Source organism: Vipera berus, assembly GCF_964194415.1.
Source record: "Vipera berus genome assembly, chromosome: 11".
NCBI lineage: Eukaryota > Metazoa > Chordata > Lepidosauria > Squamata > Viperidae > Vipera > Vipera berus.
This window is the reverse complement of record NC_138214.1, coordinates 17,083,794-17,155,882: the sequence shown is the minus strand read 5'-3', so window position 1 is coordinate 17,155,882 and position 72,089 is coordinate 17,083,794. Positions and strand designations below refer to the sequence as shown.

The 72,089-nt window shown below is 44.5% G+C and overlaps 1 protein-coding gene across 1 annotated transcript; it reads left to right on the top strand.

Annotated features, from left to right (window-relative positions):
* Window positions 1-55,806: 55,806 nt before the first annotated feature.
* NEXMIF (neurite extension and migration factor) lies at window positions 55,807-63,834 on the top strand (the record flags this gene model as incomplete). The annotated part of the gene is made up of 2 exons (XM_081336325.1): window positions 55,807-55,882; window positions 59,459-63,834. 2 exons carry the CDS (start codon window positions 55,807-55,809, stop codon window positions 63,832-63,834), a joined length of 4,452 nt encoding a protein of 1,483 aa, XP_081192451.1.
* Window positions 63,835-72,089: the final 8,255 nt, after the last annotated feature.

The window sequence follows — 72,089 nt, the reverse complement described above, 5'->3', positions numbered from 1 at the left end:
CTCGCTTGGCAACAGAAATTTTGGGCTCACATGTGGTCATCAGGCGAGGGCGACCTTGGTTTGTTTTGTCCCAGGCCATGGGAATGCATGGGTAAGGCGGCCTTGTCCTTGTAGATCTGTTGCCCTTGATGTAGTGCTGAGTGTCTCCAGCCTTCCAGAGACATTGGACTGCCATTTGTCGTCATTTTCATACCTTGTGCACATTGTGGATGGTGGAAGTTGTAATTAACACATTGAGAGAACACCAGTGCGGGGATGTCTGGGTGGCTGGATTATGTGCTGTGCTCTGCCTCTTCCAACACCAGATGTTGACATCTGGTCATGTGATGATGCCCTGTTGCCAGCCAGCAGGTTCCACCCTGCTCTACACTCCTTCCCTGCGTGAGATGAAGAATTAATTTTATTGCCTTGTCTCTTTTGATTATTCTTGGTTTCTCTCCTGTGCCAACACACACACACACACACACCCATTCCTTCCGACAAGGTGCAGGCTTACAGAAATAGCTTTCTCTCTCTCCAAAATGTCCAGAGATCATGCGTCTTATTTTTGGTGATGACTGAAAAGCTCTTCAGCCTGCGAGATGCAAGGGTTTGTTAATTTACAAGGCAGCATGCAAATGCCAAATTACGAGGCAGAGCCGCCGCTGATTTTTAAAAGCAGCTAATGCTACCCCTGTGCCAGGAGCCAGCAGAGTGTCTTCTACAGATGGAAAAGCTGAAAATTTTGGAAGGCGTCCAAAGACTTAATCAGATTCAGTTTTCTCTACTGTAGAATCCTCTGGGGGATGAGAGTTGAAATAGTGGACGGTTCCACTTATTTTGGAAACAAAGGGGTCTGGGAAAAGCTATCAGCGGAAAATAAATGTGGTTTTCCTTGTACAAAACTGTGTGTCGGAGAGTGCAAGGGCCACTGACTGGGTAACGTGTATGACACCTGATGATTTGGGGTGAGAAAGCTCATTCCAGGTTATAAAAAGGAGTTTTAATGGGAGAGCAAAGGGGTTTATTTCAGACTGCCCATCTAGGATGGCAAAAGGGGTTTTAATTGCATTCCGCATTAATTGAATTCAAATTCACGATAACCAGGAGGAGAATGAGAGAAAACTCAGAAGACGCATCCTAATTAATTTTAAAATGTCATCTTCATAGAAAATTATAATGTATATTGCAGTGTATCATAATCTTGGGCACTTGATGATATGTGGACTTTATTTTCCAGAATTCTGGGAATTGGAGTCCACACATCTTCAAGTACCCACGTTGAGAAATACTGCTATATAGGATCAAAACATTTTTTTAAAAAAATGTGTACAGATAGTACTGTTAAAAACAGACCCTGTTTTTTAACAATCAATCAGAATAGAGCTGGAAGGAACCTTGGAGGTCTTGTAGTTCAACCTGTTTTTCAAGCAGGAGACCCTAGACCATTTCAGACAGGTGTCTATCCAGTCTCCTGTTAAAAACTTCCAGTGTTGGAGCATCCACAACTTCTGGAGGCAAGCTGTTCCACTGGTTAATTGTCCTCACTGTTAGGAAGTTTCTCCTTAATTCTAGGTTGCTTCTCTCTTTGGTCAGTTTCCAGCCATTGTTTCTTGTCTTGGCCTCTGGTGCTTTGAAAAATAAGTTGCTTTCCCCCCCCTTCTTTGTGGCAGCCCCTCAAATACTGGAATACTGTTATCATGTCACCATCCTAGTCCTTTTCTCTAGACTGGCCATACCCAGTTCCTGCAGCCGTTCTTCATATGTTTTTGTCTCCAGGCCTTTAATCATCTTAGTTACTCTTCGCTGCACTTTTCCCAAAGTCTCAACATCTTTTGTCTGTCTGTCAAGATCTTTTTGGATCCTGAGCTTGTCTTCTGGGGAGTTGGGAATTCCTGCCAGCTTAGCGTCATCTGCAAATTTGATTTCCCCTCTATTCCCTCATCTAAGTTATTTATGCAGATATTGAAGAGTACTGGGCCTAAGACGGAACCTTGTGGTATCGCATTGCTTCCTTCCTTCCATGTTGATGTAGTACCATTAGGGACTACTCCTTGAGTATGGTTTGTCAGCCAGTTACAAATCCATTTGGTGGTGATGCTGTCTGTCCCACATTTTTCTAATTTACCAAGAAGTAGGTTGTGATGTCGAATATCGAAGTATACTATGACCACAGCATTTCAATGGTCTGCTATTTTAGTCACTCTGTCAAAGAATGAAATAAGGTTGGTTTGGCATGATCTCTTTTTTTAACAAACCCGTGCTGGCTTCTAGTTTTAACTTTACTTGTTTCTAGATGTTCACAGTTCTGGTTTTTTTAAATTATTTTTCCCATTGTCTTCCCAGGTATTGATGTTAGGATTTTCTCAGGAAGATATAATTGAGACCCTTCTCCACCCACATTACCACTTCATCCCTGTGCCCAGAAGATGCCACCAGTTTTTGAGATTTATTTTAACCACCTTGCTTAGCGACCAAAATTCTGTTCTCACTTGTGGTCATAATTCAAGCACTACCTGTATCCCTGTACCTTTAACCTCAGTAAATCTGGTTAAAGAAATGTACAGGTAATCCTTGATTAACAACCACTCGTTCAACAAATTGTTGAAGTTATGACACTGAACCACTGGTACTTATGACCAGTCCTCAAAGTTCTGGCTGTCTCAGCGCTATTGAGGTCACATGATCATGATTCTGGAGCTTGGCAACTGGCTCACACTTAGGACAGTTGTAAAAGGTAAAGGTAAAGGTCCCCCCTGCACAGGCGTGCTAGTCGTTTCCGACTCTAGGGGCCGGTGCTCATCTCCGTTTCAAAGCCGAAGAGCCAGCGCTTGTCCGAGGACATCTCCGTGGTCATGTGGCCGGCATGACTAGACGCCAAAGGCGCACGGAATGCTGTTACCTTCCCACCGGAGTGGTCCCTATTTTTCTACTTGCATTTTTTACGTGCTTTCGAACTGCTAGGTTGGCAGAAGCTGGGACGAGTAACAGGTGCTCACTCTGTTACGCGGCACTCGGGATTCGACCCGCCAAACTGCCAACCTTCTGATCGACAAGCTCAGCGTCCTAACCCACTGAGCCACCGCGTCCCTTAGGAGAACAGTTGTAGTGTCATGTAATTATCATTTGCAATCTTCCCTGCCAGCTTCCTCACTCTAGGGACAGTGCTGTGGCTAAGCGGTTAAGACGCTGGTATTGTTGGCTGGAAAGCCAGCAGCCCAGGTTCGAGACACAAGTGCCATACAACAGGGTGAGCTCATGTCATTTCTCCAGCTCCTGCCAGCTCAAAAGCATGCAAATGTGAGTAGATAAATAGGTACCAGCGGTTCACGATAACATGCTGGCCACATGACTGTGGAAATGTCTTTGGACCGCGCTGGCCTTGAACCAGAGATGAGCAGCGCCCCTTATAGTCAGCAATAACTAGTGGAATAAACCCCATAGGGCCTCTTTTAGCTTTACCTTTTGCTGCCAGCTTCCCAGAAGCAAAGGCAATGGGGAAGTGACAGGGAAGGTTGCAAGTCACCCCTGTAGGTTGCTTCTGCCTCTGCTTCTTCTTTTTTTTCCCCTGAGGAACACTGCTCTGTAAAATATGGCCACCTGCAACACTATCACACATGCGTTCTGGCTATCTGCCCAAGCTTTTGTCAGGTCGTAGCACCCTCCCACGCCCCTACATGCCCTCCTTAGAAACCATCTACCTGCAGTACCACCAGGATGCAATACCTTCCCCTGCATTTGCCTGTCCTCCCTAGCAACCTCTTGCCACCCAGCCACACCCAGACTGGGCCACAGCACCTCTTGTGCTCCTACCTGCCCTCTGCAGTACTCACCTGCCCATCCTGATGCTTGCAAATGCCCAAGGAAAGGCTTGCTGTGATTGGGACTTGAAACACCCTGCCGGCTTTCCCAGTGACTTTGCTCAGGGGAAGCCAGCAGGAAGTTGCAAGTCCCTGTCATGTGAGGGCTTCATTTAATGACACATAATCCTTGCTTAATGACAGCAAGGAGTCCTGTCGCTAAACAATGTGGACACATCAGGTCACTCTTTTCAACTGCATTGATTAGTGATGGAAGTTCCAATCCTAATTACACTTGTTAGATGAGAGCTACGTGTAGTGAGAATCTCGACTGAAGTAACTGTACACATCAGTTGAATTGGGGCCAAGAATGTAACCAAGGTACTGGTGAGGACTGGAGTGAGGACAAGGTCATGCACCAATTTTTGCAAGCCTCCACTGGCCAACTTCAGGAACACCTTTTTTTTCCACAGCAAGAGAGAGGATGTTTGAGAGGCAAACATACTGGCTATGTGGCAGTCTTCTAGGCGGTATATAAAATACCCCTCTTAATTTCTTAGAATCTCGTGCTACACGTGAAGCCAAGGATTGATTGGCTGATTATGTGCCATCAAATCATTTTCGACTGCTAACAACCACTTAGATGGATTTTATCCTTCATGATCCATTTCTAACCCAGTCCTTCAGTTCTTCCAATGGAGCGTTCTTCGCCACTGTCCATCCACCGGGCTGCTGGTCTTCCTCTTCTTGTTCCTTCCACCTTGCCCAGCATTGGTGCCTTCTGCAGAGACTGGGTCTCCATATAAGGTGTCCAACGTAGGATAATTGGAGCCTAGTCACTTGTGTCTCGGGCTAGATCTCGGGGTTAGTTTGTTGGGTGATCCATTGGGTGGTTTCCTTGGCTATCCATAGTATTCTCGGGACGGTTCTCCGGTTACTAAGTCATCAATACTCTTCATCTCCTGCTTCTTCAAAATCCAACTTTTGCTTCCATAGAGTGTCCCTGGGAATACCATGGTTTGCACCATCCAAGAACAGGTAGTCCTCAACGTACAACCACAATTGAGCCCAATTTTTTCGCTAAGTGAAACAGTTGTTAAGTGAATTTTGCCCCATTTTATGACCCAGGGGGCATTGTTAAGAGAATCACTACAATTGTTAAGTTAGTAACAGGGTAGTTCAGTAAATCTGGCTTCCCCATTGACTTTGCTTGTCAGAAGGTCGCAAAAGGTGACCATGTGATGCTGGGACACAGCAAAAGTCATGAATATGAACCAGTTGCCAGTATCCAAATTGTGGCCACATGACCATGGGGATGCTGCAATGGTCGTGGGTGTGAAAAGCAGTCATAAGTCATTTTTTCAGTGCTGTTGTAACTTTGGTCAGAAAATGAATGGTTGCTAAGTAAAGGACTACCTGTATATCCACGCAATATTCTTCCCTCTTGCAAAAAAAAAAGTAATTCTCTGCAATTTTTTGCCCATGATCACAATATCTGGAGAGCTTACAAGTATTTAAAAGACATTTTCTCCAATAAAAACCCCTGAATGGGACATTAAAAGTGACGGAAGACAGCAGGCGTTTAATTTACATTTCTGTCTTGATCTGCTTTAAGGCCACAGTGCAGTTGGCTGCAATAACATTCGCCTTGTTTAATAAAACCTCAGATCTCACTGTGGTAAAATCTCTCCGCCTTGTCAGGAAGCCCGTTCAATTCTCAGGTGACTTGCGGGTTTCAGATTGTTCGTGTAAGACTGTATAAAAGTGGAGAGGAATCTTAGTGGCTGCACGGGCCTCTGGCACCTTATAGGTAGCCAAGAAGATGCCCAGATCCCACCTCAAAAAATTCCATGGCTGAATTTCAGTTGCATTTCTTTCAGATAAAACCCATTAAAATACGGTCACGGCTGAGAGTCTAGGACCTCCGAAAAGTGAAAAGGTAAAGGGGTAAAGGGATTTTACTCCATTAGTCGTTGCCAAATACGAAGGGCAGGGCTCATCTCCGTTTCAAGGCCATTGAGCCAGCGCTGTCTGAAGATATTTCCCTGGTCATGTGGCCAGCATGATGACACGAATGCTGTTATCTTCCCACTGAAGTGGTACCTGTTTAAAGGTAAAGGTAAAGGTTCCCCCGCACATGCGTGCTAGTCGTTTCCGACTCTAGGGGCCGGTGCTCATCTCCGTTTCAAAGACGAAGAGCCAGCACTTGTCCGAGGACGTCTCCGTGGTCATGTGGCCGGCACGACTAGACACCAAAGGCGCAGGGAATGCTGTTACCTTCCCACCGGAGTGGTCCCTATTTTTCTACTTGCATTTTTACGTGCTTTCGAACTGCTAGGTTGGCAGAAGCTGGGACGAGTAACAGGCGCTCACTCTGCTACGCGGCACTCGGGATTCAACCCGTCAAACTGCCGACCTTCTGATCGACAAGCTCAGCGTCCTAACCCACTGAGCCACCGCGTCCCTATGGTACCTGTTTATCTACTCGCAGTTGCATGCTTTCCAACTGCTAGGTGGGCAGGAGCTGAGACAAGTAGCCGGAGCTCACCCCATTGCATGGTGCTCAGGCCTCAAATCTGGGCTGCTGGTTTCCAGCTGACAAGTCCAACCTCTTAACCGCTGAGCCACCGCGCTCCCCCCCCAGGACCTCCATACTGCTCTAAAATTCCATACACAATGAGGCCTGACTGATTATTATTATTATTTATTATTATTTATTAAACTTATATACCGCCCTTCTCCCGTAGGACCCAGGGCAGTTCACAAGGCAATTAAAACAACATTACAATACAAAAAGTTAATAACAATTAAAATAGATTATCTTGTCACTTGAAGGTCTCCTGCAACAGCTGTCTGGTTAGATGTGGCACTCAGCTTGGAAAATGTTGTCCATCCAAAATATTTGGCAGCAGAATTTCTGTTGTCAAGCAAAAAGGTTGTTGTGAGTCGTCCCCTATTTTGCCATGGTTGTGAAGTGAAACACTCAGTTAAGTGAATCCTGTCATCGTTAAGCAAACCTGGCTTCCCCCATTGGCTTTGCTTGTCAGAAGCTGGCTGGGAAAGCCACGAATGGTGATTACATGATCCTGGGTGCTGCAGCCATCATAAATACGTGCTGGCTGCTAAGTGCCCAAATTTTGATCGCGTGACCGTGGAGTTGCTGTGACGGTTGTAAGTGTGAGGACCATTTGTAAGTTGTTTTTTCCCCCAGTGCTGTTATAATTTCGAAAGGTCCCTTAATGAATGTTGGGGACTACCTTTAATTCAGTATGAAGGCAGATGAGGTGAATGCCCTGCCTTCTTTCTTTAGGGTAAATGTGGCATAATGGTGACGGATACCCCCTTAGAGTGCCCTTGAGGATATTTTTGGAGCAAAAAAGTACCTGGGCATAACATGTTCACTAAAACAGTGGCACGTGGAGAGAAACACAGTGAGGTTTCTTAACACAGCAGCCTCCAACCTTTTGGGCACCACAAACCAGTTCTTTAGAAAAAAAATACATGGATCAGGGGGAGGCATGGTTTTGTGTGCTACCTAGAATTACCCACAGGCGCAAATGAAGCTTCACTCACTTGCACGGACTTGTTCCTAACAGGTTGCAGACCAGTACCGGAATTGAGGATTCCTGTCTTAAAAGCTGGCAATATATTCCAGATCAGTGGTAGCCAACTAATTTTCCTAGGGCCCCACATGGAGAAATGGGACTGTTGTGGAAGGCTGAACCAGTAGAGCTGTGAAGATGCATAGGCACACACACACACACGCCTATGTAAATTTTTAAAAATTGCGGTTGCCTTCAAAACAAAAGCAATGCAAACCATTGCGTGCATGGCATAGCCTTACTTACATTTGATTTCTAATTGACCTCACATGGACAAGACAGGGACAGCCAAAGGGCTGGACCTGGCCTGGGGGGCCATGAAATGTGATTGGGGCCCAGCTGGAATCTCTCATATTCTTTGTTGGGGGGGGGTGTCTCAAAAATCAATGATCCTTCTGGAAAACCAAACCCCATTTTCCAGATGTGTGGACCTCTCAGGATCCTGGTAGTCAAAGTGTTATGTATCCAGGTGAAGGGAACACAGACACACGTTCATAGCAGTCACCACCAGGGGGCGTTGGACTTTTGGCGGGAACCCAGTTTCGGCGGGAAACAGAGGTTCAAACCGATTGGCTGGCTGCTCTCCTGGCCAGGTATAAAAGGAGGGCAGGTAACCCCTATTCCCCAGTACAGTCACTACCACCGAATAAAGATCTGCCATGCTGTATTCATCATCTCGGCGTCTTTCCTGCTGCCCAGAACCCACTACACAATACAGAGCATTTAAGAGAACAGAAGACTGACGAACATGGGCATTTAACGGAATAACAGATTTGGAAGGGACCTTGGAGGTCTTCTAGTCCAACTCTGTGCACAAGCAGGAGACCCTATTCCATTCCACACAAACGGCTGTCCAGTCTCTTCTTAAAGCCTCCAGTGGTGGAGCACCCACAACTTCTGGAGGCAAGCCGTTCCACTGGCTAATTGTCCACATTTTAGGAAGTGTGTTTATGTGGGCCTGGCCCAGGGGCACAAACTGACCGGATATCAAAAAATAGTTGGGGGAAGAAGACTGCAGCCCTTTCTGGAAATGACGGGGGCCGAAATCCAGCATCTCTAAAGACATCAGGCCAGCGTGAAGGAGGGAAGCAGGGAAGGCTGATTAACTGTTTTTATTTCAGTCAGTAAATAAATTGGCATGTTTTCAAAATGGTTAACAATTGGCATCCACAGAGACACAAGGAGGGCATCAAATAAGGCAGAAACACAAATGCAGGGTTTGATTGGCCCTGTGCCAGCCACTTCATGCTTTGAAGCACATCCAATTCAATACACTTATGCGAGAAGGAGACTATTAGCGACATGCAATATTAAAACAATTGTAATTGAGTTAATTTGCTATGATATTATCTGCCCCTGCTCCGCTCTACAGCTGTTTGCTTTGATCATCTTAAGGGATTCAGCTTGACTTAGTCATGTAGGAAGAAGGTGCCTTGAGATCACCGGTAGAGAAGATCTTCAGATTCTCTGGTTCAAGTCATTCTTGGGGGCCCAAAGACCAATTTTCGAATCTCTTAGCATGTGATCACTTTAGATTTCGGTTAAGCGTCATCTGTCCCTCCCTTCTCACAAAGTTGTGAGAGTGATTTCTCCTTCTGCTAAAAGAAACCTGAGTTCCCAAAACAAGTATCCAAAACAAGTAGTCCTTGAGTTATGACCACAATTGGAATCAAAATTTCCACTGTAAGTCATTGCAGTTGTAAATTGGGTCATCACAGGACCAGACCCAATTTTGCACTTGGCAACTAGTCTCCTGGGGTGATCACCATTTGTGACCTTCACAGCTGGCTTATAACAAGTAAAGTCAATGAGAGAAGCTGGATTCTCTTCACATGTGTTATGTGCTCCTGGCTACTTTCCTTCGTGACCAGAGGCAAGCTCGCCTGACCAATAACCAGCCAAGACACAGTGAAGGCCTTTTGTTTTGTTTATTGCAATAAGTGGGGAGAGAAGCTATCAAAGCTTGGTTCTCTCCAAAGTTCCAACCCAAAATATTCCTTTCCTTATACAACCCTGTCCAGGCCGCCACATCCCTTCTCGTTCCCCATTGGCTGAGGTACTATGAGGTTGCACTCTTCCTGATCACCTTCTTTCTATTTCCTGCTACCTTCCTTAAACATACTAAATCATATTTCCATGTACATTAATAATATAAGCTATTAGACATACTCAATTGTTTATTTTGAGTTCTGGGGATATTTTGTGGCTTCTTAGAACAATAGGTTCTTTCCTGTTTTTCATTTCAATTAATTTTCCCTGGCTAGCCATTTCCTCTTGCAACTGCTTTTACAGCTTGTGTTCTTCCTTTTCCCACTCTGAAGACCCAGATAATTTTTGCCTAAGTGTTTATCTCATTTCTCCCTTTACATTACCCTTTCCTGGTTCCCCAATGTAGTTACTATGAGAGGCTTGTTTGTCTATTCAGTAAGTTTCCACTACACAGCAGATTCAATTTTTTAAAAAATCTTTCAATATTAAATTTTGAAGACCATTCACTTAATCCTATCACATGTGACTCAGCTAACAGCTGCAATGATTCACTTAACAACCATGGTTAAAAAAAGGTTGTAAAACTGGGCATGATTCACTTAGCAATGGAAATTCTGGTTCCAAATGTGGTCGTACGTTGAGGACTATCTAGGTGAACTGCAGCCTAGAGGCACCAGCTAAGGGTCGGTCAGAAACCATTTGTATTATCTTTGCAAAATCCCAGGGAGTGGATGAAGTGATGAATTTCCCTTTCATTCACAAAGGAGGAAAAGAAGATCTAGAAAACTTCGGATTTGTCTGTCCTTAATACTGACAATGTTTCTGGAACCAATCAGGTTGCTTTCAAGGTATTTCCAGATGATTCTTACAGAGATTCTACAGCAGATCATGAAGAGATCAGTCTGTTAGCATCTTGAAAATAATTCAGCATAGATTTGCAAAAAAAAACAACCACCCCTCTTTGCCAAACTAATCATATTGTTTTAATAAGGTAACTTGATTGTAGCAGTAGGGTGGATCTTACGTATCTTGACTTCAGTAATGGATTTGACAAGTGCTATGGAGAAATTCTGAAAGGGACTGAGTATGTTACCTCTTGAGGAAAAAAACACAGCGTTTTTCTAACATCTGGAATAATGCCAGAAAGGAATCAGATTAGCAAACTTTGGTCTGGTTGCCATGATTTAACCTTTTTAGATACTTTTGATCTGGATAATTGAGTCTTCATTGACATATTGAAATACAATTTGGGGAGAAGTTGGTGTGGCAAGAGTTGGTACGTGTCCAACAACTCTTTGACCCTCTGTCTAACTAATTCTTTATTTTGACGATGAATTTATTTGGATGAGTAACAAAACGTCTCAGATTAACAAACTTTGGTCCTATTGCCATGCCATGACTTCACCTTTTTAGATGCCAGAAAGGAAGAAAATGAAGACTAGAGTCCCAAGGGGCAAAGTTGTGCACAACTGTCTCCAAAGCATTGTGGATTCTGACAGGAAAAATGGTTTGTGTTCATTCTAATCGCAGTGTTCCTCAACCTTGGCAGCTTGAAGATGTGTGGACTTCAACTCCCATCATTCCCCAGCCAGCAGTAGCTGGCTGGGGAATGCTGGGAGTTGAAATCCACACATCTTCAAGCTGCCAAGGTTGAGAAACACTATTCTAATGTAATAGACTCCCTCCCTAAAAAAGGTAAACAGTAACATTCTTGACAATTCATCTTATAATGAAATTGGGAGGACGTCATGTGGAGCTCTGTTGATGAGGAAGTTTTCAGCGCACCAAGGACATCAATTTGGAGGCACTGCAGCAGACAGACAAAACACCCAATTTCCCCGAAGCAGCCTTTCTGCCTTTCATTCTGCCTTTGGGTATAAACCTGGATGAGTCCCTTGGCATTTCCTGGGGGCAAAGCGATCTGATGCGACCGAGGATAAATATCAAACGATGGCAAATATCAAATGACAGCAAAGGCCAATTCTCTGTCGGGAGGGCCTGCCATTTCCCTTCCCAATTTCCTTTGGCTTCGTAGCCTCCCAGCAAGGGTCCCTTCTTCTGCTGGAAGCTTGTTTGGGAACCTGCCCCAGTTCAGAATTGATCCATTTGCAAAGTAGAACGGAGTTGAGAGCAAATTCCCAGGGATCTTCTCTAGAGGAGACATTTTAAATTGGTGATTCAGGGATCGGTCGGGGTGAAAGGGAGAAATCTGCCCAGATGTTGTTTCATAAAAGATGGTGTTTCATGAGGGAGGTTCTCCTGCTTAAATGGGGAGCTGGACTAGAAGACCTCTAAGGTCCCTTCCAGCTCTATTTTATTCTATTTTAAAACGAACCACGGACGAGATGAGCAGAAAGCAAACAAAATAGCGCAAGTGAAATGGACGTCATATTACAGCTAGTCCCTGACTTACCATCCTAACAGCCCAAAATTTCCATCGCTAAGTGAGACAGTTGTTAAGTGAGTTTTGCCCCATTGTATGACCTTTCTTGCCAGTGGATCACTGCAGTTGTGAAATTAGTAACATGGTTGTTAAGTGAATCTGGCTTCCCCATTGACTTTGCTTCTGAGAAGCTTGCAAAAAGTTAATCCCGGGACACTGCAACCGTCATAAATACGAGTCAGTTGCCAAGCATCCAGATTTTGATCACGTGGCCATGGGGATGCTGCAATAGTCATAAGTGTGGAAAATGGCCGTAAGTCACTTTTTTCAATACTGTTGTAACTTTGAATGGTCACTAAACAAACTGTTGTAAGTCAAGGACTGCCAGTAGTTGTTGCTAAAATCCAAAACACGTTTTTAGATTATTTTTAGATTATTTTTTGGATTATTTTCAGTTTATTCCCCTGTAGAAATTGAGATACTTGTCTGCATATCTCCCTAGCCATGTTCACAATAATTTATACAAGCACTCCTTGTATAAGGGACCAGAACTTCTGTTGCTAAGGAAGTGGGTTGTTAAATGAGTCGCACCCAATTTAATGACCTTCCTTGTCACAGATCTTAAGCGAATCACTGCAGTTGTTAAGCCAATCATGTGGTCATGAACCGAATCCAGCTTCCCCCACAGCCTTTCCTAGTCAGAAGCTGACTGGGAAGGTTGCCAATGAAGGTCTCGTGACCCCAGGCCAGTGCAAACATTGCAAATGCATGCCAGTTGCCAGGCACCCAAATTTGGATTAAGGGACTATGGGCATGCTGCGATGGCTCTAAGTGGGGGGACCGGTCATAAGTCACTTTTTTCAGTATCGTTATAACTTCAGTGAGTCCTGGTGGCCCAGTGGTTGGAATGCAGTATTGCAGGCTGACTCTTCCCACTGCTAGCAGTTTGATTCTCATGAGCTGAAGGTTGACTCAGCCTTCCAGCCTTCCGAGGTCAGTAAAATTAGGATCCAGATAGTTGGGGGCGGCGGCAATATGCTGACTCTGAAAACTGCTTAGAGAGTAAAGCACTGTGAAGCGATACATAAGACTAAGCGCTATTGCTATTGCTGTAACTGATTGGAGTTTGCATTAGGAACTGTGGTGTCACAGTGGTTAGAGTGCAGTATTACAGGCTAACTCTGCCGACTGCTAGCAGTCCGATCCTGACTGGCTCAAGGTTGGCTCAGCCTTCCACCCTTCCAAGGTCGGTAAAATGAGGATCCGGATTGTTGCAGGGCAATAGGCTGACTCTTGTTTTAGGTCTCTTTCATGGATGCTTTTGATCAAGTGGGATCCATTCTATGGCTGCCTTGGTCCACCTGCCCTCCGTTCCTCTTGCTATGTGACCAGCCCATTCCCATTTCTATGCTTTTACTCTCTTGATGGCCTCATATACTTTCATTTCTACTGTTCTTTCTGTCTTGTCTTGTGATGCTGAGCGTGTATCTTTCCATGGCTCTTAATCTCTTATATATCTCTTAACATATAAACAAGCACTCCTGTAGAAATAATGTCTGTCTAAGGACCTGATTATGTAGAATTTGATAATACGTGGCACGCATTTAACAACCAAAGCTATAAATAGTGATTCTGAAAAGGATATTAAATTAGTTCTGATTTTCTTCAATCAGGAGGGGAGAAAAGATTTTGCCCTAAACCAGAATTACTTTTTAGCTGAATGGTGGATTCCATTTCTTAAAACAGATTCATGTAGGGCTGGGTCCAAGTAACACCAAGCCATGATTAGCTTAACCCTAGTTCATTGAACAAAACCACTCTTGATCAGCTTTATACAATATGCTTAATGTTTTATGAGCCATATTGGTGGGGTTCATATACACTTTGAAGATAGAAAATCCTTAATATTGTATTGTTAAAACTTACCAAGAAACACTCCAAAATTCATATTCAAACTTCTTAGCCGAAATACAGGTAGTCCTCGATTTATGATCAGAATTGAGCCCAAAATTTCCATCGCTAAGTGAGACAGTTGTTAAGTGAGTTTTACCTCATTTTACAGCCTTTCTTGCCACAGTTGTTAAGTGAATCATTGCAGTTCTTAAGTTAGTTACACAGTTGAATCCTCATTGACTTTGCTTGTCAGAAGGTCACAAAAGGGGATCACACGATTCCCCCGGGACGCTGCAACTGTCATAAGTATGAATCAATTGCCAAGCATCCAAATTTTGATCACGTGACCCTGGGGATGCTGCAATGCTCGTGTGAAAGGCGGTCATAAGTCACTTTTCTCAGTGCTGTTGTAACTTTGAACCGTCACTAAACGAACTGTTGTAAGTCAAGGACTACCTTGCAATTCCTTGTTTGTATAATGTCAGTATGGTCCGCTGGGCTGTCTATTGAAACTGGGGTCCTTGGTGGTCTCTGAGCTTGGTGGTTTTCTTGCAGATGTTTCATTACCAAACCAGGTAACATCATCAGTGCTCGAAGGGAGGGGGGCTTGCGGAGAGGAGCAGGAGAAGAAAAGAAAAGAAAAGAAAAGAAAAGAAAAGAAAGAAGGAAGGAAGGAAGGAAAGAAAGGAAGGAAGGAAGGAAGGAAGGAAGAAAGAAAGAAAGAAAGAAAGAAAGAAAGAAAGAAAGAAAGAAAGAAAGAAAGAAAGAAAGAAAGAAAGAAAGAAAGAAAGAAAGAAAAGAAAAGATTGTGGGATCCTTGGTGTTCTCTGAGCTGGGTGGTTTTCTTGCAGACGTTTCATGACCCAACTAGGTAACATCATCAGTGCTAGAAGGGGGAGGACTTTGTGGAGAGGAGGAGGAGGACTGTGGGGTCCTTGGTGCTCTCTGAGCTTGGTGGTTTTCTTGCAGATGTTTCATTACCAAACCAGGTAACATCATCAGTGCTCGAAGGGAGGGGGGCTTGCGGAGAGGAGCAGGAGAAGAAAAGAAAAGAAAAGAAAAGAAAGGAAGGAAGGAAGGAAAGGAAGGAAGGAAGGAAGAAAGAAAGAAAGAAAGAAAGAAAGAAAGAAAGAAAGAAAGAAAGAAAGAAAGAAAGAAAGAAAGAAAGAAAGAAAGAAAGAAAGAAAGAAGAAAAGATTGTGGGATCCTTGGTGTTCTCTGAGCTGGGTGGTTTTCTTGCAGACGTTTCATGACCCAACTAGGTAACATCATCAGTGCTAGAAGGGGGAGGACTTTGTGGAGAGGAGGAGGAGGACTGTGGGGTCCTTGGTGCTCTCTGAGCTTGGTGGTTTTCTTGCAGATGTTTCATTGCCAAACTAGGTAGCATCATCAGGGCTAGTGTACTAGCAACACGTAGCCTTCAGAAAACCACCAAGCTCTGAGAGCACCAAGGACCCCAAAGTTCAACCTTGAGCTTCTATCTGCTTCCCTTCTATCTGCTTTCTACTAAAAATTATGCAAAGAGGAAGGTCTTCAGATCAGCAGGAATTTCCCCGTAATTTGGTATGAGGAAAATCTCCCGTGTTTCTTAAGGTGCCAAAATGCAGACTTGTTTTAAAATTGAGGGAAAAGATAAGAAGTGCAAAGCTAATGTGGCTACCAGGCAAGGATAGAGCAGACTTGACAATCTTTCTTGGATTTTTCTTTTTATAAATATAGACTAGGACTAGAAATATAAAAAATAGATATGCAGGTAGTCCTCGGCTTACAACAGCCTGTTTAGTGACAGTTTGAAGTTACAACGGTACTGAGAAAAGTGACTTATGAGCGTTTTTCACGTGACTGGTGCGGCATCCCCAGGGTCACGTGATCAAAAGTCAGACGCTTGGCAACCAACTCATATTTATGACGGTTGCAGCATCCTGGGGGTCACGTGATCCCCTTTTGCGACCTTTTGAAGAGCAAAGTCAATGGGGAAGCCAGATTCACTTAACAACCAGGGTACTAGCTAAACAACTACAGTGATCCACTTAACAACTGCGCTAAGAAAGGTTGTAAAATGGGGCAAAACTCACTTAACAATTGTCTCACTTAACAACGGAATTTTGGGGCTCCATTGTGGTTGTAAGTTGAGGACTACCTGAATATAAAAGTTTATATCTGCTCTGAATTGTTAGGGTGTTTATGAGCAAGAAGCAAACTGCATTGAAGGGAAAACGCTGAAATCAATTGTCTAATGGCATCTGTGCAATTAAGGGTATAATCCATGCATGCTACTTATAATGAGCAAATGCCATTCAAAATGGCATCACATCAAATGGAAATCAATCGGATTTACTCCATAAATAACATATGTCTGCAGATCTGCGATGGTGCCGGGGCCATCCAGCGTGAATGTTATTTCTGATCTTTCCCAATTGTGCAAAAAAACTCTTGTGACAAGAGATAGCAGCATTTTACAGCAAAGTCTCTTTGCTCTTCTTTTTAAATGACCAGGGTTTTTTGGTCTTTTTCAAATGCAGGAATAGAATAGAACAGAAACTGGAAGGGACCTTGGAGGTCTTCTAGTCCAGTCCCCTGCTCAAGCAGGAGAACCTGTACCAGCCTCTTAAAAACCTCCAGTGATGGAGCACCCACGATTTCTGGAGGAATAGAATAGAATAGAATAGAATAGAATAGAATAGAATAGAATAGAATAGAATAGAATAGAATAGAATAGAATAGAATAGAATAGAATAGAATAGAATAGAATAGAATAGAATAGAATAGAATAGAATAGAATAGAATAGAATAGAATAGAATAGAATAGAATAGAATAGAATAGAATAGAACTGGAAGGGACCTTGGAGGTCTTCTAGTCCAGCCTTCTGATCAAGCAGGAGAACCCATACCATCTCAGACAAGTGACTGTCCAGTCTCTTCTTAAAAACCTCCAGTGATGGAGCACCCACGATTTCTGGAGGCAAGCTGTTCCACTGGTTAATTGTTCTCACTGTCAGGAAGTTTCTCCTTAATTCCAGGTTTCAGGACTATTCAACCATTAGCCACCAACCGCCCAATAATTTAGCGGCTTAAAATGTGGGATACTTTTACCAGGAGGATGCTGCAAATGTCGTAACTGTGAAAAACAGTCATACGTCTATTTTACAGTACTGTTGTAACCTTCAACAGTCACTAAATGAACTGTTGTAAGTGGAGGACTACTGTATCAGTGCCTTGGGAAGTTGCCATGTGCTGTTGGACACGGCTTTTTTCCAGCTTTAAATGATGGTTGCATTTGTTTTAGTTGGCATCTGAAATCAAGACATCAAGTGTCACTGAAATTTGCTAATAACGAGGTGAAAACGAAATACAGGTAGTCCTCAGATTACAACCACAATTGACCCCAAAATGTCTGTTGCTAAGTGAGACAGTTGTTAAGTGAATTTTGTACCTTTAAGTAGAATTCCTTTACTCCTGGAGGTTGAAGCTCGGATTCTAACTGCCTTGTATTTTAGGTGGGCTTCAAGCATTTTATCTGTTGTTTCATTTAACAACATTAAATCTAGTTTGGGATATAACCGACACTAGTTAAAATTGTGTTTTCTGGACTTCTGTTTTCAACAGCTGCAGCCTAGGATTGCCGAAAAGGGAGGTGAGGTCCCATGTGGCCCACCCATGTTTTACAGCTGAATGCTGTGGCCCCCTTTGGCCTTATTCCACAAACTATCGTTAAAACAAAGCATGGCATCTCTCAGCGTCTGAATTCAGCCACTGTTTCCAAACCACAACGTTACAAAGGTCTTTCGCTTTGCATTCCCTTTTCTTCACTAAGAAGGAATGTCAGAAGAGGACAATGCTGTTTTTTTCATTCCCTCTTCATCCCTGTTCTTCCCCCACCCCCCACCCCCCCAATGCATCTCCTTTCTCCCCCATCCGGGATGCTTAAAAACGTGCTTCCCTCACTGGAGAGCCTTCAATGAGCAAGCCGTGTTGGAGGCAACTGATTTCCCAGAGCGAAGACATGTGCTCATCCATGCACCCCAGGGAACTGGCTGGTTATGCATACATAATTCTTCTCCTTGCGCTCCGCTCCTCTCCACCGTAGCATTCTTTCCTGTTCAGCTTAAAAACGTCCTCCTGAGATAAGAGGAACAATTCTTGGCTTTCAAGTTTCCCCTTTGGCTCTCGTTCGCCCATCAGGTCAGGACCATTTTTCCATGGGGACCAAAAGGACAAAAAAACAAACAGGCCAAGAATCAGAGCTCTCCATGGGGAGAAGGGGCCAGTTAAAAATGGTGGTCACCATCAAAGTCCCTGCCCTCGTTTTGTGCTTTGCAAGTGTGACCTAGGTGAAAACAAAGGGGGCTGGGGCAGCGGTGGGATTCAAATAGGTGAACAACCGGTTCTCTGGGTGGATGCCACTTCCGGAAGTCCATTCTGGGCCTGGGCAACAAAAAATGAGCTACCGGTTCTGCCGAACTGGTGCGAACTGGTTGAATCCCACCACTGGCCTGGGGCAACCTCTGGATGGTCCTGCCAATCATGGCTTCATTTGTTCCTCAAGGTTTGGAGATAAACAGACCTATGTGGCTGTTTCATGGACGCTTTTTATCAAGTGGGATCCCTTCTTGCGTCCACGATAGAGACCTAAAACAAGATGGAGCAATGACATCGGCAAGGATTGTGGGCCCAATTGGCAAAAGGAAGCCCAGGGCCATCTTGGTTGGAAACATGCGAAAGAGGCCTTCATCCTACAGTGGATAGACCATGGCTAGAATGAGGAGGAGGAGGAGGAAGAGGCTGTTTAATTACTCTTCATCCTCATGCATTTTTAATATAAACCTTGGTGTTAATGGAGTTGATCTCAGAGTTTTATATTACTTATGCTTTCAGTAATTATAAATAAGATTTGGATTCTGTGCCAAAAAGTGTACCAGTCACAGCAACAGTGTAACAGAATTGGAAGGGACCTTGGAGGTCATACAATCCAACAGTTTCTGTGAAGATGTCACAGTTAACAAGTCAAGGGTTTGGTAATTGTGGGGGCCATAAAGGCAAGCAGAGGTCCCTGTTGCTTTAAAAAAAACACCAAAGTGGTTATTACATGTTATTTTGATTATTTAGGACATGGTAAAACTTGATGGACTTGCCAAACCAAAACAAGTGAGAACTGCATGGATTTCAGAGTGCTAGTAAAACCATCTTGAAAATTGTAAGAGTTGTAGAAGGACTCATTTCAGGTTGAGTGTCTTTGAGATGCATCCTTCCCACACACACCCCATCTCCGTTGTGTTGCTGCTGCTGGCACAAATGGAGCCTCCAGCCCACAGTCTCTCACAGGATATAACTGGGCAATCTATACAATAGCCATATTTCATATGAAGAGATACTATCTGAAGTAAGATTTACTTTTTGGCCTGCTGCCAACCACTGATTTTTGTAGTGAGCTACATGGCATCATTAAGAGTCAACAATGACTTGATGACTAATAATAATAAATATATAAAAAGGTAAAGGTAAAAGTTCCCCCGCATATGCATGCTAGTCGTTTCCGACTCTAGGGGCCAGTGCTCATCTCCGTTTCAAAGCCGAAGAGCCAGCGCTTGTACGAGGACGTCTCCATGGTCATGTGGCCGGCATGACTAGACGCCAAAGGCGCACGGAACGCTGTTACCTTCCCACCGGAGTGGTCCCTATTTTTCTACTTGCATTTTTTACGTGCTTTCGAACTGCTAGGTTGACAGAAGCTGGGACGAGTAACAGGTGCTCACTCGAGATTCGACCAGCCAAACTGCCGACCTTCTGATCGACAAGCTCAGCGTCCTAACCCACTGAGCCACCGCGTCCCTCCCAATAAATATATAATACCACCCAAAACAAGGTTTTCCCGTTTTAAGGTTACCTTCTCCTCTATTCCTTTACCATTAATGACCTGACAGGGTATGAGATTTTTACAAGCTGCTTTTCGCCACGAGTTGGTTTGAATTGTTGAGTTCTGGAAGACAAACTCTTGTAGGCCTACACACATTTAACAAGGCTCTCTCTCCATTTAACATGTTACAGCTGTGACAGACTTGCCGATTTACAAGGGAGCATTTTTTCTATCATCTTCCTGCAGCCTTGCCACTCACTCGGTCAGGGTTATAAATGAATGGGTGAATCAGCTTCTTCCGAAGTTGCGGAATTCTATAAGCAGAGTGGTGGGAATTGTTGACCCATCAAAGGGACATGTCGTCATTTTCCTGAAGCCACAGAAAACGGCTTCCTGGGTCTGTAGTACATTCCAGGGATCTAGAAAAAGTCAGCCCTTTAACATTTTCCAAAGCGCCTGAAGGCCAGACGAGGAATAATGGATGGAAACTGACCGAGGAGAGATTCAACCTGGAAATAAGAAGAAATTTTCTGACCGTGAGAACAATCAACCAATGGAACAGAAGTTGCCTTCAGAAGTTGTGGGAGCTTCATCACTGGAGGCTTTCAAGAAGAGATTGGACTGCCATCTGTCAGAAAGGTCTCCTGCTTGGGAGACTAGATGACCTACAAGGTCCTTTCCAACTCTGGTATTCTATTTTATTATTGGATGTTTGATCTCACCTCTTCTGACTACCCTTCTGGAATTTGTAGGCCCTGCTGTACTCTAGATTGGCCAGACGGTAGACAAAAGCCACTTTTGAGAAATCGGAGGCTAGGAAAAGAGAACATAGGATAATAGGGCTGGAAAGGATTTCGAGGTCTTCTAGTCCAAAACCCCTGCTTAAGGTAAGATACTTTATACCATCCTAGTCAAATGGTTGTCCAGTCTAGTTTTGAAAACCTCCAATTATAGAGTACCCACAGCTCTGGGAAGCAAGCTGTTCCATTGCTTACTCGTTCTCACTGTCAGGAAATTTCTCCTTAGTTCGGGTGGGATCTCTCTCTTTAATGATCTCCCACCCGTTGCTTCTTGTCCTACCCTCAGGTGCTTTGGAGAATAGACACCGTCTTCCCTGTGGTAGCCTTCCAAGTACTGGAAAACAATTATCATGTCACCACACGACAAGCTTCACTTCGAAAGGCTAGGCCAGGGGTAGGCAACCTCGGCTCTTTTATGACTCATGGACTTCAACTCCCAGAATTCCTGACTCAGGAATTCTGGGAGTTGAAGTCCATGAGTCATAAAAGAGCCGAGGTTGCCTACCCCTGGGCTAGGCAAAGCTAGCTCCCTCAACCATTTGTCATATGATTTAGCCTCCAAACCCCTTATTATTTTATTTGTTCTTCTCTGCACACTTTCCAGGGTCTCCATGCTGGGTGGGAGCTTGTCAAAGAGATTCGACCTAGTTTTCTGGCAGTGGGAGCAATTAATCAGTGGAATGCCTTGACTCCAGAAATGGAGGGTGCTCCATCACTGGAGGTTTTCAAGAATAGACTGGACTAGCATCTGAACTGGCATAGTATAAGGTCCCCTGCTTTGGGCAGCAGGTTGGACTAGAAGACCTCTGAAGTCCCTTCCAGCCCTATGATTCTATGATTTTAATGTTTGATTTGTAACCCACTATTGGTCCCACCCCAGGTAGATCTTTTAGGAAAGAAAGACCCTGTGACTCCATTTGGTTAATGTCACAGGTGCTTTTCCTAAAGGTTCCTGGCTGCAGCAAAGTCAGGCTAGAACTAAGTTTCCCATCGCATCCCCATACAGGTTCATTTCCCTTGTCTCCCCCCATGTCCCCTTCTGCCTAGCCTTTGATGGCAGGATGCCAGCAAGGTGCCAAGCCGAAGATGGCAGACCAGACAACCACTCATAAACATGCAGGTGTGATGGACAATATAGAAAGTAAATAAGTAAGTAAATAAATAAATAAATAAAATTTTTGAGGTTAAGGTCGTCTCAAGCCCAATTGTTCCCTTTCCTTTGATATTTTTTTTCCTTTCTAATTCTTTTTCAATTGTCAGCTATTGCCCAGTCATTGAAAAGTCAGGTGGGTTCGTAATCGAAATATTAGATCAAATTAAAAACAGGCATTTGATAACATTACAGAAATATGCTTTAAACTCAACGTTCAATCAGAGTAAATTAAACAGCAGTGGCATAAAATATTAAAAAAGCACATGGACTAATATCTAGGAATTATAAAATAGCCCCTGTGTAAGAAACCTTTACAATTATGAAAAGGCAGCTATAAACAGATATGTTTTCAGGAGCCCTTTGAAAGGCTGTAATGACGGAGCCTCTTGAATCCTGATTAAAACAGTTACACAAATTGTATAGATGCGTTACACTTTCAGGATCCCGATAATCACTGTTCTCTGCAAACTGGATGTATTTTTTTTAAAAAAACAAGCCAGTAAAGTATTATAAAAGAAACAGGTTTGGGGGGAAAATAACAAAAACAACACATAATAAACCAAAATAAAATTGGCACACTTAATAGCACCATAGCACATGCCGTCAAAATCCAGGCTCAAAATAAAAGTGTAGGAAGATGCCTTTGGCTCTAATGCATGGATGGATGACAAAGTTTTGTCTTGGAGCAGAAGGACGACAGTAATATAGGCCCGCTGACACTCTCTTCCTTTTTACTAAGCTCCTACAAGATTTCCCTCTAGCTCAACCAAAGCTGGGCTACTTTTTGAAAAGCTGTAGGTGACCTCTTCCAACTTCCATTCACAAGCAGGTTTTTCAAAATTGCGGTATGGGTGTGTGTGTCTTTATTTAATTCAAAAAGCAGATATTTAAAAATAAAAAAGGAAGTGGAGTAAAAAAAGTAGGAGGGCTTCTCATACATATATATATATATATATATATATATATATATATATATATATATATATATATATATATATATATATATATATATATATATATATATATATATATATATATATATATATATATATATATATATATATATATATATATATATATATATATATATATATATATATTGTTTTCTGAGGTTTTCGCGGGTGTTCGTATGTGGATCTTTGGTTATTCGGGTTTTTCCCCGCGTAGAACTAAAGGTGTAGGGGCGACGTTTCGACGGAATCCCATCCGTCATCATCAGGCTGGTGGCTTCTGCTTCCTTCTTCTGGGAGAAGCATGTGGCTGTTTGTTCCTCTTTTTAAACTGCCAGAGGGGGTGTGTTCTGTGGGTGGAGGTGTGCTGATTGGGTGGGGGAGTAAGTGTGTTCTGATTGGGTGGGAGTGTGTTTTGAATGGTGGGTGTGTTCTGATTGGGTGGGGGTGTGTTTTGAGTAGACCAGCCCATCTACTCAAAACACACCCCCACCCAATCAGAACACACCCACCATTCAAAACACACTCCCACCCAATCAGAACACACTTACTCCCCCACCCAATCAGCACACCTCCACCCACAGAACACACCCCCTCTGGCAGTTTAAAAAGAGGAACAAACAGCCACATGCTTCTCCCAGAAGAAGGAAGCAGAAGCCACCAGCCTGATGATGACGGATGGGATTCCGTCGAAACGTCGCCCCTACACCTTTAGTTCCATATATATATATATATATATATATATATATATATATATATATATATATATATATATATATATATATATATATATATATATATATATATATATATATATATATATATATATATATATATATATATATATATATATATATATATATATATATATATATATATATATATATATATATATATATATATATATATATATATATATATATATATATATATATATATATATATATATATATATATATATATATATCCTGGACTTTTCCTCAGATACTTCTCCTGATGTCAGCTCAGAGGAAGATGAACCAATTCCGGGCATGTCAATAGGAGAATTGGTCAATATCGGTAGCTCCAAACAGCCCTCCGAGAGTGATTTGGCTGGAGCAGAGCTGCAGCAGGACAGCCCTGAGGCTTCGGGTGGGGAAAGCATGCAGTCAGCAATGAGGAAGAGGAACTGCTTTCTGCACCTGATCCACAAACACGTAGGGCAGAGAAAAGGCAGGAGCAGAGAAGGTCAGCCAGATTACTTGTGAGGAGGCAGCCTCACCCTTCTGGATGGGCTGCACCAGAGGTTGACTATTCAGCAGAGCAGAGAGATGGATATGATGCTGGAAGCAACCTACCGTTGTTTGTTCTTGAACTTTAGATCATGTCTCCTCAGCTGTTTGTTTTGCTTTGCCTTGTCTTGGAACTGTTGTGATTCAGGGTCAGCCTGTGGGTTCGGCAGTTGGGTCGGACGACTCAGAGGAGGAGGAGGAGGGGGGTGTTGAAGAGCTTGATGAGAGCCCCCAGCCAGGCCCCTCTCATCTGGTCACAACGCAGACCCAGCTGTGTGAGCCTGACAGCGTGGATGAAGATGACCCACAGCTGGCCCTGTTCAAGGACGCCCGACGCAGGAGGCAGTCAATCAGGAGTAAACAGAGGAAGGCAATGGGGCTCCTCGGAAGGAGGCAGAGAGAAGCCACGCCCTGAACTGTATTTAAGGGGGAATGCGTGGGAGGGCTGGTTTGCTGAAGGCAACCACTTGAAAAGCTCCTGCTTCTTGGTTTGTGTCTTGTTCTATTTGTTTTTGTAGCAATAAATTTGGCAGGTGTAATTCCAGCCTCTTGCCTTCTTGTAAAAGGGGTTGTCCCTGCCTTTTCTGCAGGGCCGGTAGCAGGCTGGTACAGAACAGGAACTTGCCTTTACCTAGCGGACTGGGCATGCCTTCCCTTGAGGACGAGTGTTGGCTTCATTTGAGTAGCCTGTGGAACTCATTGGGTTTGAGCTGGTGCTGGCACAGGGAATTGCTGGGGAATACCAATTCAGGCTTGGAAGCCTTAATAAAGACTCCTTATACCTGTGTGTGGGGGGGGAGGGTGCGCGCACAAGAGCACAGAATATCAGAGCTGGAGGAGACCTTGGAGGTCTTCCAGTCCAACCCCCTGCTAAAGCTGGAGACCTTATACCATTTCAGACAAATCGCTGTCCAGTCTCTTTTTGAAAACCTCCAGTGATGGAGCACCCACAACTTCTGGAGGCAAGCTGTTCCACTGGTTGATTGCTCTCATGGATAGGAAATTTCTCCTTAGTTCTAGGTTGCTTCTCTCATTAGTTAGTTGTCATCCATTGTTTCTTCTCCTGCCTTTTGGTACCGTGGAAAATAATTTGACCCACTCGTCTTTGTAGGAGCCCCTCAAATAATGCAGCTGAGGATTGCACTGGCTTTCTTGGCTGCTGCCACAGACTATTGGCTCATACTTAAGTAATTCTCTCATATTTAAGTTATATCAGTTCGGGTCTTGGTGTTCTCAGAGTTTGCTTGTTTTCCTCTTGACCTCTCATTACCAGGTTAGATAACATCATCAATGTGAGACGAAGTGGGTTTTACGGATGATATAATTCGTATGATATAATTATATAATTAAATTATATCGTATGATATAATTTCCGGCTTGGCGGCTCAGAAAGAAAGGGAGCGGTAGGGTAATGTGTGCATGCACGGCTCCGTTTGCGCATGCACAAATGGGCATGTGCACGACAGCACTAGCAGGCACGCGCATGCGCAGTGGGCCACGTGCTCCCGTGGAGCACGTGCTGGTGCCCGTGTGCATGCGCAAATGGCTCTCGCATTTGCAAATGGGCCACTGGCGCCTGCATGACATGGGGGTGGTAGCATCCCTGCACATGTGGAAATGGGGCTGCTAGTGCCCGCGCAGCAGTGCTACCGCGAGTGGGGTGGGGCTTGCCAGCTATTCCCAGGCCTGGTGGCCAATAGGCCACCACCCGGTACCGGGCCACAGACCATAATTTAGGGACCCCTGATATAATCTAATCCAGATGACATAGAATCAGAGCTGGAAGGGACCTTGGAGGCCTGCTACGTGCCTTATATTCTCTTCTATGGGATTCCTACAGGTATATAAAGATTTACGTAGCAATTTTAGTAGAGTGTGGCTGTATTTCATTATAATCACTACAATAAGCAGCCTGTTCAGGTAGCATCAGGTTTCTTGGAGAAACTGAGGTCATAAATTTCTCTCTCCAGTGTTGCAAGACGAGTCCATTAGCTGTGAGAAAGAGAATCCACTTCTATTGTCCCACCATCAATTCCCATGAAGGTATTGAACTTTAAAAAGGCTCACTGTCTCTTTAAGCTCCAGTCTGCAAATGGCAATAAATGCATTTGGTGAAGATGGGGCTGGCATGTTTTGATTGCCTTTTAGCCAGGCAGCTGTTAAAAGCAAAAGCCCTCTGCTGCTGCTTCTCCTTGAAATAAACCAGGGTGTGAATTCAGCTCTGCTTAGTAGGAAGAAATGTCTTATGCCGAGTTCGGCCATCCAAGCTCTTTCTCCCCATATAAATAAAGACACCACCACTTACCACAATGAATATCACCATAACACTAAACTGAAAGGTCAGCGTGAAATAAAAATGCAGATTTACGAGGGCTGTTAGAGACCAGCGGTCATTTAGAAATGTGATCTTGGAATCATTACAATGGTTTCAGTCATCTTTTGGATTTATTAAATTAGAATGGGCCAAGTCGTAAGCCATCAGTGGGATAATAAGAAATTCTTGCAGGGGATCTTCGTTTATCCCAAGTCTGTTTCATCTCCACTCTCAGTTTAGCGTAACGATCTCAGATTTCTGGAAGGGCAAAGGACAATATGGCTCCCTTATCAAGTAACATTATTTATTTATTTTTTATTTATTTTAATCCTATTTATATCCCGCCCTTCTCCGAAGACTCAGGGCGGCTTACAATCTAAAGCACAAACCAATGTGCTTAGCAATAGCCTTCATTCTGTGTATATGCCTGCTTATTAGGGCTTCCCCCCCCCCAAGCGGCATTTTTACAAAGTCAGCTTAATTGCCCCCAACAATCTGGGTCCTCATTTTACCTACCTGGGAAGGATGGAAGGCTGAGTCAACCTTGAGCCTGGTGGGACTCGAACCTGCACTAATTGCAAGCAGCTGGTGTTACTTAAGGAGGCATTAGCCCACTGCTCCACCAAGGCTCTTATAAGTACCATTTCCTGTATCAGAACAATAGGATAACATAATAACACCGTTGGAGGGACCTTGGCGGTCTTCTATCCAATCTCGTGCTCAAGCAGGAAACCCTATATCATTTCAGACAAATAGTTTCCCAATCCCTTCTAAAAAACCCGCAGTGTTGTAGCACCCACAACTTCTGGAGGCGAGTCGTTCCACTTATTAATTGTTCTATTTGTCAGGAAATTACTCGTTAGTTCTAGATTGGTTGTCCCCTTGTATAGTTTCCAACTTTTGCTCCTTTTGCTTCTCTTTCTGCCTTCAGCTGCTTTGTAGAATAGCTTGACTCCCTTTTCTTTCTTTCTGGCAGCCCCTCAAATATTGGAACACTGCCATCATGTCACCCCTCATCCTTCTCTTCATTAAACTAGCATACCCGAGTCCCACAACCATTCTTCCTATGTTTTTAGCCTTCAAGTCCCTAATCATCTTTGTTGCTCTTCTCTGGGTTCTTTCCAGAGTCTCAACATCTTTTTCATATCATGGCAACCAAAACTGGATGCAGCATTTCACACGTGGTCTTATCCAGGCCTTATAAAGTGGTGCTAAAACTTCACGTGATCTTGATTCTATCCCTCTGTAAAGCCTTGGACTGTGTTGGCTTTTTTGGCAGCTGCAATAAACTGCTGTCTCAACTTATTTTTATTTATTTTTCAACAATAACAGGAGTGTCCACAAACTATGCTTAGAAAAGTTAAGTTGTGGTGGTGTAGATCAAAGCTCCACCTGTTTTTACATGCAACACAGACAGGACTTTGCACAATTCTGCCCCCCCTACCTTTTTGATCTCCCTATGGATGTTCCCATTTGTACATTTGTTCTCTCCCAATTCTGCATGGACTTATTTCTATGTACAGACAATCCTCGACATACAACCATTCATTTAGTGACTGTTCAAAGTTACAACAGAAGTGAAAAAAGCCACTTGTCACCATTTTTCACACTTACGAACGTTGCAGCATCCCCCAGGGTCATGTGACCAAAATTCAGGTACTTGGCAACTGATTCATATTTATGACCGTCGCAGTTTCCCGGGGTCATGTGATCCCCTTTTATGACTTTCTGACAAGCAAAGTCAATGGGGGAAGCCAGATTCACTTAATAATTGTGTTACTAACATCACAACTGCAGTGATTCACTTAACAACTGTGGCAAGAAAAGTCATAAAATGGGGTAAAACTCGCTTAACAAATATTTCACTTAGCAACAGAAATTTGGGGCTCAATTGTGGTCATAAGTCATGGACTACCTGGGTCATGGGACATGTCTCTGAGTATCTATCTAAATTTCTCAGAATTTTGCCATTGAAGACCTTAGAAGCTCTGTCATTGTTAAACGCACTGAGAGATCTGGTAAGGAATTATCTCTGAAAGGATGACCCAGTAGGTCATGTGTTGTCTAGTTGACATTTAAAACCCTGTTTTTCCTATATTTGTCCCAAATGCCAGCCCATGTGAAGGTCACCTTAACACTGACTTCAAGAACATGAGAGAAGACATTTCCTAAAATCAAGAATATTAGAATATTCTTTATTGGCCGAGTGTGATTGGACTCACAAGGAATTTGTCTCCAGTGCATAAGCTTGTAAGCCGCCGTGAGTCTTCGGAGAAGGGCGGGATATAAATGGAATAAAAATAAAAATAAAAATAAATAAAATAAGCTCTCAGTGTGCATGCAAAACAACAAAGTAATAATAATAATCATAAGACGCCAATCGGAGAAGGCAATAGAAAAGATGAGAAGGATAATAATAATACAGCCCTACTACTTGGATAAATATCCTTAGACATAAGGCAGTGCTTTGGAAATTAAATATTCAGCAGAGTGATAGCACAAGGGAAGAAACTGTGTTTGGTTATTTTTGCATGCAGTGCCCTGCAGCAGCGTCCCAAGGGGCGGGGGGGGGGGACATTTTTTGTCTAGAGATGTCTAGAGAAAAGAAGGACTAGGGGTGGCATGATAGCAGTGCACCAATATTTGAGGGGCTGCTACAAAGAAGAGGGCAGTCAACATATTCTCCAAAGCACCAGAAGGCAGGACAAGAAGCAACTAATCAAGGAGAGAAACAACCTAAAAGAAGAGCCTTGGTGGAGCAGTGGGCTAATGCCTCCTTAAGTAACACCAGCTGCCTGCAATTAGTGCAGGTTCGAGTCCCACCAGGCTCAAGGTTGACTCAGCCTTCCATCCTTCCGAGGTAGGTAAAATGAGGACCCAGATTGTTGGGGGCAATAAGCTGACTTTGTAATAATGCCGCTTGGGGGGGGGGGTGAAAGCCCTAATAAGCAGGCATATACATAGAATGAAGGCTACTGCTAAGCTTGTAAGCCGCCCTGAGTCTTCGGAGAAGGGCGGGATATAAATAGGATTAAAATAAATAAAAAAATAAAATAAAAAAAATAAAACTAAGGAGAAACTTCCTAACAGGGAGGATAATTAACCAGTGGAACAGCCTGCCTCCAGAAGTTGTGGGTGCTCCATCACTGGAGGTTATCTAGAAGAGGCTGGACAGCCACTTGTATGAAATGGTACAGGGCCGTGGTGGCGAACCAATGGCACGCATGCCACAGGTGGCAAGCCCCAGTCCTAGGCCTTCAGCTGGGTTTTATAAAACCTTTTCGCTTCAGGCCTCCGTGTGCAAAAAAAAAAAAAGGTTCAATCAATCAATCAATTTCAACTTCTCGCGGGGAAAAAAAAGATCTCGCAAAGTTGGAATTGATTGATTGAACTTTTTAGTCCCACCCAGTCTGCCGTTACCACTGCAGCCACGCCCACCTGATTGGCCACACCCAGCCAATGGGCCACGCCCACCCAGCACCCAATACATAAGTGGGTTTTGGGTTGCAGTTTGGGCACTCGGTCTCTAAAAGGTTCGCCATCACTGGTCTAGGGTTTCCTGCCTGAGCAGGGGGTTGGACTAGATGACCTCCAAGGTTCTTTCCAACTCTGTTATTCTATTCGGCCGTCCTTTGGATTCAGAAGAAAGAAGCCCAGCGTGAGGTCCTTGGTGCTTTCTGAGCTTGGCGGTTTTCTCTGCAGAAGTTTAATTACCCAACTAGGTAATGTCATCAGTGCTAGAAGGGAGTGACTTTGCTCTTTGCTTAAAAGAAGTGGCTTGCCCTGTCAGCGTTGGTGTTTGGATGTCCTTGGTGGTTCCTTGATTAAGCTGCTTACTGTTGATTGTTTGTCTGCGTTGGCAGTTCCTTGACTGGGGTAGCTTTTACTGCTTGATTTTTGGTCTACTGTTAATCTTGGAGTTAATCTTTGCTTATCTGTGTATTGATTGCTGGTGAGGAGGTATTTTGGTCTTTTTGTGTTCATTTTAGCTTTTTGGTTGTCTCTTTTGAATGGTAGATAGCTGTTGTTTATCTCTATGTGCCTGTTGATGGCTGATAAACAGGTCAGCCCTGAGCTACAAAGATTCTCTTCTATTGGTTAAGATATCCAACTTAGATACAGGTAGACCTCTTTGATTAGATCTCAGAAGAAGAATGCAAAACAACAACACCCAGCGGCGTAAGAGATCTTACAATCTTTTTCTGAGGCTGTGCCCTAATCAATTAAAAATGCTGCTGATTTAAAAATCTACGTACCTTGAGAAGTTTTTTTAGAAACCAGAAACTCTAATTTATTTCTCACCTCTCAGGCTGATAGATTACTTTTTCCACTTTGCTGGTTTTGGAAAATGAATATAGCACCGCTTCTTCGGTTTTGGATGCTTGTCCATTCCTGCTAGTATCACTTTGTTACACCCGCATGTAATTTGAACTTTTGAAACTGCAGAAAATTAATTGGGGGATTGATGGGGTTGCATGGAACTGAGACGGAGGGGTGGGGGCAGGTGCTGTTGCTTTGCACTTTGAAATCTAATGAATTCAGCTTGGAGTTTGGTTTATTTGGTTTAGTATTTTCTTTATTAGTACTTTTTGTCCCATCTTTGTTACTTTATAAGTAATTCAAGGCAATGAGCAGACCTAAAATTCCTTCCTCCCCTTATTTTCCCCACAACGACGACCCTGTGATGTGGGTGGGGCTCAAAGAGAGTGACTGGCGCAAAGTCACCCAGCCACTTTCATGTCTAAAGCAGGACTAGAACTCGCCACCGCCTGGTGATTGTTCCAAAAGCCACCCAGCTGCCAGTCATGCCAAAGGGGGGACTAGAACTCACAGTCTCCTAGTTTCTAGGCCAACACCTTAATCACTGGACCAGATCAGCTTTCCTGCTCTTGAGATGGGTCAGCCTTGAGTGTCTTAGGCAAAACCCAGTTGAGATCAACACAGGCCAAATATGCACTTTTCTTGTGCCTGGAGGTGAGGCTCACTTTTATGAAAAAATTGGACAGGGGTGTCAAGATGGCTTAGCAACCATTTTTAAGCCTGTCCTAGGTTTGCTGCCCTAAAGGGGACAATCCATTTGGGTAAGGAAGAATCACAAACATTTTACAGAGTGGCTTTGAAGCAATCCCAAATTCCTGGAAAATACTGATAGGGTAGTTTAAGCCCCACCCACTATGGAACTTTATTCTGGGGGCTGCCAAAGAGATCCTGGCTTGTACTCTCATTATGTATGGTGTGTTCAACTGTAATTTGTTGAATAAATCTATCATTTTAATTTTTCCATCTAAGGAGGCTTGGTTCGTATGTCCCCCTAAGCCAGGGGTCTTCAAACTTGGCCCTTTTATGACTTGTGGACTTCAACTCCCAGAATTCCTCAGCCAGCTTTGCTGGCTGAGGAATTCTGGGAGTTGAAGTCCACAAGTCATAAAAGGGCCAAGTTTGAAGACCCCTGCCCTAAGCCAAGGGTAGGCAACCTCGGCTCTTTTATGACTCATGGACTTCAACTCCCAGAATTCTTGAGTCAGGAATTCTGGGAGTTGAAGTCCATGAGTCATAAAAGAGCCGAGGTTGCCTACCCCTGCCCTAAGCAGAAGGGCTTTTTTGAGACTCGTTTAGTATAGAACATAGAACAACAGTGTTGGAAGGGTACCTTGGAGGTCTTCTAGTCCACCCCACTGCTCAAGCAAACTTAAACCAAGATATAGCTTGCAAAACACAATTCGTACCTCTCCAGCCAGTTGAGCCAGTCTGCTCAATAAATCACAGTTCAATAAAACTTGAGTTTAGAGCATGAATAAGCCAGTCAATATTTTTCAAGTAAAAAACGATTTGGGCAAATGGTCTTCCTAAAGAAGGGGCCCCTTCTGTTCTTTGTGATGATATTGTGGTTGAGTTGGAAACTCTTCAGGTCTGGGTAGCTTCCGAAGATCTGAAGCTGTTAGACCAGTGTCTCTCCGTCTTAGCAACTTTAAGAGGGGTGGACCTCATCACCCAGAACTCCCCAGTCAGCACAGCACAATTCTGGGAGTTGAAGTCCACCCCTCTTCAAGTTGCTAAGGTAGAGAAAGACTGTGCTAGACACAAGTGGACATTTCAGGGTGGTAGGTGATGCAGTCAATTAGTAAATATCAACCTCCTGGTGAACGTTCCGAAGCAGGTGTTGTTAGCATGTGGGCGTCTGTTCAGCTTGTACAAGTGCTTTCTGATATGAAAACCTGGCGTACGTGATTCTGCCGTTTGTTCTCAGAACTTATGCACAGCCAAAATCTGTTTATGCAACCAGGGGGTGGGGGGGGGAGATTAGCATCCCAACGTCTTCATGCAGGTAAAAAAAAAATCAAAAACATCAGGACGCTGTGGAAACAAGCCCTATTTTCTTACAGTGCAAGAGAGACCAGAGATGGTTTGATAGGAGAAGTCCACAATGAAATTGATGTTTCTAAAATGCTGGGAGTGGTCTCTCCCTGCCCTCCTCTGTTTGCCTCCCTTACAGGGTCGTGGCGGTTTAGGAACATGATTAAATATTGATTGTATTTTATCAGCAATGTGTTTAAAGGCATTAAATTGCACAAAAAATGGTTGGGTCTTAGGCTTTGTTATGTAGAACAGAGAATAAACAGGGTTGAAAGGGACCTTGGAGATGTTCTACTTCTACCCCTAACTTAAGGCAAGAGACATGATACCATCTGGGTCAAATCCTGTCCAGTCTCTTCTTAAAAAGTTCCGCTGACGGAGGACCCATGACTCCGGAAAGCAAGCAATTCCACTGATTAATTGTTCTCACTATTGGGAAATTTCTCCTTAGTTCTAGCTTGGCTCTCTCTTTAATGATGTAAGGATCATAACTTTAACGATCTTCCATTGGACAATAGGTTGACCCACTTTCTTCTCTCTTATAGCTCCTCAAGTACTGAAAGATGCTATCATATCATCCATACTCCTTCTCTTCATTAAACTGGACATAGCCAACTCCTGCAACCATTCTTCATACGTTTTAGCCTCCAGTCCCCTGATAATCTTTGTTGCTCTTCTCTGCACTCTTTCTAGTCTCGATATCTTTTTTGTATCCTGCTGACCAGAACTGGACGCAGTATTCCAAGTGTGGTTTCTCAACCGTGCAGTATAAAGCGGTTCTAGCACTTCACACGATTTACTTCAGTGCTTTATCTGTGGTGGATTTTCACCACAGATATGGCCTAGGAAAGTGTGTTTGGCTAGTCTAAAGAAAAGAAGAAATAGGGGAGACATGATAGCAGTGTTCCAGTATTTGAGGGGCTGTCACAAAGAAGAGGGGGTCACATTATTCTCCAAAGCATCAGAAGGAAGGACGAGAAACAATGGTTGGAAACTGACCAAAGAGAGAAGCAACCTGGAATTAAGGAGAAACTTCCTGACAGTGAGGACAATCAATCAGTGGAACAGCTTGCCTCCAGAAATTGTGAGTGCTCCATCACTTGGGGTTTTTAAGAAGAGACTGGACAGTCACTTGTCTGAGATGGTGCAGATTCTCCTGCTTGAGCAGGGGGGCTGGACTAGAAGACCTCCAAGATCCCTTCCAGCTCTATTCTATTCTACATATATCAGACTGCTGATCCTAGTCCTGTAGCCTTTTGGCCACTGCTTGGGTGGGCGCCAACGTCCCTTACCCAAGACCAGATGTGGGCTTCTACTGCTGGCAAGCGATCCTGACTGCCCCTCCCTGGGAACTTTTTCTGACTCAGATCCACTTCCAGAGGCCAGGGAAAGTTTGCATTCTGTGGCTGTGTTCTTACATCATGCAATGTTGCTTTGCTGAACAAACCATAGTGGGAAGATTCATATTTCACCTCAAGTCACACCCAGGGATTGTAATGGCGTGGGAGATGTCGCTCCGATAAGAGCAGGTATTTTATTTTATTTTATTTTATTTTATTATTTATTTTATTTATTTATTTTTATTTTAATCCCATTTATATCCCGCCCTTCTCCGAAGACTCAGGGCGGCTTACAATTTAAGCACAAACCAATGTGCTTAGCAATAGCCTTCATTCTATGTATATGCCTGCTTATTAGGGCTTTCGCCCCCCCCCCCCCAGTGGCATTTTTACAAAGTCATCTTATCGCCCCCAACAATCTGGATCCTCATTTTACCTACCTGGGAAGGATGGAAGGCTGAGTCAACCTTGAGCCTGGTGGGACTCGAACCTGCACTAATTGCAGGCAGCTGGTGTTACTTAAGGAGGCATTAGCCCACTGCTCCACCAAGGCTCCACCAAGGTATACCCATAGATTGGGGATGGGGAACCCCAGTCCTTTTCTGACTTGTGGACTTCAACTCCCAGAATTCCTGAGCCAGCTGGCTCAGGAATTCTGGGAGTTGAAGTCCACAAGTCAGAAAAGGACTGGGGTTCCCCACTCCTGCCATAGATGCATAACAGGAAGAGCAAGAAACTCAGAAGGGAATCTCCTTACCAGGCAGTTGAAGTCCACCCGTCTTAAAGGCTGTGAGATTGGGAAGCGCTGCTTTGGCGCAAAAGAGATTGGCCTGACGGAAAGCTATTAACTTTGCCAACTTCCTTGGCCTGCTCTCCTCCTTCTCCTCAGCCTACCCAAAGGTTGCAATCCAGAGTCCCTCCTGGGTGTAATTCTAATGTGCAAAAAATACCAACCATGTTTTCCAGGAACAGAAGCAGGATCCGGCTTTTCAGCAGAAGAGTAAAACACACACAAATATTTTTTTTGTCTCTTTTTTCTCATTCCCCCACCCCCACCCCGTGGACTCCCCAGTGTAAAGAAGATAACGTGGAAGTTTATTTCTAGCTCAGATGATAAACCAAAAGACCCCGGTCGCTTGCAATGGTCCCTGTGAAATGCAGTGTGGATTGGCGATTCCTCTGTTGCCCTTCTTTTATTCCTTCTCCTCTTTCTCTCGCTAGCAGGAAGAGCTCGGGAATAATTGCAGCAATATTGAGACTGGGGTGTGTGTGTGTGTGTGTGTGTGTGTTTCATTGTGCTAGAAAAGAGGAAGAAGCAAAGAGGGTTTTTTTTTTCTGGGCAATCACATCGATTGCAGTAAATATAAAATGAAAAAAAAAATGAATAAATCTGGACACTGCCATAGCTGGAAGATGCCAGTGGCGTTTGCATCGGAGTCCTCCTTTTTTTAATCACAATACTCTTTGATTAAAAACATTGCAGTAACTAGTAGCAACACTTCAGTTAATCTCGAGATTGGGCTGCCACTCTGCTCAAGCTGTCCGTTGTGATTCTGTGGCAAATACCCGCCTTGTAGCCGTCGCGGTTCTTAAGAGCGCACGGATCTTAATCCTAATCTGCTAGATAAAACCAAAGGGCCGCCAGGCTCTTCGGAGAGGCCAGCATCGAAGGGAGGAAGAAGACTCATCGGCGACTGGCACAGTAAGATATACTTCTCCCGTTCCTGGAGGTACAGATAGTCCTCAACATACAACAGTTCATATGGTGACCGTTTGAAGTCACAACGGCACTGAAGAAAATGACTTTGTGACCGTTTCTCACCTTTGTGACTGTTGTAGCACCCCATAGTTATGTGATTAAAATTCAGACGCTTGGCATCTGCCTCACATTTATGACGGTTGTAATGTCCTGGGGCCGTGTAATCCCCTTTTGTGACCTTCTGACAAGCAAAATCAATGGGGAAGCCAGATTCACTTAACAACGGTGTTACTAACATAACCACTGCAGTGATTCACTCAGCAACTGTGGCAAGATAAGTCGTAAATTGGGGCAAAACTCGCTTAACAACAGAAATTTTGGGCATCCCTAACATCCCCCGGGTCTTGTCCTGAGAGGATTGCTGCCAAACGTTTAAACTTTAAAGTGTCACTGCAACTCGTGGCAGTAAAATTCATTGTTTAAATGGTTGCCTTTCAGAGTGAGCTGGGAGGCATATAAATTTAATAAATAAGTTGTTCATTGAGTGATGTCTTCCCATTGGTCTCTAAATCTTCACTTTAAGCACGAGTCAATGAAAAAGCAGAAGAAAACCTCTCCTGCATCCACTTATCCCGTCCATCCATTCACCCTGAATTATATTTATAAAATGATTTTTTTCCCTAGCTTGGCAATGCCCATCTTGAAGTGTGATGGCTGGCTTTAACTGTAGAGAGACGTGGCAGGGGGGAGTATTTAGTCTTGTGCAGAATATTTTACAACTTATATTTTATTTTTAAAATTCAGAGAGCCACCATCCCCCATAGTGGCTCTGGTACACAATAAAGTGGTCCAAATACCTAAAAGCCCTTAGCCAATTTAAATTCAGAAGATAAAGATACATTTGCTCTGCTCCGACTTTGCTCATTCGTGAGGGGAGAGGGATGAATTTGGAACGCGGGAAAGAAGCGAGGAAGTTCCTGGTTGCAATTCAGGGTAAGAGGAAGAAAAAGAAAGTGCCCTTCGTGGCGGATTATTTTAATTTTTAACAAAGCGCTTGACTTGCAAATAAGTACAAGGGCTTCGCTTTTCCACTTACCACAGGTAGTCCTCAACTTATGACCATAATCGAGCCTGGAGTTACACTTGTAGGTTGTGCCAGTTGTAAAGTGACTTACCATGTAACGGTGCCCACTTTAACAACTTTTTCTGCCAGTTCTTCAGCAAATGCCACGATTGTCCAATAAACACCCAGGTGGTTAAGTGAATGAGGTGGTCATTAAGTGAATCCATTGTTTTGCTGAAAACCAGAAGTAAACACTGGTTTCTGGTAAACAAAGATCGTAAATCACAATCACCTGACTGTGCATTTCTGCAAACTGCCATAAGCGTGGACCGGTTGCCAAAGGCCCACAATGCAATCACATGACTACAAGGAGGGGCAGCTGTCATAACTTTGAACAGCTGACTGGTTGTAAATCAAGGACTACCTGTAAATAGAACACAGATCGTAGAATTATAGAGTTTGAAGGGACTTTGGAGGTCTTCTAGTCCATCCCCCTGCTCGAGCTGGAGACCCTATTTCAAGGGTAGGCAACCTTGGCTCTTTGATGACTCGTGGACTTCAACTCCCAGAATTCCTGAGCCAGCTGTGCTGAGGGGAAAGGGAGAGGTTTCCAAGCTGAGCTGTGCTGGCTCAGGAATTCTGGGAGTTGAAGTCCACGAGTCATAAAAGAGCCAAGATTGCCTACCCCTGGCCTAGGCCGCTTTATGACTCGTGGATTTCAAGTCCCAGAATTCCTGAGCCAGCTGTGCTGAGGGGAAAGGGAGAGGGTTCCAAGCTGAGCCAGGCTGGCTCTGGAATTCTGGGAGTTGAAGTCCACCAGTCATGAAGGGGCCATAGTTCCCCCATGCTGGCTCAGGAATTCTGGGAGTTGAAGTCCACGAGTCATAAAAGAGCCAAGATTGCCTATCCCTGGCCTAGGCCGCTTTATGACTCGTGGATTTCAAGTCCCAGAATTCCTGAGGCAGCTGTGCTGAGGGGAAAGGGAGAGGGTTCCAAGCTGAGCCATGCTGGCTCAGGAATTCTGGGAGTTGAAGTCCACGAGTCATAAAAGAGCCAAGGTTGCCTACCCCTGCCCTATTTCATTCCGGACAAATGGCGTCCAGACTCTTTTTGAAAGCCTCCAGTGATGGAGCACCCACAACTTCTGAAAGCAAGCCATTCCACTGGTTGATTATTCTCAACTGCCAAGAAATTCCTCCTTAGTTCTAGGTTGCTTCTGTCCTTGGTTAGTTCCCATCCATTGTTTCTTGCCTTGCCTTCTGCTGCTTTGGAGAATAGTTTGTCCCCCTTCATCTTTGTAGGAGCACATCAAATATTGGAAGACTGCTATCATGTCTCCCATACTCCTTTTCATTAGACTAGAGTCTAGACCAGGGGTAGGGAACCTCAGCTCTTTTATGGCTTGTGGATTTCAATACCCAGAATTCCCGAACCAGCTGTGCTGACTCAGGCATTCTGGATGTTGAAGTCCACAAGTCATAAAAGAGCCAAGGTTGCCTACCCCTGGACTAGACATACCCAGTTCCTGCAACCGTTCTTTGTACGTTTTAGCCTCCAGCCCCCTAATCGTTTTTGTTGCTCTTCTCTGCAGTCTTTCCAGAATCCCAGCATCTTTTTTATATTGTGGTGACCAGAACTGGATGCAGTATTCCAAGCGTGGCCTGACTAAGGCTTTGTCAAGCTGTACTAGAACTACACATGATGATCGGGCATCACACACTGATTCTTGACCGCACAAAGGAGAATTTTTATGTCATGTCAGGTGATCACTGCTTGGTTGGAAAAAAAAATATTTTCTCCTCTCTCTCCAGATTCCAGCTTTGTTTGGGCACCTGTTCATCCAGGTGAGCTACAGAATCTGCAGATGACTTTCTGCAGGTGTTGCCTGGTCTGTTCGGACTTCTTCCCCTATAGAAGCCCACCCGTGACATAGGAACAAAACACCCTCTGCAGACCGCCCCCAGCTTCAAAGGGCTTGTGCCATTACCATGCCGGCTAGGGAATTCTGGGAGTTGAAGTCCACATGCCTTAAAGTTGTTCAATTGAGAAAGACTAATCTAGGGAACACCCCAGTTGGTGTGAACCTGTATTCCTTTTATTTCTGAGGCAGGTTCTGCAAAATGCAATGCCCTTGCAATAGTTAGGATCCAGTTTGCTGTGCCAACCCTGAAAGGGGGATAATTCCATAAGCAGGTTTAGCCTCTTTTGTGAAACCATGCCTCTGTGGATAATTAACCAGAAGTAAACGCATCCAATCTCTATCTCGAATTCTTTCTGAATTGTCTATCTTCTGATTCTTGATTTCTGTGTTTTGGGAACTTGTCTTGGATGGCTTACCACTGTGTGATTATTATTTTTTTGTCCTTTTCCTGGCGTGCCTATTCCCATCGCCTATTTAAAATTTGCTTTTGACTCATCTATTTTGTCTAGCCTGTATTGAAACCCTTAAGTTTATATGTTAAATTTCTCCTCTTCCCCATTTTTAATCATCCTGCGTTTTCCTCCTGTTGTCTATTGCTGACAACGAGCCTTTTTGGCACAGCCTCTCCTCCTACGTGGCATGTGCGGCATCTGATTTTTTTTAGAGGCTACACACATAATGTGGGCATCATTGTGCGATACTCAGGTCTTCCCTGTTACTATGGTTATGCTCCCCCCCAATTGCAGTGTCACTAACACGTGACTCTAAGGAACGAAGGAGAAACTTGCTCACTGCTATCTGATTGGATTTCCATAAGATCTGCTTAAGAACAGAAGTGCTCTCGTTCCCGAGATAAACATTTCTTTGAACGCTTTTCTGGAAGAAAATAATTCAGTAACAAGTGGCCTTGCCTTGAGCTCTTGTAAAGCCAGCTCTGCCTTGGGAATTGCTGTGATTCTGCTGCCTTCAGTTCTAGTTTTTAAAAACAGCTCCCTATTTACAGAGGAGGAGGAGGAGAAGGAGGAGGAGGAGGAGTGGGTAAGAGAAGGGGGAGGAGGGGAGGAGGAGGAGGGGGTAGGAGGAGGAAGAGGAGGGGGAGGAGAAGAAGGAGGGGGAGGAGGGGGTAGGAGAAGAAGGAGGAGGTCTGTGGGGATCCTTGGTGCTCTCTGAACTTACATGTTTTCATGCAGACGTTTCATTACCCTACTAGGTAACATCATCAGTGGTAGAAGGGAGTGGGGGTTGAAGGAGAGGAGGAGGAGGAGGAAGAGGAGAAAAACAACAACAATGCAAAAATGAGGCCTCTGATTTAGTACAGGAAGTCCTTGACTTATGACTCCATTCTGTTGCTAAAAAGGTGGTATCTAACAGGAATCTGGGGTCCTGTTTCTGGCGGATGGAATCACGGAGGGGAAAATCAGTTGCCCGGAGAACGGAGAGGAATGGAACGGAACAGAACAGAACAGGATAGAACAGACATGTCAAACAGAAGGCCCGGGGGCCAGATCCGGCCCGCGAAGTGGTTTCATGTGGCCCGCGAAGCCATCCTGGAAACAGTGAGGGAACGGCCCCCACTGCCTTGGCCCTGGCCCAGAGACCCTCCTCCTGCCAGAGACCCTCAGATCTGTCCCATTCCTGCCCGGGCCCCCATAGGCACCCTTGATGCCAACGATGTAGAGCTGGCCATGCCCACCCAGTAGGTCATACGCACTCTAGCCACACCCACCCAGTAGGCCACGCCCACCCAGCCCCTTGAGGGCAACCGCAATGCTGATGCGGCCCTCAATGAAATTGAGTTTGAGACCCCTGGGATAAAATAATAATAGAATGGAATGGAATGGAATGGAATGGAATAGAATAGAATAGAATAGAATAGAATAGAATAGAATAGAATAGAATAGAATAGAATAGAATAGAATAGAATAGAATAGAATAGAATAGAATAGAATAGAATAAGGATTAGAATTAGAATTAGAATTAGAATTAGAATAGAACAGAATAATAAGAATGGAATAGAATAATTGGAATGGAATGGAATGGAATGGAATGGAATAGAATAGAATAGAATAGAATAGAATAGAATAGAATAGAATAGAATAGAATAGAATAGAATAGAATAGAAGAATAAGGATTAGAATTAGAATTAGAATTAGAATTAGAATAGAACAGAATAATAAGAATGGAATAGAATAATTGGAATAGAATAGAATAGAATAGAATAGAATAGAATAGAATAGAATAGAATAGAATAGAATAGAATAGAATAGAATAGAATAGAATAGAATAGAATAGAATAGAATAGAAGAATAAGGATTAGAATTAGAATTAGAATTAGAATAGAACAGAATAATAAGAATGGAATAGAATAATTGGAATGGAATAGAATAGAATAGAATAGAATAGAATAGAATAGAATAGAATAGAATAGAATAGAATAGAATAGAATAGAATAGAATAGAATAGAATAGAATAGAATAGAATAGAATAGAATAGGACCTTGGAGGTCTTCCAGTCCAGCCCCCTGCTCAGGCAGGAGAACCTATATGACCATTGCGTTGTTCCAGGGTCACGTGATCCCCTTTTGCAACCTTCTGACAAGCAAAGTCAATGGGGAAGCCAGATTCACTTAACAACTTAATAACTGTAGTGGTTCGCTTAACAGTTGTGGCAAGAAAGGTCATAAAGTGGGGCAAAATTCACTTAACAAATGTTTCATTGAAATTTTGAGCTCAGTTGTGATTGTAAGTCGGGGACTACCTGTCATGTCGTATTGTTCCAATTTTAATATATTCTTTGTATATATTAGTGTTTCCCTTTTTTTTTCTTTATATTTTTTCTCTTTCCCTGTTCTCGTTTTACTCTTTATCGTTTCTTTTGGTTGTTAGTTTGTTTTTTATACATGTGTTTTGTAAAATGTAATAATCTTATTTAAAACAAAAGTTTATGATAAGATAAAATACAAATTGAAAGAAAAGTTGAGAAAGTTAAAGGAGGAAGAAGAGAAGTGTAGGAGGAGGTTTTTTAAAAAAAATAAAAGTAAGGACCTGATTTTTTTTTCAGTACAATGTCAAAGAAAACTTACAACCTCAACCTTTTGACTTACACTTCTAAACGTTTCAAGCCATTTTTATAACAGCAATGTCAGTCTAGTCTTCGAGAAATCGAAGCAAAGAGCAAGAAAGATGATTAAAGGGCAGGAGACTAATAAGAGAGAAGAAGAACGGTTGCAGGAATTGGGTATGGCTAGCCTAGTGAAAAGAAAGAACAGGGGTGACGTGATAGCAGTGTTCCAATTTTTGAGGGGCAGCCACAAAGAGGAGGGGGCCAACTTATTCTCCAAAGCACCAGAAGGCAAGACAAAAAACGATGGGAACTAATCAAGGAGAGAAGCAACCTTGGTGCAAGGTTGCAACCTTGGTGCAACCTTAGAGCCTTGGTGGAGCAGTGGGCTAATGCCTCCTTAAGTAACACCAGCTGCCTGCAATTAGTGCAGGTTTGCATCCCACCAGGCTCAAGGTTGACTCAGCCTTCCATCCTTCCGAGGTAGGTAAAATGAGGACCCAGATTGTTGGGGGCAATAAGCTGACTTTGTAATAATGCTGCTTGGGGGGGGGCGAAAGCCCTAATAAGCAGGCATATACATAGAATGAAGGCTACTGCTAAGCTTGTAAGCCGCCCTGAGTCTTCGGAGAAGGGCGGGATATAAATGGAATTAAAATAAATAAATAAAATAAAACCTGGAATTAAGGAGACACTTCCTGACAGTGAGGACAACCAGTGGAACAGCTTGCCACCAGAAGTCGTGGCTGCTCCGTCACTGGAGGTTTTAAAGAAGAGACTGGACACTTTCACTTGTCTGAAATGGTAGAGGGTCTCCTGCCCAAGCAGTGGGATGGATTAGAAGACTTCCAAGGTCCCTTCAAACTCTGCTATTCTATGTTTTAAAGTTTTGGGGGTTTTTTCCCCAGTTCAAATACTTAGTCCAGAAGCAATTTCCAAATAGAAACAAAAATAGAAAAATTCTGCTCTTTAATTAAACAGTTTCTCCACTAACTCCATCGCCTTCACCATCTACTCTTCCCTTGTTGGAACTGGTGTCTCTTTCCATTTTTGTGCATATAAAATTCTGGCTGCTGTCAACCTGTACGGTAACAACGTTCCGAATTTTCTTTCAAACTCTTTGTCCATCAAACCTGAAAGGAAAATCTTCTGGTTTCAGTTTTATATTTAAGAATTTTCTAAATTAAGAGAAAAACTTGATCCCAATTTTTTTTTATTTTTTTAGCTCGGTCACAAGTCCATCACGACCGACCAATGGATTTTTTTTTAGGAGGGAGCTGCCCCAGCCAGTCAGCAAATGCACCCAAGGTTTCTGCAATGTAATGTTTTGCTGTAACTCCCTTTTTTAAAAGCAAACAAACAAAAAAGTCAGTTTTTCCTTTCCATCTGAAAGATGGAAGAATCTGCAATCTTCAAGTTAAGTGAGATCTATGAAGTCACTCATTGGCAGGGCTTTTTTTTTCTCATAGAACGCCCAGAACGGAATTCCGGCACCTTTTTGGGATGGAACCTTGTAGGGTAGGCAAGGCGGGTTGTATGACGTGTGTGAGTTCCGGCACCTTTTTCTTTTACAACAACTTTATTGATTAGCCCTTGGGCCATATCAAAGTACAAAGTTCCAGCAACAAACTGTCACCAAAACTTGATAAAAGCAATCCAAAATGGAATTTGATAAAATACAATTTAAAATGGAATTAAAATACAATTTAAGTTAAAATAGTAATAAAATGCAAATTTAAGATATAGATAAAATATGGTAACATTATATTTCGGAGTCGCCCTTACAATCTACCCCAATCAGTCCCACATATGCAGATCTTAACCGGATCATTTTGTTCAAATACTGTGCTACGTTGGATGTTATTTTCAAGTTCTGGCCGGACATAAGGTAAGTTATTTTGATATGGGGATCCCAATGGGTCATTCGTTTGGTATATAGACCAAGATACCTGTCTCTCACCCTCTTATACAGACAACAGTCAAATAGGATGTGAGCCAGGTCCTCTACCTCTGCCGCTCCGCAAATGCAGAGACGCTCATTGTACGGTATAGCATGAAATCTCCCATATCTGACCATTGTGTCAAGCTGTTCGAATCTCGCTCTCGTAAATATCTCCCTAAGATGTTTTGGGAGTTGTAACTTCAAATAACTGTCCACTTGAAAAGTACATTTGTATTTACTCAGCCATTTCAAGTTACCCACCTTACTAAGGATAGCTATATCAGTTTGTGCTTCTATATCCTTAATTCTTTGGGCAACTCTTTTTTTAGATTGTTCTCCTGTTACGCAACCTTTTACTTTTACAAAAAAAAAAAAGCACTGCTCATTGGTATAGTAATATAGCAATTTTGAGGGGCCCCTCCCCCCATGCATTCGGAAAGAAGAAAAATAAAAATAAACAGGAAACTGCAAGACAGAAACTGTTAATGAAAAAAAACCTCATCCTTTCTTCTGTCTGTAACTTCCATTTTCACCTTTCCCAAGTGGGTGCAACTGCGTAAAAAATGTTGCCTCGGTACCCACCTGGGATAAAAGCAAGCAGACTTTCAGGTATTTACACAGTTACATTAATTCCTTTTTAAAGAATTAACAGTAAGGGAATTTAATAGAAAGTTGCTAATCCACTCCCTTTTCACCCAAAGGAATCAAAACAGGTGGAATCGTCTTTTCTTTTCTTCACAAGCCAAAGTGGGAGAGATAGAGTTTCTCCTTCTACCATTAAGGTAGAAGGGGTAAAAAGGATTTCTTTTTGGCCTTTGCCTCTGCCCTTGAATCTTTTAATTGAGGAAAGGAGGATAAAAACGCGAGTCTCAAAAAAAAAGCACTTGAGAAGATCAAGGACCTGCTTGGATTTTTGCTAAATCCCTTGATGTTCCTAAATTCAGAATAAGAGAGCCTGTGAAGTTGGCCTCTGAACAAGAGGAGGTGGCAGAGAAATGGGATGAACACAGACAGACAGGACCTCTGCCCTGTACCATTTCAGACAAATTTATTATTTATTTATTTATTTATTTATTTATTTATTTGATTTGTATACCGCCCTTCTCCCTAAGGACTCAGGGCGGTGAACAGTGAATGGCTGTCCAATCTTTTCTGGAAAACCTCCAGTGATGGACCACCCACCACCTCCGGAGGAAAGTCGTTCTAATTACCAATTAACTAATTGCTCTCACTGTCAGAAAATTTCTCCCAAGTTCTGGGTTGCTTCTCTCCTTGTTTTAATTTCCACCCGTTGCTTCTTGTCTTTTTCTCAGGTGCTTTGGAGAACAGCTCGGCTCCCTTTTCTCCATGATAGCCCCCCTGTTTGTTTTCCCCACCAAAATCTTTTGGGAAACAACCAGCCCTTCTCCCACCCCCCACCCCCATTTTGCCTGGTCAACAAGGGATGCTGGGGTTTCACATCCTTGGTGCAAACTCTCTCCTGAGCTAGGACAGGGAGGTGTCACGCAGCCTGAACCCTGACCCAGCCAGCACTGCATGTGTTTGGAGCCCGGAGGGGATAGTTGCTGTCTTGTCTGGAGGTCCTGCAAGTTCCCTTTGTCCTAGAGAGGGAACCCCCCCCCCGCACTGCCCCCCCCATGCCATCCCTTTCCCCGTTCCAAGAAAGATGGTGCGCGGAGCATATTTACTCCAGAAAAGCAGCCAACTCCTAGAGATCCTTTGATTTGGAGTCCGGCGTCCAGCAAGGCAGTTGGTTAGTGAGCCCTGCCCGACTTTATGACCTTTTCTGCCACAGTTGCTAAGCGAACCATAGCAGTCGTTAACTTGACTCGTGCGGGCATTCAAAGCATCTGGTCTCTCGTTTAACTCTGCTAGTCTGAAGCCAACTTGGAAGGTCACAGATGGCCATCACAGAGGACCCCGCGATGCTACAGTTTCCAAACCCCTGAATCTTGAGCAGGGAGGTGACTGTGTGGATGCTGCCATGGTCATAAGTGCGAGGACTGGCTGCAAGTCCCTTTTTTCAGTGCCGTCGTAACTTCAGACAGTCGCTAAATGGGTAGTTGTACGTCAAGAACAAGTAGTCCTCCTCCACTTGCCACAATTCACTTAGTGACCATTCAGAGTTACAACGGCACTGACCAAAGGGACTTACGACCGTTTTTCACAGTCACAGCCGTTGCAGCAGCCCCGTGGGCATGTGATCAAAATTCGGACGCTTAGCACCTGGTTCGTATTTACGACGGTTGCCATATCCCAGGGTCACGTGATGCCCTTTTGCGACCATCTGATGAGCAAAGTCAATGGGAAAGCCAGATTCACCTCAACAACCGTGTTACTAACTTAACAACTGCAGGATTCACTTTACAGCTGCGGCAAGAAAGATCATAAAATGGGGCAAAATTCACTTAATGAATGTCTCACTTAGCAACATCAATGTTAGGCTCAATTGTGGTTGTAAATTAAGGACTACCTGTAATCCTTTTCCAGTGGTCTCCATCGTCTGCAGAGGACTTTTGGACCTTTTGGTTTGACTAGGGGTCTGTGCCCTCCCCCCCCCCCAAATGTCTTCTGCCTTCCTGGAACACCATCAGGTTTTAATCCCCAAGATTATTTTCCTGGCAAAATTCTCACCAGTTTTGGCCGAAGTATGATCTCCAACTTCCCCTGTAACCTCAGACCATCTCAAATTCACAATTAAGACTTTTTCCAGACAGTGATTTTGTTGCTACGAAATGTGGCTTGGTTGCCTTCCTGCGAGTCATTCTCCTTTGCCCCCCCCCCCCAAAAAAGGACAATTTTCTTATCGCTCAAACCGTGACATTCTGCTGCTGGGGAAGGTTTTCTCTCGCGAGCGCAGTCAGGCTTTATCCAGCCAATCTTTCCCCAATCTGGTCTCCTGCAGATGGAATGGGCTTTTGCCATCTGCAGCGCTCCACTCTGAGGCGTCCTGGCTGGGCATTATGGGGAGTGAGGTCCAAAAGATCCAAAAGGCACCATCTTGGCGGAAAAACACAATTTGCTGTATGCAGACAGAAAAACAGGGTTTATTATTATTATTTTTCTAGAACAATAAATTCTATTTTCTCTTTGGGAATACCTGCGCAGACAGCACAGGAGTGTAGGGCAGTGGAAGCCTTTGTAAATCAGCAAAGGAAACACTCTGGAATATTTGGATTTTAAATAGAATGAGGCCCCGAGAACTTCGTCCTTTATCTCTTGTCTTTGTTGGATCAGGAGCAACATGGGTTGGCGCTGTTCTGCAAATGGTAAAATATTGCAAACAAATTGTTTGTGTGTGTGTGTGTATGTATGTATTTTCCTTACAGACCCAGCATGGTACAGGCAGTCCTCAACTTACAACTATTTATTTAGCAACCGTTTGAAGTTGCAACAACACTGGAAAAAGTGAGTGGTACTCACGCAGTCCTAACCTTTGCAGCATCCCTAGGATCACATGATCAGAATCCAGGCACGTGTCAACTAGCATGTGTTTCCAATGGTTGCAGCATCCCGGCATCATGTGAACGCCATATTTGCAACCTTTCCAGCCTGCTTCTCAAACAAATGCAATGGGGAAGCTGGATTCGCTTAATAACCGTGATGAAAAAGGTCATAAAATGGGGTGCAACTCACTGAATAACTGCCTTGCTTAGCAGCACAAATCCCGGCCATAAACTGAGGACTCCCTGTATGGTGGGTTAGAGTTAGAAAGGTGTAATCTAGGCCAGGAGAGACCCAGATTCAGAGCCCATCTCAGCCTGGGGTCTGGGCAACCCTCTCTCAGCCCAGCCTCCGTTGCAGTGGGGAAGGAGGAGGCAGGAATCGGGGTCCCCCATCTGGGGTGGGATGAAGCATCCAGGGAGGAAGCTCCGAAGCTTCGATCTCCTCTTTGGTTGCTGCTCCGATATAATCCGGAACTCTAAACCGTGGGCAGTTTCCTTTCTGCACGTAGTCCTCACCTTACCACCACAATTGAGTCCATAGTTTATGTTGCTAAATGAGACATTTGTTAAGTGAGTTTTGCCCCATTTTATGACCATTATTTATTTATTTATTATTTATTATTATGCCACAGTTGTTAAGTGAATCACTGCAGTTGTTATGTTAGCAATCCGGTTGTTAAGTGAATCCCTTGACTTTGCTTGTCAGAAGGTCGCAAAAGGGGACCACGTGACCCCGGGACGTAAATATGTCATAAATCTGAGTCAGCTGCCAAGTGTCTGAATGTTGATCACGTGACCCTGGGGATGCTGCAACGTAAGTGTGAAAAATGGTCATAGGTCACTTTTTTCAGTGATGTAACTTTGAACGGTCACTAAACTGTTGAAAGTTGAAGACTATTTTATTATTGCAGAAATGATGCTGGATGGATTTCAATTTTTCCCGTGATTGGTTCGGCGGTTGCCTTAAGTGAATAAAACAGTGATGAATTAACTGATGTCAGATGTGGCCCGTTGATCAATCTATTATCTCCCCTGCACTGGAGCCGATGCCAGCCCCGCTCCTCTCCTCGGCCTCACCACCCCCTCTTTACACATCGGAGTATTTACTCGCACCTTAGGCAGAACAAGAATCGTTCTAATGAAACAATTAGAGGCCTTCAATATTCAAAAGCAAATTCCTCTGGCACAGCTTCTCCTACCAGGGGTAGGCCACCTTGGCCCTTTTATGACTTGTGGACTTCAACTCCCAGAATTCCTGAGCCAGCCATGCTGAGGGGAAAGGGAAAGGTTTCCAAGCTGAGCCATGCTGGCTCAGGAATTCTGGGAGTTGAAGTCCACGAGTCATTAAGGGGCCATAGTTCCACCATACTGGCTCAGGAATTCTGGGAGTTGAAGTCCACGAGTCATAAAAGAGCCAAGATTGCCTACCCTTCTGGCACCTTTATCATCTTTGGCTTCTGCTCCCTGGATGGAAAGAGCGGTGCAAATGCGTTACTCTCATCCAGACCAGCAAGGGGAAAAAATAATTTAGTCATCAAGTTACAACCACGACTGAGCCCAAAATTTCTGTGGCTAAGTGAAACATTTGTTAAGTGAAATTGCGCCATTTTACGACCTTTCTTGCCACAGTTGTTAAGTGAATTACTGTGTTTGTTAAAATAGTCAAACTGTTGTTAAGTGAATCTGGCTTCCCCATTGAGAAGGGGGGAATCACATGACCTCGGGACCCTGCAACTGTCGTAAATGTGAGTCAGTTGCCAAGCATCCAAATTTTGATCACGTGTCCATGAGGCTGCTACAAAGGTCATAAGTGCAGAAACTGGTCATAAGTTGCTTTTTTCAGTGGTGTTGTAACTTTGGATGGTCACTAACTGAAGTGTTGTAAGTGGAGAATTACTTGTAATCTTATTTTATGGCCCAAACCATGCCATAACCAAAACTGCACCAACAATGGCGCAATTGATGCATGTTAAAATCAGACGGAATGTGGATCCCGTCCTCATGACGTCATCTTGACCGCTTGGACCATCCTATTTGCAGGCCTTCTGCAAGATCCCCCCTGGGGTTCTCTCTGTGATTGGCCAGCCAGCATTTTGCAGTACAGGTGGTCCTCCACTTACGACCACAATTGAGCCCATCATTTATGTTATAATAATAATAATGAAAGTTGGAAGGGACCTTGGAGGTCATCTAGTCCAACCCCCTGCTCAGGCAGGAAACCCTATACCATTTCAGACAAATGGCTGCCCAGTCTCTTCTTAAAAACCTCCAGTGTTGGAGCATTCACAGCTTCTGGAGGCAGGTTGTTCCACTGGTTTAATTGTTCTAACTGTCAGGAAGTTTCTCCTTAGTTCTAGGTTGCTTCTCTCCTTGATTAGTTCCCATCCGTTGCTTCTTGTCCTGCCCTCAGGTGCTTTGGAGAATAGCTTGACTCTCTCTTCGTTGTGAGTTTTGCCCCATTTTACGACCTTTCTTAAAATCTCAGCATCTGAAATGTTCTTCTGGATGTCTCAAGTGGTAGTGAGAATCTCCGTAGACACTCCCAAGTGGTAGCCAGTTCCCAAGGCCACGCAGAGGCTCTCAGGCAGAACGGCGTGTCCCGGCCTCAGATGCGTTAATGGTGAACGTGGCGGACCAAAGAGACCATCTTCCTCTCCTGCCCATTTTCTTGTGCCAGAATTCTGGCCTTAAAAATCATCCCCCTCCAATTCCCTGTGAACAATTGCAGCATGTATTTGAGACTTTTTCAGAAGAGAAATGCTTCAGAAGGCACTGGGGTTTTCCTCCTGCTTCTCTTTCACCGTGACTGGAGGTGGGCCAGGAGCCAAATGAGGACAGACACCAATTTTTGTAGGAGATTTGGCTTTTTCAGCCAAATTTCATGGATAAATTTATTCTACCCTCGGGGAAAAGGAATGCTTTAGTCACAGGTGGGTGATTACCAACCTGATTCCTTCTGAGAAGAAGTCCCCGTAGTTTTGGATGGAATTTTCTGGCACCTTTTGCCCTCTTACCAACTAAAAGTCTTCCTGGCACAAAACTTTGCCACCCAAATCAACATTCACAGTAAGACTAAAGTCAATTTATTTTAAAGAGGCAATTAAATGATAGGTCTTTATATCTAATGATGACACCTTCAGCTAATTGGCCAAATTGCTAATGTGTACATTTGTGCACCCAGCCGGAGGAGAATTGAAGAAAAGGGAGGGAGGGAAGGAGGAGATGGATGGGGGAAGAAAAGAAAGAGGGAGGGAGGGAAAGAAAGGAAGGAAGGAAGGAGAGAGAGAGAGAGAGATTAAAGGGGAAAGGAAGGAGATGGAGAAGGAAGGAGATTGAAGGGGGAAGGAAGGAAGGAAGGAAGGAAGGAAGGAAGGAAGGAAGGAAGGAAGGAAGGAAGGAAGGAAGGAATATCTGTCCTCCTAGCAGACATGCCAGGCAGGTTACACATGAAGGAAAATGCCATCCACCTTGTGCCTAGCAAAAATGAGCAGGGATTGGCATATGTGAAGCAAAACCAAACTTCCATCTGTTTGACTGTGGGTGGGCCCAGAGGGAATAGCACCTCCCCTTCCTCTAAAGAGGAAACTTACAAGATTTGGATTATTTAAAGTTTTATGCACTCTGTCTTGGCTGTGAGGTTGATCTTAGGAAACTTTGCATGATCTCTAACAAAGGATATGTATGGTACTGCAGGAATTGTGGGCGCTCCATCACTGGAGATTTTTAAGAAGAGGCTAGACAATCACCTGTCTGAGATGGTACAGGTTCTCCTGCTTGAGCAGGGGGATAGACTAGAAGACCTCCAAGGTCCCTTCCAGCTCTATTCTATTCTAATTCTCTAACTGCGGGTCAAACAACCTGGCTGGTCCTTGTGTGCAGGTCAGAATGAACATATACTGTAGATACACATGTGAGCCTAAGTTATTTTATTTACAGAGGAGTCTCTGTTGTGTCTCTCTATGCTCTACTGTTCTGACTTTATTCTCCTTTTGAACATTAGGCAGCCTTGAATGAGGTTACATTTTTGCATTGGGGTTTTCTCGCTTTCTTGCAATGGGCAGACCACAAGAATAACTTTCTCAGGATGGATCATGTACATGCAGATAGTCCCCAACTTATGTCTGATCACGTCTTAGTGGACTGTTCTGAGTTACAACAGCCCCCCCCCAAATGGGACTTACTACTCGGATTTTCTGACATCCGGGGGCTCCCTGCCATGTGAACCCATCACAGACTCAGCTGTTAAGATGGCTGACATCAGGACAAAGAGGTGCTACAAAGTCTCCCTTGTCTTCTCAGTTCAGGGACAGCTTCTGCCACCCACACCTCTTCTGGAGTTGGCAAGAAAGTCCCTTCACAAGTGAAGTAGTGGCAGAAAAGCAGGATGACTTTAATCATCATCATCATCATCATCATCATCATCAGATACTGGAGATAGGGAGAGCAAGGACAAATGAACATAGAATAACAAAGGTTTTCTTGAGGAATTCTGGGAGTTGAAGTCCACAGGTTTGAAGACCCCTGTCTTGACCCCTGCCAAGTTTGAAGACCCCTGCCCTAGACCATTGTGGACAAATGGCTGTCCAGTCTGTTCTTAAAAACCTCCAGTAATGAAGTGCCCACAACGTCTGAAGGCAAGCCGTTCCACGGATAAATTGTTCTGTCGGGAATTTTCTCCATAGTTCTGTATTGGTTCTCTCCTTGATTAGTTTCCATCCATTGGTTAATGACCTTATAGGCATCATGACATTATGCAAATTCACATCTTGGCTTCCCTTCCCTTCCCTTCCCACTATTTTTCCTCAAGCTTTTGATTTCACTTTTGCAGATTAAAATGTGGTCCTTCTTAGCGATCTGCTGGATGTTCTCATTTGCTGCTGAGAAAGGAAAAGGAAATTGTGAATAGATCTGGGTGTCTCTGGGTGTCTAGGTGTGTGTGTGTGCTTCTTTTGTTGTACGTGATCATGGCTTAGCTTTTCTTTTCTTTTTTATTTTACATTAATTAGCATTATTGCTTTTTTAAAAAAATAAAAAAGCAGATCTGGTTTCGTTGTGACCTCTCGGATTAATATTGATGAGGAAAAACAGAATGCAAATTATTATTATTATTATTATTATTTATTATATTTGTATACTGCCCTTCTCCCGAAGGACTCAGGGCGGTGAACAGGGCACATATAAAAAATACAGGATACAAAAATTAAAAAGAATTAAATAGTAGCCCAGCTAAAACAATCACTAACAATATAAAAATCCCCATTAAAACCCCAACATATCCCCCATCAGGCCAGGCCGGCTAGTTCAAATAGATGGGTCTTCAGACCGCGTCGGAAGGAGCGAAGGTCAGGTGCCATCCGGAGCTCGACTGGCAGCTGATTCCATAAAGCCGGAGCACCCACAGAGAAGGCCCTCCCCCTGGGGGCCACCAGCCGACATTCTCTGACCGGAGGCACCCTGAGGAGGCCCTCTCTGTGGGAACGCACAGGGCGGAGGGAAGTTGACGCCGGCAGCAGGTGTTCCCTAAGGTACTCCGGACCCATGCCATGAAGGGCCTTAAAAACCATTACCAAAACCTTGAATCTCACCCGGAAGACAACTGGTAAGCAATGCAGCTCGCGGAGCAAAGGTGTAACATGGGAGTACTGGGAAACTCCCAAGACAACTCTCGCGGCTGCATTCTGTACCAGCTGGAGCCTCCGAGTGGTCTTCAAGGGAAGCCCCATGTAGAGAGCATTGCAGTAGTCCAGACGAGAGGTCACGAGAGCATGAGTGAATTGAAATTGAAATTAATTAGGGAATTCAGTAAGACAGTGTATGTGTAAGTTCACACGACTTCTTTGCAGCTCTGATGTAGACTATGAGTCTTCATAGGGCTAAGAAGGGACCATAGACTCCTGGAATCATAGGGCTAGAAGGCACCTTGGAGGTCTTCTAGTCCAGGGGCAGACAACCTTGGCTCTTTTATGACCTGTGGACTTCAACTCCCAGAATTCCTGAGCCAGCCATGCTGAGGGAGAAGAGAGAGGTTTCCAAGCTGAGCCATGCTGGCTCAGGAATTCTGGGAGTTGAAGTCCACAAGTCATAAAAGAGCCAAGGTGGCCTATCCCTGTTCTAGCCCAACCCCCTGCTGAAGGCAGGAGTCTTTATTCCATCTCAGACAAAGGGATATCCAATCTTTTCTTGAAGACTTCCAGTGCTGGAACATCCGCAACTCTGGAAGGGAAGCTCTTCCATTGATTAATTGTTCTCACTGTCAGAAAATTCCTGGCTGCTTCTCTCTTTGATTAGTTTCCATCGGTTGTTTCTTGTCCGGCCCTCAGGTGCTTTGGAGAATAGGTTGACCCCCACTTCTCTGTGACAGTCCCTCAAATATCAGAAAACATCTATCATGCCACCCCTAATCAATCCTTCTCTTCAATAGGTTAGACATAACTACTCCCCTTAAGAATTCCTCATACTATGTAGCCTGCAGCCCCGTAATCATGTATCTTGACCTATTTTGCATTCTGTCTTGGGCCTCAGCACCATTTTTGTATTGTAGTGACCAGAACTAGAGGCAGTATATAAATTGTATATATTTGTTTAACACGTACAGGTAGTCCTCGACTTACAACAGTATGTTTAGTGACCGTTCAAAGTTACAACGGCACTGAAAAATGTGACTTAGGGTCATTTATCACAGTTACAATTTTTGCAGCATCCCCCACGGTCATGTGATCAAAATTCAGATGCTTGGAAGCTGGTTCATACTTATGACCGTTGCAGTGTCCCGGGGTCACGTGATCCCCTTTTGCGGCCTTCTGACGAGCAAAGTCAATGGGGAAGCCTGATTCCCTTAACAACCGGGTTACTAACTTATCAGCTGCAGCGATTCCCTGAACAACTGTGGCAAGAAAGGTCATAAAATGAGGCAAAACTCACTTAACCAGTGTCTCACTTAGCAACAGAAATGTTGGGCTCAATTGTGGTCGTACGTTGAGAACTGGCTGCATATGTCAGTGCTGAAAGACCCAACCACCATCACTGCCATTCAGACATTTTTGTTTAGAGGGCCAACGTGAGCCAATTCAGAGGCTGGGCGTTGTCCTGTGGATTGCAGTTCCCCCTTGCAGACCGTGGATGGGAAAGAGGACTTTGTGGTGTCACCTATATTTTGTTGAAAGAGTCACAGTGTCATTATTTCACAACGGAGAGAAAAGATTGGGAGGGTGTAAGGAGAAAAAGGAGCGTCTTCTTATGTTCAAAGAGGAAGAGGGAACACAGACACACTCAAACACATACGCAGACACTTCCTTGGACTAGCGTTCACCCTGTCATCCTTTCTTGGAGCTGACAAGAGATGGGACGTTGAAGTGAGAAGGACTTCAAGAAAAGTTCAGCATACTCATGTCAAATCTTTTGAGGTAGGCCAGGCCAGAAAGCAGATTCCACAAGGGCTACGAAAACTCTACTATTACAGGGTATAATAACAGAAACTTGAATGCCTGCCAGAGATTCTCTTTCTCTTTCTTCTTTTATCCCAAAGAGAATGGTGGGTGGCACGATGGCTCAGTGGTTATGACGCTGGGTTTTTTTGGCTGAAAAGCCAACAGCCCAAGTTCGAGACCTGAGTGCCATAGGATGGGGTGAGCTCCTGTTCCTTGCCCAGCTCCTGCCAACCTATCAGTTCAAAAGTACGCAAAAGTGAGTAGATAAATAGGTACCACTTTGGTGGGAAGGTAACTGTGTTCTGTGACATCATGCTGGCCACATGACTGCATAAATGACTTTGGACAGTGCTGGCTCAATGGCCTTGAAACAGAGATAGCGTGCATGCGTGCACACACACATGCACACACACACCCTTGAGTTGACAATTAGCAGAGTAAAATCTGCGGGGACTCCTTTACCCTTTCACCAAAGAGATTATTGAGTTCCTTCCTCATCCATTCCTCCTTTTGGGGTCTCCATTTGGAACGAATGGCTTTTGTGTTCCTTCTTTTAGACTTCTCGTCACTCCTCTACAGTTGGTCACGTGTAGTTGCTACAGATCAGACCATTTTTAAACCTGCATTAAAAACAACAGCTTCCAATTCGAGAGCATGCAGTGAAAGCGTGTGACACATACCAAAAAGTGAGCTTCTATGTAATATCAAACAGAAAAAAAGGCAGATCAGAGAGGAGGGAACGTGTGAGTTTAGGGATGACCTGCAAGCTAGTTTGGGCTCCGCTATCGCAAGCTTGGCTTTTTAAACCATAGATTCATATTGTAGCCTGGTTCACCTAAATGTGAAGGACCCCAGTTATAAATTAGGTCACTCAGACCATTATGGTCTGCAAACCCGGTGCAGGCTATGAATGTTGTATAAACTTACCCAACTGATTTATGTTCTGTACTGTACCGAGAAAACACTTTAAAAAAATAATAATGTATATTTCCGTGACTTCATTATTTACTTCCACAAAGATGAAGAGATAATTCAAAGTCAAGATAACTAAATTAGTATTCAGGGAGACTATTTTTTAACATTGAGTCAAAGCTGAATGCTAATTGCAAATTTGGTTGTAGAACATCTGGGTGGGGTGGCCCTCCAAGGCTTTGGAGATGGGTCAAGCCAGGGCAACAAGAGGGTAGTTCACAATTTCAAGATTACCTCTGAGAAGCCCGATCTCTGTGTTTTGGTGAAACGGTAGGTTGTTGGAAATTCCTGCTGAAAAAGACCTTAGCGCACTAGACAGAATTAAGTGCGCAACGGCTGTGTGCTCCTTCAGGAGGGTCTGTGCAGGTTCTTTGTACTGTGGAAGTGCTCTTTGCTTTTGACCTGATGAGAAGATCCAGTCCATGTCAAGACTGGCCAGTTGTGGTCCTTTTTTGTTTCTCTGCTCTGCCTGAACTGTGTATTTCCTTTCCCACACAGGACTGTCATTTAATTTGAGGGATTCTAATGTCTGCAATTATGTTTTTACAAATGTGCAGAGTGTCCAGCTGAGCAGAGCATGGAGTGAAGAACTTGATGGACAACCAACAAGATAAGGAATGTGCCTCGGAAGACCAAGAAACAATCTTGATTAATGGGGTGAAAGAGGATGGTAAGGGATCTAATTATAGCAACGGATCTGCTGTTACCACCTCTGCGTTCTTTGCTCAAAGATCTACCCTAAATGGGGTTTTCCTGCCATTTCCAAAGATTGTTGGGTGGGATAACAATTAGGAAGTTTCTTTTTTTTATTGATTTAATATTTCTGAGAATCCAAAATTCTTCACACGCCTTCTGCCATCCTGCAACACTTCCAACATAATTTGGCAATGGCAAACACCAGCATCCTAACTGACTTCATCAGAAGTCCCAAATTAGTAAAAAAATGATATATTTTTACAGCAGCCAGAAACTTGCAAAATTATCCAAATCCTGTGCAATTCCAGTGAGAAATTCAAATTCACACGTCAGAATTGAAATCATGTAAGACCGTGTTTCTCAGCCTTGGAGACTTTAAGATGAATGAACTTCAACTCCCAGAATTCCCCAGCCAGCATGATGAGTTAAAGTCCACCAGTCTTAAAGCAGGCTGGCTGGGGAATTCTGGGAGCTGAAATCCTCACATTCAATAAATACCAAGGTTGAGAAATACTGATGTAAGATTTTACAATTTTGTGAGATATCAAATGACAATGATGATAGTCATCATCTAAAATTGCAGCAGGGATACTTGTTAGGTGATGACTAAGGTAGTCCCGGAGGTGAATATTATTTTCCCCATATTACAATGGAGGGATATCTTTTCCCTTCCTCAAGACTTCCTCTTAGTAATGGCAGCTTAATAGGCTCCATAAAGATTTGAAGATTGTCCCTTATATTTACATTTTCATAACTGGAAATAACATAAATGCAAAGCAATTGAAGGCGAATTCCTTGTGCCACCAGTCACACTTGGCCAATACAGAATTTTCCTATTCCTATATTCCTATTCCTAATTGGCTACTTTATGAAAAGCATGTGATTTGTACTTTCTGGATAGGTTGGCCAACCTTGTTACCATAATAGGAAACATTAATCACCCTCTCAGATTTATTTCCTTTTATGTTCTTTAGCTGAGGCCAGTAATTTGGTGGGATTAACCTGGGCTCAAGGAAGAGAGCTTGTAGTGAATTTTCCTCACTTTTCTTGCTGATGTGCCTTGACTCGCTAGCTTGATTGGTATCTTCCATTTCCTCCAAAACAGCACTGATTTCAAAAGGAAAATATTTATTTTTGGATAGCTTTACCCTTCCCCTCCAAGCCAGCTTAGGAGTGATGAGTGCTGCTGGAGGTACAAGGGAAGGACAGTCAAAATAGTCAAGATGTTGTCCATGACTGCACAAAACCTGCCCCTTCATTGTACATCACGAATGAAGGTGAATATATGTGTCCGAGGATAATGTTGCGGGATCCAATCTGGATCGTCACTGGGACCAGAGTGGTAAATCCGGACAAGACTGAATGGCTGTACATACCGGCATGTCAGGATATTCAGATTATTCCATCTCTTAATATCGGGGGCGAGTTATTACCCCCCGTAGATAAGGCTCGCAATCTGGGTGTCCTCTTAGATTCACAGCTCTCCTTAGAAGATCATATAGGAGCTGTGACTAGAGGGGCCTTCGCCCAGGTTCGTCTGGTGCGCCAGCTGCGACCCTATCTGGACCTGGATGCCTTGCGTACAGTCACCCATGCACTTGTGACCTCCCGTCTTGACTACTGCAACGCTCTTTACATGGGGCTGCCCTTGAGAACCACTCGGAAGCTTCAGCTGGTGCAGAGTGCAGCTGCACGAGTGCTTTTGGGGGTCTCCCGATACTCCCATATTACACCTCTGCTCCGTGAGCTGCACTGGCTTCCAGTTGCCTTCCGGGTGAATGTCAAGGTGCTAGTGATGACATACAAAGCCCTGCATGGCATGGGTCCGGATTACCTACGGGAGCACCTACTGCCAGCGTCAACATCCCTCCGTCCTATGCGCTCCCACAGAGAGGGCCTCCTCAGGGTGCCACCGGTCAGAGAATGTCGGCTGGGGGCCCCCAGGGGGAGAGCATTCTCGGTGGGTGCGCCAATCCTTTGGAACCGCTTACCAGCTGAAATCCGGATGGCCCCCGACCTTCGCTCCTTCCGGCGTGATCTAAAAATTTATCTATTCCAACAAGCCGGCCTGACCTGATGGATTTGGGTTTTAAAATTCTCTCACTTTATTGCTTTATTGTATCCTTACTTTATTGCTCTGTACACCGCCCTGAGTCCTCCGGGAGAAGGGCGGTATATAAAACAAACAAACAAACAAACAAACAAACAAATAAATAAATAAATAAATAAATAAATAAATAAATAAATCAACACTCCTGTTGACTGATGAGGGGCCAAGCTCACTGGTAGCCTCACACTGCAACGAACAAGGACATACATTCAATTTTGCTGCTACTAAGATTGTTGGACGAGCAGGTACAAAAACAGAAAGGGGAGTGATTGAAGCCTGGGAAACAGGCCCCTTGTCAGTCAGTGGGAGTGCTGATTTATCATCAGCTTATCAAATACTTAGGAGGTAAGGGCATGGCAGCCAACAACTTAATAACCAGCTTAACAACACTCCAATCAACAACTAAAAGCCCACACACAACAGGCACCACATAAATACTACATAGAATAGCCCAAAGCACACATTCCAGAAGAGCAGAGGTCCCCAACCTTTTGGGCACCAGGGACCGGTTCCATGGAGAGAGGTTTTTCTGCAGACCAGAGAGTGCGTGGTTTTGTGTGCTGTCTGCATCTCGTGGTTGGGGCTTTGCTTGTTTGTGTGGACTGGTTGCTGGCATGCCATGGCCTGGTACCTGTCCACGGACTGGGGGTTGGGGACCCCTGCGGTAAAGTGAAGTTTCCTGAGGATGGGCTCCAGAAGAAGTCTGAAAGCTTGGAAGACTAAACTTCTGGTCCCGGGGACTGACCCAAATTGGATCCTGCTTTATTATATCCGTTCACAAATCATTTCATTTGATTTTTTGACACACACCCCATTAGTCATTGGATTATATTTCATTTATGGTTATAAAAATATAATTTATCTATATAAAAACAGAGTTTCCCAATCTACAACCCTTCAAATATCATTGTACATTTTCAGATCAAACTCTCTGTGCCATTTTGACAAAGTCTGATAATGAGCACCTTAAACTGAGTAACAAAAAAATTAATTAGAAGTGCCTTAGCTTTTACAAAAAATGTAAACTTTTTTGGCCTCTTCAACTTTTTCTGCAGAGCCTGATCAACATGCATTAGGGGCTAATAATAATAATATTCGTGTATGTGGAAATTAAATTCGAAAGCAATAGAATTGTTATTATTAAAATTTTCTCTGTATAGTGACCTCATCTGAGCTCAAATTGACATGAGAATATTAATTCAAACTATCTCAGAAAGGTAAACAAGAAACAGGAAGCAGTAATACTTTTTATAACCGCTGGCTCAGAATTTGTGAGGATTATTTTTTTAAAAAAGTGTGTGTGGATTTAATAATGCATCAAGTCAATCAAATTAATTCATTCTGTTGCCTTCCTCTGTGGCTCCGTCTTCCATCGAAAATGGGAAGGTCCAGAACAGCGTTCTTACTAATCCTCTCTCTCTCTTTTGGCAATTCTTTCAGAATCGAGCAATCTAGATGGTGACGACAAACCCCTCCGTGCGGCAGCGGATGCTGCGGTTCCTTTCCCGGCCGTGACGTCTGCAGGGGCAGCTCAAAAAGAGAGCCGATCCCAGCCGCCCCTGACTTCCAAGAAGACCTGTTGGCTGAGCCCTCCTTCCCCCCTGAGACTGGCTGATATCCCCGATCACATTTCCGATGACTCCTCCTCCGTCCATGCCATTTCCCTCACCTCGTGTGTCACGAAGGGCATGAGCGCCTGGTCCCTGCCGGGAGACTGTGAGAAGGCCCCCTTCACCATGATGGAGCCCGGAAGCATGTCCGCTTTCACCGGCGACTGTTTGATGCAGCCGAGTCGGACCTGCCTGGGGTGCTTTATTGAGTCGAAGGACAGCCTGGATCCAGAACCCGGGATCAGTCTAAAAGTGGGCGACATAAATAGGGATTACGACACCTGTTCAGTCTCCGACATTGGGATTCACTGCATGAGTACGGGAGAGACCATGCGATACGGGGACCAGCTCCTTTCGGACCAGCTTCTCAGCTTCCCCGTGCATAAATCGAGAGCGGCCGACAAACGGGAGGCCGAGAAATCCGACAGTGACTCGGAGGATCCAACTCAGAAAAATTATTACGATGGATTACTTTTGGACAAGTGCAACGTGGAGGAACCTTTACTAACAAATCCCAACCAGGAATGGGGTTATTTTGAATCTTTCATTAGTGAAAGCAAAATCGAGCTCCTTGACCTTTGCTCCAAAAATGAGCTTTCTGTAAATCTGTTTTCCGAGGAGGATGTGGATAATTACATGTTCGATGACGACGATTCGACCTTGGGAAGCGACGTCTGCTCTTTAAAGATTCGTTACGAATCCTTCCAGGACAGTGTGAAGGAGAAAACGGGTGGCTTGCAAGAGGACACCCAGTTTAACTTCTTCCCCAGTGTGTTTAGTGGGTGTCCAAAAAGGGATGGTAGGACTGCTTTGAAGAGGGGACCCCGAGGGGCAACTGATCCTTCCCAGTTCAAATCTGAGGAGAGCATCATCTGGGGGGAAGAGGAGGGGGATGGACAGCAGGAGGAGGAGGAGGAAGAGGAGGAAGAGGAGGAGGAAGAAGAAGAGGGAGGTGAAAGTGAGAAAGTTGCCTTAAACAAATCTTGCACCAGTACAGAACTTGTACAGTACATCAGTCCGAAAAGAAACCACTTCTTGGAACTGGTGAATGCCACGGAGGACTCGGGGGAGTTCAGCGATGACAGCACTTGCACCGAATCCTCTTTCGATGTGCTTCAGGACCTGAAGGACTGCAACAAGTACCTTCCCCGGGACCACTCCAGTTCCTTCATCCAACAGAATTACGGCCTGCGAGCAAAAAGGAAAGTGCGATATAGCGAAGACTACCTTTACGATGTGGATTCCATTGAGAGTGAGAAGATTGTGGACAAGAAGGAGTGGATCCCAGATGGTCCCAAGGAAGAAGACGACGATGACTGGTGTCCAAAGAAGAGGCGGAAAGTTTCTCGCAAGGAGCCCCCCGTCATCATCAAGTATATCATCATCAACCGGTTCAAAGGGGAGAAGCACATGTTGGTCAAGCTTGGCAAAGTTGACCCCAGTGAGATGACGGTGACCTTGAGCGAGGAATTGTTGAGCAAATATGCCAAGTTGGCCCCCCTGAAGTCGTTTTGGCAGGAGAGGTGGCAGATCCGGCTCAACTTTCTCAAATCTGCCCTCTATCACAAGCAGAGTTTCTATCTCAACGGCTCCGAGGTGGCCTTCCTGTCCCATCCACGCAAGCGCAAGGGCAAGATAGCCCACCGGCACCGTATCCAAAGGATTAAGGCCATCGAGCAGCCGGTGGGGAAGGGCGGCTCTTTCTCGTCAGAATCCAAGCAGTTCTGTTGTAGGATCGGAGATGAGGAAGGAGGCCCAAAGGGGATCCAGGCCATGGCCATCGCAGCCCCCAGCTGCGTCAACGGCATCCATCTGAGCGACATTGCCGGCCTGGCCCTCCCTCCAGGCAAAGCCCGGGAGAGGGAATTCAAAGGGCCCGAGAGAAAAGTCTTGCGCAGGATCAAATTCAAAAGCGAGGCTCGGTTGAAATGCAAGCGACTCAAAGCTGCCACCAGTCTGGCTGAGGTTTCGGCAGCCTTGGAGAATCCAGAGTCCGCCCCGGGGTCAAAGGACGAAAGCACGCCTTGTGCTGCAGACGGCACTCCTCTTTCAGAGAGCCAGGAGGACAAACTGGCGAAAAATGCCCTTTCCTTCCTACCCGCCACCTGCACTTCAAACAAGCCAGCCACATCTGCTAATCTGGCGGCCAGCGTGCCCCTCATCCCTGGCGGGTACCTGCAGACATTATTGGATGCCTCCGACTTGGCCCACAGCACCAGCATTGCGTACTTCAGTCCTGCCCCCTCAGAGCAGCAGCAGCAGCAGCAGCAGCAGCAGCAGGAGACTCTCCCCAGCCTCGTCCAAGCAGAGAAGGCCTTCTGTGTCCTGCAGCCTGCCCAGAGCTGCATTTTGTCCCCACCGTCCGAATCGGAGTTACAGCAGTCCCCGAGTCCCCTCGAGATTGAGCCCAGCAACTTCCAACGTGGTTGGCCAGCTGGCAAGCCAAGCAGCCCGAGCAGTCAGGGCTTTGCTGGGCAGCTGCCGGACGCCGCCCTGCTTTCAGTTGTAGAGTTTGGTAACTGTGCAGGCTCGGATGACCTGCCAGCCTCGGGGTACAGCCAGGTCCAGCTGAGCAACAGCAAAGTATTATACCAAAAAAAATTCCTCCTGGAGGGCCAGCAGCTGCAGTCGGATGACTCCTACCAGTCTTGTCCCTTCAACAGCCGAGAGGGGAATTTCCCCTTCCAGCGGGGCACACTCAGCACCGATGACGGGAGACTGGTGAGCTTCGATTCGGTCGGCTCCCTTTCCGGCGCCTCCAGCAATTACAGCTCCTTGAGTTTAAAGTCTTGCGAGAAGGACGGAGATGACGAAATTGCCGATGACTTCTTGGCCCACTGCAGCCCCAAGCTGGTGATTCAGCAGAGCATCGATGAAATAACGCCCTTGAAGGAATCCACCGATCTTCTAGATATTTCTAACTTCACCCCCGACAAGTTCCGCCAGTCCTCGCTTTCGGAAATGTCTCCTCCAGATACCCCCAGCCTTTCCCCACAGATCGCCGGGCCAGAAACTAAAACCCTGGGGAATGTGAAGTGTTTCCCGGAGAGCAGCCAAGTGGGGTTAAGCAACCCCGAGAAGGTCAGCTGGAGCTGTGGTGTCCTGCAGGCTCCAGACCAGGCAGATAATGGATTCGCTTTAAATAATCATCACTTTCAGTTCCATATGTTCACCGATGAGGATTCTGTCAGCCTCCTCGAAAAAAGCCCATCCTTGTCAACTTTTAATGAGCCATCTGCCCAAGTTAGCACCAATAGCAAAGCGACAAAATGCAAGAGGAGAAGTTCATGTATTAAAAATTTGGGTGCCAACCAAAACCCAACCCAGAAAAACGTTCGGAAAAAATCCCCCAAAGCCAACAAAGGCTCCGAAAAGGCCCCCAGCAGAAATTCCAGGCAGTCTCCCAAAACTTCAAGGAAAGGGAAAAACGGAGCAGGGGTTAATGGAGAAAAGACCATTGCCCTGGGCGGTAGAGTAGCCGGTCTCTTGAACAGTTCAAACTCCTCGGCAAAAATGCTGGTCGATTCCATACAGCAGGGCAGCCCAAATGCCCTCCGGATAGGGAAGGCCAACGGTCTGTCCAGGGAATGGCCGCTGGGGAAGGACAGTAGCAGTGGCTGGTCCGAAACCAGCATAGGAAGTGCCAACAGCCTTCTTGATGATGATCAAAGAGAATTCGAGGAGCCGTCCAACATTTTGTCAAACATTGCATCTGGCATGGCAGATGTTCAGAGATTTATGATGGCCTCCATCGAGCCCTTGTGGGGGCCTGTGGGCCACAACGACGTCTCTGATCTCTTCCGATCCCCCGAATCAAACAGCCTGAAACTGAAAACTCTTAAGATCCTGGCTGGCACATCTCCTGAATCCAAGAAGAAGGTCAACGGCAGTTCTTCAGGAGCGGGACGCAATCACAAATCGGGGAACAAGGGCTTGAGTAAAACCGGCAGCCGAGCTGCTCCGTGCGACCCGGGACGCTCCGGCTCATCCACCGGCTACGCCACAGACATTCATTCCCCTTTTTTTGATAAAAGCTATAGTAACCTGAGCACTTTAGCCAAAAATGAACCTACCCATAAAAAGCTCTACCGACACAAATCCACGTCGAAGTCCCTGCGCGACGAGAACTGCAAAGTCAAGCGGGCAGAGAGAGAACAGGGCCCCAAAGACCCAACCACAGTAGTTTCCTTTGAAAAACTGAGGTAATACCACACCGAGTTGGCTGGAATGCACCCTAACTTCCTTGCTCCCTCCTAAGCCCTGCTCATATTTTTCCTACTTGGGAAACCAGAATTGCATGAAAGATACATTTCCCTTTTACAGGTCTTTTTCCGTTGTCGTCGTCGTTCTTGGTTTCGTTCTCAACGTGCATGAAAACACTTATTTCTTGCAAGCTGCTTCAAAAGAATGACTTTTTTTTCCTGGCTTGGCTGGGGGCGGGGGTGGGGGGGCACAGGGGGGGCGGGGTTTGAACAACCAACTAACAAAGCTGTTCCTTTTTTTTTCTTGCTGTTTGGCTTTTTCTGATTTGAATTCCTTTATTTATTCTTTAAGAGGTTAATTCTCTGCTCTTTTTTTAATGGCTTGGAAAAGAGAGGAAGGGGAGGGGAAAGATTTCCGGGGAAGAAGAAGGAGAGGGAGACTTTTTGTAAAAAAAAAAAAAACACAGAGAAAAAAAAAAAGGAGACGTGTTTCCCCAAGCTGAGATTTTTAAAGGGTCTTTTTACATTTGCAGAAGTCAGAGTTTCATCCCTAGTTGAGTTGCCAGGAGATGATTACATGTCTTTTTAGCCCTGTCGCTATCTTTATCCCTGTGCCCTAAGAGCTCCTTCTTTCAAACACTCCCCGCTATTATACGATTCCACCGAGTTAAGATGGCATATCAAATCTTTGGTTTTTCTGCAGGGACACAGACTACATTCTTCTTAAGGCAGAAACAGCATTTGGGGTTTTACCTGTATTTGGAGAAGAGCTGCTGCCTTTTTCTAGGAAGAAGTTGGAAGTTTCCTTGTTCCCCAACTCCCCACTCCCCCCCCCCGTTTTTATTGCCCTTTGTTTACCCCACGTCTTTCTTTTGCTCAAAAGGAGAGAAAAAATTGCAATGCCTTGTCCTACGTCCAAGTGTCTAAAGTGCTGAAGTGGAAAGTCTGAAGTCTTGGGGGCCAATCTCGTCCCCCCTTCTTTTCCCAAAGCCCTCTTCTTCTTGTACGATAATTGCTGCACTCTCAACCCTGCAAATTGTGCCAAACGCCAAGTGTTGTACTGTACATATTTTTACATCTCTTCTGGGTTGTGAACGTTTGGGGGTGCTTTTTCTTTCTTTTTTTCTTTCCCCCTTTTCTGATTGACGAGGAACATTCCGATGACACAGTTGGCCAACTCTCTTTTTAGACAGCCACCGCCACCGCAAGGGCGAGGATCTCTGCTCCCGAGGTGCTGAATGTTTTACGGACCTACTTGAGTTCTTTGTGTGCCAAATTGACTTACCTCATTGAATGGATGTTTCTCTGGGGCTTGCAACTTTTAAAGAGGTGGGGAGAAAGGGGGGGAGGCTTTAAAACGAAAAACAGGCATAGCTGGGCCCTCTCTCATATATATATATATATATATATATATATATATATATATATATATATATATATATATATATATATATATATATATATATATATATATATATATATATATATATATATATATATATATATATATATATATATATATATATATATATATATATATATATTTTTCTGAGGTTTTCGCAGGTGTTTGTATGTGGATCTTTGGTCAATTCGGGTTTTTTCCCACGTAGAGTTGAAGGTGCTTTTCCCAGAAGAAGGAAGCTGAAGCCACCAGCCTGAGGATGACGGATGGGATTCTGTCGAAACGTTGCTCCTACACCTTCAACTCTACGCGGGAAAAAACCCGAATGTCCAAAGATATATATATATATATATATGTATATATGTATATATATATATATATATATATATATATATATATTGATAACTCAAAGTAACGCTACTGGAAATTCAAGTGGTTGCATTTGGCGGTTTTAAGAGCAGCTGTTTTTTCTATCACCTGTTTTGTTTCGAGCCAAGCTTCCAGACGGGAAATAATTTCAAAAGCTGTATGGTTGGCACTTTGTATCCGTTTTCTATATTTTGTAATACAAACCCGGGAATTTTCGAGAAAAAAAAGCCGTCTGAAAAAAAAAAGAGCGATGCATTTCATAGACACTATATTGATATTTCATTTTGAGCTTTTTTGTAACCATTTTTATGCTCCTTGTCGCAGGAAAAACTTGCTGACTCAAAAATATGATGTTTTCTAAATGTTTTAACCTTTGCAATGACAATATTATTTGAAGGTTTGTAAAAAAAAAAAGAGTCAAATGTAATTGTTCATGCAATTCCAGATGTAATGTCAGCCCTCTCACCTTCCAGGATATGTGGAATCAGCTTCCCATCATCCCTAAATGTGAATGTCCGGGAATGCTGGGGGCTGTAGTCCACACATCCAGAGGGGCGCAGATGGGGTGAGGTAAGAGGGTCCTGAGGGGGCAACAAAAGAGTCAAGATGGTAGTTGCCACCATATGCAACCACAAACCCTGTGGGGGCTTCAGTCCAGCCATCATGGCTGCCATCTTGGCTTTTTAAACACCGTCACCACCACCCCCTTATGGAGGCGGATTTACACACGCCAAACAAAACTGACCACCTTATGATTGCATCCGGTTGGGATCCAGATTCAGAATGTTAAAAATGGGGTGTTTCCCCCTACACACAAACACGCCTCTGAGAGGAATAAGTGCTGGCTACTTAAGGAAATACCATTCCCCAAAGATCTTATTTTGAACCCTTGTTCCCAGCCCCAGATCTCCCTCGAAGGAAAAAAATATGAGTTAATGTTTATTTTCTATGCGTACCTGAGCCTGTGATTTTGCTCTCGATCTATGGTGAAACTTGATGGGGGGGGGCCTTCTTGTGAGCAGAAGGGGAGTGAATTGATGCACTGAAAAACAGTCTTAGGAAAAAGACTGGTGAGCAATTGATGGAGTGTTTGCAGCAACATCCGGTCCACTTTGCTTTTCTTTCAGGATTAAGGGTTTCGGTTCTGAGCTGTTGGACTGTATCCCCCTCCCATTTCAGTAAAAGGAGAGAAAGCAGATGCCTAAAAATATGCTAGACAATGTAAGATAAGAGAAAGCCATACCGCCTACAGCAGGGGTGTCAAACTCAATTTCATTGAGGGCCACATCAGCATTGCGGTTGCCCTCAGGGGGCCGGGTGGGTATGGCCAGGGTGGGCGTGGCCTACTGGGTGGGCGTGGCTAAAGTGCTTAAGGCCTACTGGGTGGGCGTGGCCAGCTCTACATCCTTCGCATCAAGGGTGCCTATGGGGGCCTGTGCAGGAGTGGGACAGATCTGAGGGTCTCTGGCGGAAGGAGGGTCTCTGGGCCAGGGCCAAGGCAGCGGGGGCCGTTCCCTCACTGTTTCCAGGATGGCTTCGCGGGCCACATGAAACCACTTCGCGGGCTGGATCTGGCCCCCGGGCCTTGTGTTTGACATGTCTGGCCTACAGGAATACTCTGATAGATGGTGGGTTCAGTAGATTTGTCCAGTCCCCCTCTTTGTTTACTTAAAAAAGTATTTGTAATGCCTGTATCTCTGGAAACAATACTGCATGCATGCCTGTTGCCCTCTGATTGGGTTAGACTTCCATTCCCCTAACCCTAAATCATCACCCTCCATAGTCCAGGAGTAGGGTGGGTTGACATCCAAGGCATTTAGGTTGCGCGCTGGTTGATTTGTCGAGATAAGATGGACTCAGCTTCTACTTGTTGATTTCGTGTCTCGGTCCACACTGTCCTGGGGAACTGGAAGAGGAAAGCTCTCATTCCATAAGGATGAACAGAGAAGGCCAGTCCAGCACACATGGGCCGGCCTTTGGAAGGACTCTCGCCTGGGGGTCACCAGCCTAATGAGGATGTTTCACCACTGCAGGGATTAGAGGCAGGATCCCTGGCCATTGTCAAGCTTCAAAAACCAACACAGACAACACTGTGATTCTTCTAAGAAGGTTTTTTTAAAAAAATTGTCCCTCACCTATAGACAGAATCTTGCCACACTAAAGCAGACTACTTGCCCCATCAAACATACACTCTGGGAATTCTTAGGGAGGAGACATATTTACCCCCTTCACTGTCTCTTGCTTCTATGGAATGTACTTCCTCCTTCTGGGAATACAGACAATACTCCATGACAGCCATCTTTTTCTGGTGAAGACCGCCATCCTTCTTAATAGGACCTTCCTCTTTTTTTCACCAAAGAAACCTGTGCTCCTTGTAGAACAATGGACCGGGAATTTTTTTGGGAATAAAGAAGGGTGAGGCACCAGACACTACTGCACGCATGTAATTGCCTAGCCTTGTGGCACACCATAGCGTTCTACTTTGGATGCCAAGGTGGGATTTCTTTTACTTTTCGAACACCTCCCCAGTCAGTGAGTTTTCTTCCTTGGCTAGGTGTAGGTCATTCTCTGCTGCAAATACCTAGACCAGCATCCTGAACCCATGGGCCCATTCGCCACTCGCTCAGTATCATCAAAGCGGGCAGGGAATTGCTGTCAAGAGCCAGAGCTCATCCCTCCCCCCCTTACACCCACCAGTCTCACCAGTCCTGGACTGAGTCAGGGGCTAAACTGTCGGACATCCAGGGCAGGGTTTCTCAACTTCATCACCTTCAAGCTGTGTGGATTTCAGCTCCCAGAGTTCCCCAGCCGGCAGTCTGCATAGCTTACAGATGCTGAAAAACACTGCTCTACGGCAGGAGAGCTCGAAATATGTAGCCTGCAAAGATGGAACTGAGCTAAAATATGCCACGTCGAGAACACGGGCAATCATTCAATAGCCCAGGGAGAGGTCAAGATCGTACAATTGTAGTCCACAGCACAATTGGCATCTACACGTGTCCTTTAAAAAGTGTTTTCGATGATCATGGTCCTGCTGATAGGAAACACAGTGGAATGTCAGTGCAAGGAAGGCCAAACCAAAACACCCGGGGGCCCACGTTTGCCACAGATCAAACCATTGTAAAATGGGTGGGTTGGTGGTCCATTGCCCCCCCCCCGTGTGGAAGTTCCATGCAAATAGAAAATAAGCAGGGGGCAGAAGCATAGAATTATAAGGCTGGATGGGACCTTGGAGGTCTTCTAGTCCAACCCCTGCCATTTCCTTGAAGCCCTGCCCATTTCCAAGTGGGAACTACCTTAGGTCCATATAGAATCCTCTAAAAAGATGAGGTCCAAATCCCAAATTATCAGCTAAAAGCATCTGCAGTTTTTCAGTAGTACTTTCAATTTGGAATGTCTTGTGCCTGTTGAATCCCTAGCTGATAAGCTAAATACATTTATTTGGTAAATGTATCCATAAAATAAATTTGACTTCAGCTTTCTCTGTCTATCTAAATCAGTGTTTTTTCCCCCAAACTTGGCCATTTATAAGATATGTAAAATTCTAATAGTCTTTTTTCCCCTCTTTGTTGTATTTTACTTCAATTTATTTGTATAAATGCGCTTCCTATTCTTTTTTGTCTTTGATAGTATTTGTATTTTTATCTTTGTATTTTTATTTTCTTTTTTATTGTTTCAAAAACAAAGAATAATTTTTTTAAAAAAGTTGGCTGGGGAATTCTGGGAATTGAAGTCCGCACAGCTTAAAGTGGCCATGTTTGAAAAACACGGATCTAGACCTTTGTCCTTGCAATGCTGGCCCACAATTAGCTCTCTGTCCTTTTTCTTTTTTTAGTGAATGCCCCCTTCCTCCCCCCCCCCCCCCCGGCAAGGCTGCAGGCATGCTTAATTTTGTGTCTCAACCTGCTCCCTCTTTCAATTCACTGCTAACTGCTGTGTTTCCCAAATGCCGTGTTTTCTGGTGGGCTTTATCAAATTCCATTCATCGATTACGCTGATTAATCTCCCTCCCTCCTGTTCACTCTGATACTTATTCCCACACTCACACACAGAGAGAGCTCAGAATTCCAGGGAAGGCAGTGTGTTTTGTGCAAACCTATTCTGTTGGGGTTGAATCTTTCTGCTACCTCAGCTGCTTGGCATTCTCACAAGGCCATTCTCTTTTTGCTTGGGCCAAAAATGTCATTGCTACCTTCGGAGGCTTGGCTTAGAATATAGAGTAACAATGTGGTAAGGGACCTTGGAGGTCTTGTGATCCAACTCTTTGCTCAAGCAGGAGACCCCTATACCAGGGGTAGGCAACCTCGGCTCTTTTATGACTCATGGACTTCAACTCCCAGAATTCCTGAGTCAGCTGACTCAGGAATTCTGGGAGTCGAAGTCCATGAGTCATAAAAGAGCCGAGGTTGCCTACCCCTGCCCTATACCGTTCCAGACAACTGGCTGTCCAGTGTCATCTTGAAAATCTCTAGTGATGGAGCACCCACAACTTCCGGAGACCAGCCGTTCCAATGATTAATTGTTCTCACTGTCAAGAGATTTCTCCTGAGTTCCAGGCTGGGTCTGTCTTTTTATCAGAAACTGATTAAAAGCAGTGTAGCCAGGGTCTCAATCTTTGACTTTCTCCATTTCTCCTCTTTTTCTAACGTATTTCCACATCCTGCACAGCTGGAGTTCCTCCTGAATTAGAACGCCTTCCCCTGTTCTCTGCCTGTTTGCTTCAGGTTACCGCGGACCCGTTCCTTTTGCTTGCAGCTGTTCATCAGTAGCATCCAGCTCTCAATCTCTGTTTTACATCTTTTCTTGAACTTCTGGTCCTTTGGCAATGACAGGCAGAAAGGAAGGAGATGCGAGGCTGGCGGTCTTTCTGAGAAGGATGGGGCATCCACGGTCAGGTCATAGGGCAGACCTGAATCAGGGACCCCATCCTGAAGGGGGCTGCAGCCGAGCCCAGGCTGGGGAGGCGGTTCGAGAATGTTAAGGCCCCGCTTTTGACAAGGTCTCAAGCAGACTTCATCTAGCTGGGCAACTGTATTGTGTGAATTTCACTCCTTCCATGAAGATCACGAGGCAGAGCATCATTTTGAAAAGCCTTTCAGGATTACAGGTAGTCCTTGACTTACAACAGTTTCATTTAGTGACCACATTTACAACGGCACTGAACAAAGTGACTGTAAAGGACCCACCTCAGCTAACCACCCAAGAAAGCAGAGCTCTTGAAACAGGCATTGTCTCAAAAGGAAACTTTTATTAGGGGTCAGCGACAGTAGGGAAGTCAAAGCGAGATCTGGGGAAAATCCCAATGAAACGGCGGCGTAGTTTAACCAGCAATCTTCCACCTCCCACCAGATGGCTATTTGAAATCCAGCCAATCCACAGGTGGTCAGATGTGCAGGTAACTGGCACAGCTGGCGCGCATCTCAAGGTCTTCTCCAGCTTTCCTTCCTCTGATAAGGGAGACACATTCCTTTCTCAAGAGGATGAAGGCAGGAGAGGGAAAGGTAGGAAGTTATCCCAAGCGAAAGCAATTATTCCCCTTCCCCCCAGCGGAACGGCAGGCCCCAAAACAAGACCACCAGAAATACACATGCAAGGTAGACAATAAGGATGTGGGGACCTGACAGTGACTTACAACCATTTTTCACTCTTATGACCATTGCAACATCCCCATGGTCAAGCGATTTACATTCGGATGCTTGGCAGACGGTTCACACTTGCGACAGTCACAGTGTCCCAGGATCAGGTGATGGTATTTTGAGATCTTCGTTACTACAGTGATTCACTTCATAACTGTGGCGAGAAAAGTCGTAAAATGGGGCAAAACTCACTTAACCAATTTCTCACTTAGCAACATAAATTCTGGGCTCAGTTGTGGTTGTAAGTCGAGGACTTAGCTGTATTGGAGATGGGGGTTCACTTGGGTCACAGTGGTTTTTCCAGCAGATTTTCCAAGAAATGAGAACCTGCGTTCCTCTCCCACCTGTCTGTGCCAAAAAAAAACAACCCAGGAAATGAACAAAGGGCCCTCTTTTTTTATGTAGGACAAGGGGTTGTCTTCTAAACTGTGGACTGGAACACACAATCATTTCTTGCAATCTTGGGTTTAATATTCAAATATCATATTGCAGGTTGAGGCGAAGATCCAAGGTGCATCTGTGATGGTGCTGCAACAGTCATAGCTCATGAGTCGCTTTTTCCGAGGCGGTCATAACTTGGAATTGTTGTTAAACAGTTGTAAAAGTTGAGGACCAACTGTACATTTCCCACCCTTCTTGTTGCAGCAGTAAATCTAAAGGCATCTTTTAAAATTAGTGGACAGGTGGAAGGAGTGCGTCCTATTGAGAGAAATGGGCTTCCCAAATTGGCCAAGGGCTACGGAAACTCCTAGCCCTGCGGCCCTCACGGATGCTAGGCTGGAGAAGGGATCCTTTCCAAGCCCAGCCTTTTGCAAGGTCCCATCAGGTAGCAAGGGGCACGGAGCATCTCCA